General features: G+C 34.8%; 1 protein-coding gene and 1 long non-coding RNA gene across 2 annotated transcripts; both read right to left on the reverse strand.

Moving 5' to 3' along the window:
• Positions 1-14718: 14718 nt before the first annotated feature.
• LOC112941173 (uncharacterized) lies at positions 14719-16964 on the reverse strand. Its single transcript, XR_003246222.2, has 2 exons — positions 16838-16964; positions 14719-15010 (listed from the first exon to the last, which is right to left on the reverse strand). It is a non-coding gene; the product is annotated as an uncharacterized lncRNA (long non-coding RNA).
• Positions 16965-35990: 19026 nt separating this feature from the next.
• LOC138347549 (uncharacterized) lies at positions 35991-36365 on the reverse strand. The gene has a single exon (XM_069295845.1). It carries the CDS (start codon positions 36363-36365, stop codon positions 35991-35993), a length of 375 nt encoding a protein of 124 aa, XP_069151946.1.
• Positions 36366-72089: the final 35724 nt, after the last annotated feature.

Genomic DNA, 72089 nt, shown 5'->3' on the forward strand with positions numbered 1-72089 from the left:
GAACGTAATTGAAATTTGGATCATGGAATCAAAATTTTACTTCATGTTTCAGGATTATTTCTAGATGCTTGGAAGTCATTTAGAGTAGTTAGAATCAACTGTATATGTTAATACACTTTAGAATGAATTAAACACACTCAATGATGAAAACACTAATGTGTGTGTGTCTGGGGTGCACCGTTCTATGCCCTATCTTTAGAAGCCCCTTTTTGGTGCACTGCAAGTGTGCCGCCTCAGGACCTTTAGCACAAATGGGGCACGCTGGGGCTGACAGCCCTTCCCACCTGTATGCTTGACAAATGTTTCAATTTGTTTTCTAATCCTAAATCGTTCTAAATCAATATTTTCCTCAATACACTCTTAGATAATATACCCAAAGCATGTACACTAGAATCTTACCTGAAAAACTCCTAACATCGCTAAAATGCTTAAAAAGAACCATCAGTCATAGGTAAGTTCAAGAATGAAAAATAATGCCAAAGCACAACTCAAGAACATCAATGTCTAAGACTATTAGGATAAAAATCGATGTATTAAACATGATTGGTGCATGGATTAATGGACGAATTTGAACGAATATTAAATGTTCTTCTCCGTTCTCCTCTTCTTTTCTCTTCTCTCAAAACGCTTAACTCTATTGGTAAAAGTGTAAATTGATAATCAGCTTAGAACAATACTTAATTACCAAAAACAACTTAAAATAAAAGGGTAAGGAAAGTATAAAGTGACCCTTCTAAAATCCGGATTGCACATTTCTTTTGAACAACCCAACTTCATAAATGCATAACTCACTCATACGAACTATGAATTCTGAATACTCAGCGCCATTGGATAGATCATTCAAAGATATTTCCAACCATAACTGTAAATATATCTCACTCATCTATAGTGAGGAATTATGACTGCTTGAAGTTGACTAAAAACTCACTTTTCCTAACTTAAGCAAATTTCAAGATTTTTCATTATTTACAAATATGACTTTATTCAATTCTTAGCTTCTTCTTAGCTATTTCAAATTGCGAGATGTTACACTGCCGTCTACTCATTTTACGGAATCATAACTATAATTATGTCATGGATTTTACAACCCTAGTCTTGGTATTTATGAACTCATGTTTTCGTGTGAACAATCAGTAATAAGGTATGGAAATTTATTAAGAAACACTTACGAAAATAATCAGCAACTCAACAATCACTTTGATAATTTTATCATCTGAATCCAAACGTTAAACTGATCACAATTATCTAAATCCCAAAACAAAAATCTAAGAGTAATATTCTATTTCCAATCATCAAATGTAAGATAATGAATAATAATCCGAAAATGACCTAAAGAAATTCAAAAGAGAATGTTTAAAACGATTCTTAGTCTAATTAGGAATTAAATGTAAGGTGTCCCTATAACCACTTCTACATCTCCTAGAGGGCTTTACGAATTTTCCTTGCATCTTCTCAAAAGTTTTCTTCAAACTCGATCACTAGACTTGCAACACGGGCAAGATTACGAACCGTCAATAAGGATTACTGCACATTAAGTTGGACTTGGTTTTAACTTCTCCGTCCTTAATTTCAACTCTTTGAAGTCCATCAATAGGTTTATCATCACGACGGGTACCGGGGTCCGTAATGAACATTACGTCCTATAAAGGTGTCTTGATGTTAACTTGGCCCCATCATTTAAAAACTTATTTTAACCTCTTATCTATTAAATCATCATATCTTAACCACGGTCTGTAATGAGGACCATGGGCTGTGAAGTTAGTCATGATTTTCACTTGTTTAATTCTACTTGTGGATCCTCTCAAGCCTTACACTGGTTTAGTTTCTCGTGCTCAACCACAGACAAATTATGAAGGTCACAGTCCGTCAAGTTGGTCCTGATCTTCACTTGATCATCATCATTCTCTACTTTTTTGCACTTTTCTCGATATGCCAAATTTTTCCTACACCATTAACAAACATATAAGAGTATATAAAAGCACACTTATAATAGTACTATTTCCTATCTTTTAGCATCAAATGAACCACAATTTCGCGTAACAGCACCCCCCCCCCCAAAAAAAAAAACTCAGAACCATTACTTGTCCTAAAGTGATGATATCGAACACATTCAGTCCTCCAAATTTTCAAACACTTTTGAAACTATGCACCAGCCTTTTTAATCAATAATTTTATCCAAAGTCTTGAATTTAACATATAAGTATCAATACATGACATCTCATTACTCAAATACATTCATGGTTATGCTTGTGAATTATCAACTCACAAATTTTACTTCCAAATGCAACCACTATGTTTTCACATCAAAGAAGTCCCTCATTTATAATAATTTGGAAGGAGTACTATGTTCACGCTCTCATAGAACTTCTAACACTAGGGACCAACCACCATAGGCTTGCCCTTACTTTTTAAGCTCTATATTTCAAACACCCAGTAGAGGATCATAGTAGGATTTTTTCACTTGTAACTTAGGTTCATGGTAGGGAATAGATATTTGTTTTTCTTGGAAACTAGACCCTTGGTTTTCCAAAGTTTCATTCTCACAGAACTCTTTTTTAACCGATTTCCTCTTTTTCTTTATTTCATCACAATTTAGTAGCCATTATTCCCTTTTACTTTTTCTTTTTTCTTCACTGTATATTTATTTATTTATTTATTTATTAAGTGAATTTGGCTAAATGTCTGAACCTTTTTTTTTTCTATTTGGCTTGGAATCACCCTCAACTTAGGATTTTGTCCTGAGTTGTGATATCATACCTTCGGAAAACCAAGGATATGATAATTGTTTGGTAAGAACAAAAACTAATTTTAGGCTAAAATTGGGTTCACATGATAAGTTTTTCATTTGATTATTTTATTTTTGGCTTTTTTACTGGTTTGACAAAAATGTCCTACTAATCCTTTCCTAATTGATTTTTCTAGATTTAAGCAAGACCAATTGGGCAAGTTCTAGTTGTTCGTTTTAAATGTTAGACTTTACTAAAAAATTACGCACACAACACATGAATATTTTTTTTTCAGTTTCTCAAATTACTAGTTAATTAATAAGGCTAGCGATATTCAACAATGTAATATCTAATATGTCATCTGAATATCCAAACAGTCAAACTCATTTTAAGGTTTCTCATTTTTCACAAAGTTAGCTGTTGCACATCTCAACGTAACATACCCAAAAACAGTAAATACAGAGATGACCTCTATTTTTCTAACAGTTATGGAAGGTTTCTCACCACCTCCTACCTCAAATGAAAAGGACTTTTCCCACAGTCAAGATAGAAAGTAAAACATTAGCTTGGAAGAGGGGTCATGCCTATGACACTCTATGCGTTAATAGTCTTTTCTGTATTGACACCCTTTTCCTTTGGGTGCACTCTCATAACTCAACACAGAAGCAGGTTGGCATTACTCACCATGGCAGGTATTCCACTTCTAGAAGCTCTAGCTAATACAACATCACAATATTGTTGCTCCAGTGATATTTTTTTCTCTCTACCTTCTTTAATACCATGCAGACTTTATTTTCTTGCCCTTTTTCCACATTGGTCATTTCAATAGGTAACTCAACATCAGATTCGCCATCTGTTTTCTTTATCTGAATGTAATTTTTCTTAGGGAGTTCTCCCCAAAGAGCGTCAAATGACTGTGTGGAAGGCTGCTCATTAAAACAATTCATGAGTGATACTTGCATGACTGTTATTTGACATCTGGGCTGGTTATTAAGACAATTAAGCAAACTGAGTTCTATTCTCGACCAATTGTGATTTGAATTCTTTAGTATCGACTGTACCGACAGCCAATAACTACATTTTGATGCGGGCTTCCACCCATCCATTTAATCTTTCAAAACAGCTAGCTCCTTGTGAATTTCATTCTTCGGTTTTTATTGTGCATCTAATACCTTTGCCATTATTATTTGGGAATATTATTTACAATTTGATCGACCTAGGTCTTGATTTGACATTGATCTGTAACCTATTTCCAAAGAGCAACATTTTGAATAGTAATATAAGTACTTGAAGTCTAGGATCTTGAAACTGGATGTGAGGACTCGCCCTGCTCAGTTTGGCCAGCAAAAGATGGGATAACTTCTAATGGTGAGGTTCTACTATCAATGGTCCCACCACACCTGATTTTCTTTCTAAAGGGGATTGTTGATATTTGAATCTTGGAAGTTGCAATTATTGTGGTTGCCTTAGTTGGTCTATCCACCAACTTGTTTGGGAGAATGGCCCCCAATAAACAAAGTTTTCCTATCATATAAGGAAACAAGCAATATGTTCGCTCTTTCAATGCCTTATCATGCATCTTTGTGGTGATGATTCAGCCTGCATTCAGTAGGTAACCGACCATATGCAACAAACTAGTCATGCTAAAATTGTATATTCTTGTGGGTCGCAACTAAGCTTGAACTATAGAACACCATTTCGGTAGAAAATTTGGGTATGATTTGTAATGCTCAAATGTGGATAAAATACACACACTTATACCTATCTTTTCGTTGCTATGTAACCGCAATCCAACACATTATGCGCTCTCGAGATGTTGGGTCCTTAATCTCCTCTTCACGTTTGACCTCATGGTGTATTGCCTCAAATAAGCCAATAAAATTCGGTGTTGTATACATAGGTCCATGTAGAATCCTATTTATTGATACCTTAGATATACCACAACCTCTCTCCATACAATGATCCTTTCTAATGGGTCAAAGGTGGTTGTTAGTGCTTCCTATATTCTCTTCGATTATTCTGTTGCTGCAACCATTTTTATTAGGGTGACGGCTTTAATGGCATAGACTCTCTAGGTAGATGGTTGGTGTATTCCCTAGGAGTATTGTTCCTCCCCTCTAACTGGTGAATCTGAAACACTTTGTAGATCTCGAGAAAGGCTTGCATGTGTGCAATCATTACTATAGTCATAGGTATGAAAGTACCCCTTTTGAATCCCCATGACTTGCTCACACTACCCTTGTTGAAGAACTCTTTAGATTTTTCCACCTTTTTTATCACTCTGAAACAATCGATCAATTGTTTGTCTCGCTACTGGGTTTGGCTCCTGCATGTTTTCAAATTCACATTGTATCATTATCAGTTATCTCTGCATCCTCAGCTACAGGGACTACCTCTTCCCGTACTCCAGTTGAAGCTTCTGTATTTACCGCATGCAGAGAGGTGTATGTATTTTCCATAGGTTCACTTTCAGACTCTGCACTGCCCCCCCCCCCCGAGTTAGCAACATATTGGATACCATAATTAATATTAGATTCAGTTCCCAAGTCCTCCCCATTATCAAAACTATCGCATCCCTCTTCATACTGAAGAGGAGTGTCCTTGAGGATAGCTCTTTTGTTCTATGATCCATTAATCTGATGAGGGTGTTCTTTAGGTGTCACATTAGTGCACCTCAGAACCACTAGCTCTAGAGTTATCATGAAATTCTGATTAAAAGCATAGGGGGCAGTTTTAATTGGATTCTTTCGTTGAGGAGCCATCGTACTTGAGAAGTACAAAAATCACTAGTACCGAACATAGGAAAATGACACACTATTGGGTACTATGACTTCCCATATGTAATTTCATTTTAATCCCTTGCCTTAAGAATGGCTTCACCCAATCTATCATTAGTAATGGCCACGAAATTAACAAACTAACAAAAACTAAAGACAGAAAAATATAAAAATTGTTACACTAAGTATGCTCTATGGGAGATTGTACGGGTCGTGGCATTAACCACGGACATTGAAATTTAGAAAGAAACAGTTTCCAAAAGGGTCATAAACTTTTGACCAAGTGATGTTCCTAGATGGTTGCGCGGCCCATGGTGTGCACCACGGTCCGTTATACTACCTGTTAACTAAAGTGAGTGGTGGCTTGACTTCAAATGTGGTTCATGATTGGCTTTTCAGCCCCTGGTGGATTCCATGGTCCTTAAAACCTATCATGATCTTACACTTTGTCTAATGTTACAGTTGTCTTCTTCCCGCATTCACTGAAATTCAATGTTTTTAGCACCATCACCATTTTTACACAATTGACAACCAACAAATATGAACCCATTAACCCAATTCTTAATAACTCACTTCCTAAGCATAAAATCACACCTAACAAATGCACAACCAACTTTTTACCCCCTGTTATAAACCCACATACAAGAACAATTCAAAACCTCCCAATATACTAAACCCACTACAATGCTGTATCAATTGAGAACAAAAATTTGGTACTGTTTTTTATTAATGATAAGAAAAACGAATCTGCTTTATACAAGATCAAATTGCAATACATTATGAATTCACTTATTTGTAAATAATGAGAGTTTTCGTTCAAGTAGAGAAATATGAACTTTATTAGCAACAGCTGATCATTTTTTACGCTTGAGGTTATGATTCTTGGGTGGATTTAGGATAGATTATTGATGGGATGCATTTCTACTTTTGAATAACCGTTATAGGATTAGAAATGGAGAGAAAATCTTGAACTTTGGCACTTAGGCCCATATATATGTGTAATTTCAACATTGGTCAACACACGGGTTAGGTTGAGTTTTGGTAGGCTGGGTTGCAGATTGTGGCTCGTGAACTTGCCTGTGAGGGGCATCACAGTCCGTGAAAGAGTATCTAACTTTGACTTAGATGAATTACTTGAATGATGAAATCACGGACTGTGATGCTGTCCGTGAACCTGGTCATGAATGTGACTTAGAAACATGGCATTCATACCTGAGGTTCACGAGAATCTAGATGGTCCATACAAGATATAAAAGACTTGATCATTTTTCATACGATTTCCAGTTGCTTCTTTAGGTTGGTCCTCAAGTTGAGGAACCGTGAAGGCGCCCGTGAATTGCACCACGGTCTTTGAGAATAGGCGTCATGAAAGCTTTCTGATATGCCCATAGAGCATTATCTATCTTACTTGCCCAATCTGTCCTGTTGGCATTAACTGTCATTGCAAAGATTTCTTTAATCTCAATGTAGGAACCTTTACTTTTCCACTGGTCTTTGGGAGATAAGGTGTTGCAACCTTGTGTTGTTTTACCCAAAGTTCAGTGAACACCTTGCTGTAAAAGTGAGAACCACCATCACTGATAATGGCTCTGGGTGTTCCAAACCTTGTAAAGATGTTATTTTCATGAAACTTGCAACATTATTTCCATCGTTCTCAGATGAAGCAATGACCTTAACCAATTTGAACAATAGTCCATCACAACCAGTATAGCCTATATGAATTAACAAATAGGCCCATAAAATCAATGCCCCACAAATAAAACAGCTCCACCTAAAGAATAAGTGTCATGGGAAAATAATGGCACCGAAAGATAGATCCTTGCCGCTGGCAAACTTAACAACTCCTTACCACATTAATTGAATCCTAATGAATTGTTGTCCAACAGTACCTTCACGTAATCATATTATGGGCTGTTCGAGTACCACCATGATGACCACCAACTGAAAATGAGTAACGGGCCTCAAAAATGTACATCATCTCAGGTATCAAGAATGCACCGCCTGATGATGTTATCAGAGTAAATCCTATATAAATATTGTTCATCCGATAGATACTTACCTACATCATGCATGAACCTCTTTCTTTGCTGATTATTTAACCATTCAGGCATTACATTATTAACAAGAAAATTAGCATAATCAGCAAGCAAAGAAATAAGGTCAAGAGTTGCAGCTAATACCCGCTCATACAGTAATGTATCATCTATTTCAAGCTCTTTCTTCTTTGTAGCCTCCAACCTAGATAGGGGATCATCTATCTGGTATCTCAGCCTCTCATATCTTTCACTTCAAAGTCAAACTCTTGGAGAAGTAGCACCCATGAGGTCATCCTAGGCTTGGCATATTTTTTTCCTTAAGGTACCTAAGGGAAGCAAGGTCTATATGAATTATCACCTTAGTGCCAACAAGTAAGCTCAAAACTTTTCAAATGCATAAACCACTGTCAATAGTTCTTGCTCAGTGAATGTGTAGTTTTCTAGTGCCCCATTCAGCGACTTATTAGAACAGTAAATTGGATAAAACAACTTATTGTGATTTCCCCTAGACAACTCCTAGTACACTCCTACAAGCATCACACATTATCTCAAAAGGCTCTGCCCAATATGGGCCAATCATTCCTAGTTCTAAAATCAACTTTTCCTTTTTGGCACTCAAATTCTTTGACACATGCCTCAACAAAGAAAAATTTCACCTTCTTCTCTCAAATGTCCACATGGGGTAAATTTTGAAAAATCCTTCGTGAAACACCTGTAGAACTTGGCGTCGCCTAGAAATCTTCTAACACATTTTGCACAGATTGGCAGAGGTAACTTTTCAATCAACCTTATCTTGTCCTTATCGATCTTTATCCCCTTCTGTAATACTTTGTGTCCCAGGACAATGCCCTCATTACCATGAAATGGAACTTCTCCCCATTTAGCACTAGGTTGGCCAAATCACATATCTGTAAAGCCCTGCTAAGATTCAACAAACAATCATCAAAAGTATCACCTACTATGATGAATTCATCCATAAATACATCTACAGTGTCCTGAACCATATTAGAGAAAATGGACATCATACACCTTTGAAATGTTGCTGGTGAATTACATATTTCAAATGGAATGCGTTTGAACACAAAGAAGACATAAGGATATTAGAAGGTGGTCGTTTCCAAATCTTCAAGAGCAATGATATCATGTTGTATCAAGAGTATCCATTGAAGAAACAATCCCCCCCCCACCTTTAACTACCAACCTATCAAACATCTGTTCCATGAAGGAATGAAAAAATTATTCCTAAAAGGACACTTCGTGAGGTTCTTGTAGTCCAAACACACTCTCCATACAGTGATTGGTCTTTATAACACTAATTAATTCTTGGCATTTTCCACCACACTTATACCAGCCTTTTTGGGCAATAATTGCACTGCACTTACCTAGTGACTATCACAAATGGGATAGAACACCCAACATCTAACAACTTGATTATTTCTTTCTTAACTAACTCTTGAATGGGTGGGTTTAGCCTCCGTGGGTGAACAATTCTAGGGTTGCATTCATTCTCAAGATAAATCTCAGGGGTGCATATACCCGGAAGTATTAAAATTATATTAGCAATGGTCCACCTTATAGATATTTTGTACCTTCTCGATGCGTTGATCACCACCTTAACCTATGCTTCATTTAAATATGTAGCTAAGATCACAATTTCGTGCAGATGGCTAGTTGTATAAATTTTATGTTAACTCGTAGATCACACAAAGCTTTTCCAAACTTAATTGATCCAATGGTGCATGAGATAGTGAATGCATTTGAATCCTCCTTCTTTTGTACCAGATATGCGGTAGAACTGCGCTGCAATGATGAACATCGATAAAAATCAAGACTTAAAGTTTTTTCTTATTAATCAAGTCTTTTATGAACTTGGCATATCCTGGCATTTTCTCACAGCATTCTACCAATGGAATGTTTACTAAAAGATGTTTCAACATGGTGATAGATTTGCTAAACTTCCTATCTTCAACTTTTTTCTGAGTCATTGAGGATAAGAAGGAGGAGGTCTGAATATCTTGTAAAGGATTGTTTTGCTCAACCCCCTTCTATTTTTCTCTCAGATGTTGTGCTTTAGGATGAGGATGTTCAACCTATCTACGTGTTCAGCTATATCCTCCTCTCTACCAGCTTGCTTCAACACATGTTAATGTTTTGTACTTGAAAAAATAGGATAAGTAAGAAATTTACCGCCCCTGGTGGTGATAGCCATGAAATGCCCATCCTTTTGAGCATTTTGGATAGTGTGACTTTGTAGTGACCCATTCTTCCTTCGGTTCAGTGAGGTTAAGAGTTTCACCTACTGTTTTCCAATTTATTTAATGGAGGTGGTGTGAGAGTCCGCCAACTAACTCATGCTTGAGAAATAACCTCTTATTTCTTTCACCCCTTCATCATTTTATTCAACTTTCTAGAGTACCTTAGACATCATATCTTCAACCTTAGAACAATTAGAACTACCACTCTCCCGGTCTCTATTGCCTGGGGGCACATAACCACCACTGCGATAAATCTTATATCTATCTCTGTTCTATAGGTTTCCCTGATCTCAATTTGTTGGCCTATTATACTGACCATCCCTAGCATAGTTTTGACCTGCGTTGCAAGAATTATAACCCTGATTTCCAGAATAATAATTTTTGAAACCTCCATAGTTCCTCAAATAGTTAGCTTCTTAATCTAGGTCAATATCCTGATCTTCATAATTATTTTGTCATCCCACAACATTTATCTTTTCATACTTGGCCATAATCTACTTTGTGCGAAGATCTATTTTCATCCTCATGTGTGCCATGTCTAAATCTCTTTCTTCTTATCTCTTCTAGATACTCATGTGTGCCATGTCTTGGTCTATTTCTTCTTTTCTCTTTCTTTTTAAGCTTGAAGCTCAAATGTATAACCAAGATTTTTTACCTCTGCATCTCTAGTGTACAAAGCCATGTTAATCTTTGACACTACATCTAACAACTACATTCTCTCCGAGAATGGCTTTCTGATGACTGAACCTCCTTAAACTGCACCAACAAGAGGTTTAGTAAAATAGTTTAAAGATCTATAGAAATATTGTTTCAAATGCCTCTCGGTAAGATCATCGTAAGGACATTTTTTAGCTTTTGGCTGAATCTACACAAAGTCTCATGCATTACTTCTCCTAGTAGTTGTTTGTGTGTACTGATCTCGTCTTTCATCTACATGTCTTTTGATCCTTTGAAGAACCATTGCAGGAACGAATCTTTCAACTTAGTCCAAATTTTGATAGAGTCATATGGCATCTTTTGAAACCAGTTAGTTGCCTCTCCAATAAGAGACAGTGGAAACAACCTCAATCTCATAGTTGTTTGGCTCACTCTAGGAATCTCTTGTGACAAACAAATACCCACAAACTTCATCAGATGTTGTTTGCATCATCACCAGATGCACCCCTAACCATACCTTCTACACCCCTAACCATACCTTTTAGGTTCAACAATTGAATCATATTTTTGGTGATTGTGAACTTAACACCTAGTGGTAGCGCAGGCAACACTATAACTCCTATAGCTCCAGCTACATCCAAGTCAACATGATCTTCTTCATATATTATTTGAGTTTGATGTTGAGCTCTATCCCTTGGGGCTATTGGTTGGCGTAGGGGAGGGATTAATTCTTCCACCCATATGTTATTATCTACTACGTTAAGTTGATTAAGTCTAACATTTTTCTTGGCACTTTCCCTAGGTTGATTGATTTCAGCAGTTTGTTGAACATTCCATGTAGCATCAATTTCAGTTTATAAGCCTAGTATGTGGCTCTAATCCTCATGTTCTTGTGCACTAACAACTTTCTAATAGTTTTCTGAAATTTTGGGTCGTAACAAAGCAATAGGTTCCTTTACTTCTAGTGTTGGTCACACACAAGCGAAGAAAATCTTGTAAAACACTTCTGAATTGAAATTCCTCGATAGCGGTGCAAAAATTTTATACGTCCAAACTTACAATCCAAATAAAAATATTAAATGGTCAATGTCAATATTCATATTTCAACAACAGTTGAGGTTGATTCCACATAGAATTTCCTTACAGATAAGGTTTCACCATCACGTTTATTCGAATGTTGTTCTTATATCCTATCAAATAACAAAAGAAAGAAAATTGGATTTGGTTGAAATGTTTGAATTACCAAAATTTATATTCAAAATATATATCCACAACTGAAAACCTATTTTGTTGTAAGGTAGATTTAGTTAATTAAGATAAAGCAAGATTACGTTCACCATAACATTAGTTTTAGTATTTTTCGGTAATTTGTGCTTTAGGTAAATCAATGTTTACAGAATCATTTTGAGTTAAGCTTATCTAACACTTTTTAGCCTACTCAGGTAATAATCCCTCATGTTCTCTCGACCCTAGAGTGTTACTAACATTGACCCTCGCATATGGTGATAAAGATCTTTTGTCTCGAACTCAAGCTTGAACTCTAATTTATTAATGTATTTCAGCTTTATCCTATCTAATCTTTTTATCTTGAACAAATTACTAGGCACAAGCTCATCTAATGCATGCACTCATTAGATTATAATGACATGGAAAGCTAAAATTATAGGTAGTACATAGAGGCTGACTTTTACTCATTATACAGAATCATAACTAGAATACGTCATGGATCCCACAACCCTAGTCATGGTATTTATCAACTCATGTTTTCACGTGAACAATTAATAATTATGTATAATAAAATGTTAAGAAAGACTTATTAAAATAATTAGAAAAGCAACAATCACTTCGATAATCTTATAATCTGAATTTGAACTTTAAACTTATTAAATAATCAAAATCCCAAAATCAAAGCTAAGAGTAATACTCTATTTTCAGTCGTCAAACTTAAGATAATGAATAATAATATAAAAAGACCTAAAGTAATTCAATATAGAGTGTATAAAATGTTTCCTGATCAAACTAGGACTAAAATGTTGGGTGGCCCTACGGCCACTTCTAGAGCTTGTAAAGGGCGTCACGCACCGTGAAGCCCTCTGTGAATTTCCCTTGCATCTTCTCAAACGTTTTTCTTTAAACTCGATCAGTGGAACTTGCAAAATAGTAGACACCACAAATGTTAATAAGGATAACCACCCGTAAAGTTGGATGTGGTCGTTACTTGTTCGACACAAATTTGAACTCTTTGAAGTCCATCCACAAGTTCTTCATCTCGACGGGTACCATGGTCCTTAATGAGCTTCATGGCCCGTGAAAATGCCTGTGACTTTTACTTGGACCCATCACATAACAACTTCTAATAACCTCTTCTCTGGTCCAGCATCACAATCACAACTACGGTTCATAATGAGGACCACGGCTGGTAAAGTTATTCGTGATTTTCACTTGTTCAATTTTACTTGCAGCTCCTTTGAGGCCTTACACTTGTTCAGTTTCATGGGTTCAACCACAGACCGTTATGAAGGTCACAGTCCATGAAGTTGTCCGTGAAATGCACTTGATCATCATTAATAAACATATCACAGTATGCAAAAATAAATTTTATTCTAGTAATAGTTCCTCAATTCTAAGCATCAAATGTGCCAAGATTTCTTGGCACATCAGATGCCTTGTACACAATTAAAAAAAAGTTCAATATTCGTAAACAACCATGGTGTACTGGTCGGATAATGCATCTATGCCACTAAGTGTAACATAATCAAGTTTAACAACATTTTACACACATGCATAAACAATATCGTCACATTTATGAACATCGTATATTTTCACAATTCTCAAGGTAAAAAATTATGTCAAGTAGTTTGTCCTCTCATTGAACCCAAACCAAAACTATAAGCATACCGGAACATGGTACCTAATTCCATAGTTATGCCAGAACGTGGCAATTCGATTCCATTTCTATGTCGAAATGTGGCAAGCTATCTCAATTAGTTATGTCGGAACATGGCAATCCGATCTTTTAACACAAACACAAGTATACTCTTAAAGCATACAATTAAGAAGTAATTCATGACATATAGTTTTTCGTCTATCTAAATTATAACAAGTGTAATTGGTAAGGCAACACTCAAATACATACAAGTATCATAATGCAGAAAGAAAAAACATACATCAAACAATCATAGAATCACATCCATAACCTACCTTAAAACAAGCTTGAAACCCTAAGAAACTAGATCCTTCCCTTTCCAAATTCGTTCCACTTGTTATTGGTCTATCAACTATCAGTATAATATTAAAATCAATAAGCAATCCCTAATTATCCGGATTACTAACAATTCTAACAAACCCTACATCATACCCATGATCTCATGTATCCAAGCAGGGATTTTCCCACTATGGTTTCCAATTCAAAACCCTCTCCCATTGATAATAACCCAATAAAATATGTTCTACGGATCAAAAAATAGCTTTGGAGAGTGAAAACTTACCTTTATCCACAAGAATGGGGGAAAACTGTCAAGAGTTGCATGGGGTACGTTTTTTAGCTCTAAAAATTTAATTGTGCATAATAAGGTCATTTAAGGGTTTATTTAATACCTTAAGTCGCGTCTGGCCTACCACAACGAACCTCACCAATATACAACGGCCCCACCACAGAGACCAATTCCAATGACAGGGCAGCTTGAAAGAAACTGTGAGCTATTTAATTAATTCCAAGAGCTCCATTTCACAACACACCTTTAATAAACAACACTTGGAAAATACCTTTTATGCTAAGATCAATTATGGCAGTTCTACTTATCCGAATTCAGTTTCGTAAATTTGTACGTATGCCTTAATGAGCTATCTAACTACTCATGTAATCAAAATAATAATTAAACGACCTTATTATTACCATATTTAGCGACACCTTAATAGCTTTGATTTCATCTAAATCTAGACTAATTGGGAAATTCCAAATACTAAGAAAAAAATTTACGATCCAAAATTTTTTCCCTGTTGCTTTTCTATTACGAAGAAACTTGGTCATTACAATTACAATTCAAGAGATTTTTTCTGAATTGCATTGTAAATAATTGACTAATAAAGTTATAGTCATATTCGTAACTTTATCTTAATTTAACCTAGCTTTCATATAAAATTCACCTCATATATCTTTACCACGATGGAAGTGCAACAACCCGGGAGTACTCCCTAGACATCACATGATGTACTTGACCTCTCGGAGGTCTTTTACAAGACTCTTATCTTTCATTCATCGCATAGGTATGAAAAAATAGTGTTAAATTAAAACTTTTCAAAATAATGTCAATAAAAATATCTTTTGTAAAATGTAAAAAGAACTGAGTCTCATCATCGCGAGCCATCTTAGACATATATTATTATCATAGGGTTACAACCCTTAATAGAAAAGAAACTCATGGCTACTACAAAGTCTTTAATACAAAGGAAACTAGATATAACATCCTAGTCCTCGAACATATGAGAACCTACCAAGGGCCTTGAGAGAACAATTTTACTTCCAAAGTTTCAACTCTAAGATCCTCAGTTACTTCCACCTAAACTTGTAGTAATAAATAAGAATAAGGAGTTAGTAAAATTAGGCACATATACTTTTCATGCTATTTTGTTCAAGAACCAAGTGTTAAGATATCATACAAGTCAATCATTAATCATACAAGGTAATACTTCTATAAATCTAAACCTTTAACTTAATCATTAAGTAAACCATTATCCATTTAGACCTTCTATCCAAAGTTACCCAAAGACCCACTATGGTAAGACATCAAGAGACCTTCCATACAACCTCTTCAATACACACTAAGTTATCCATAAGAATAATAAAGATAAGGATACTTCCTTTTCGTTAAAACTCAATAACACAACATTTATTCTTATATACGAGAGGAACATTCATGGATTTACAAACTTCACACAAAGACCATCCCCAAGTATAACTACAAGTTACACTAGTGCAATGTGAAACTAGCATCACATTCTACTAATCCCACTTAGTGGTTTTTTGGAACCACACTAGTCTAGGCACCTCACATTCAACCATTCACATAAACTTCATTAACATTAGACATAAGACCTACATGTTATTAACATTATGAATAAAGACAACTTACTTCATCAACATCATATAGTAACCAATTAATTCATTAAAGTTACAAGGACACACCAAGTCTCCCTCTAAATGCCTACTTGTGCAATGCATAGATAGTGTCTCATTCAACCACCTACCCTAAGTAGTACACCCTTAGTAAAACCTTGTTCATTAAGTTCATTTTAGAGGTTTAGCTTTAATTGACATAAACCATGGGTTCTTAACATGGAATCTCGGTATTAACCCAATCAGATGATGGATACCCACTAGCCTAAGGTAGGGTCATTATTTTATCCTTTACGTTAAACACCGTTAGTTATTCCTATGTGGGCGTATAATTAAGGGATAAGGAGATTGCTTCAAAGTACTACATTTCAACTAACAAAGAGTAGCATCTCAAGAGGTTACTTTTGTATACTACATCTCTACTAAGGAAGAGTATCCACCCCTTTATCAAATACTCTCGGTGCTAAGCACTAATCCTTACTAAGTTTTAGACTTTCATTACATTCATTATCTATAGGATAAAGGATTGCTACAAAGTAATATATCTCAACTCATGAAGAGTACTCATCCCAACCTATAATTCATTTCATTGGAAAGCTCTTAGGAATATTGAGGTTGTTACTTGACACTATATTCTCTACTCAAAAAGAGTGGCCACCCCAATATCCCCCATTCATTGATTAGAGTTATCTTGAAAAAACCTTTTAATGGACTCTCATTCATTACATTTTCATTAGCTTTACTCATTCATTCATTCATTGTTTGAATATGTGAGAAAGCATTTCACATAACCACCATAATTCATGACATTGTCTTCTAAACATGATCATACTATATTCATCATAATCCATACAAAACCATACTTCACATTCACATTATACTCCAATAATAACAACATCCTCAAGAATCATATTCATATAATAACCCTCTCTCAACTTTCCAACAATCCATCATAATCAGGCATGAATAGCAATACATAATCATAATACAATATAGTATTAACACAATTCTAAAAATATCCAATTGCATTCATCAAACCCAATTCATAAAACAAGATTAGAGAATTATGATGATCATGGGTCCATGGAGTTCCTTATCATAAAACCATCAATATCATTGAAAAACATCAAAATTCATCGATTTAAACCTTTTGATCCAAGAACCCATGTTTAAAATTTGAAATAGGATTTTTAGGATTTTTGAGATCTTTTGAAAAGCCTTTGAATTGACTCCTTGAATGATAGAAGGATAAATGATGAAATCATCATACCTTAATGAAGTACTATCCACGAAATTTTGGTTGAAAAACTTGGAGAATTTGACCTTCTTTCCTTGGAGCTTCAAAGCCCATCAATGGAGGCTTTGGAGAAAGAGAACGGAGAGCTTTTGATTTTAAACTTGAGAGTTTTGTTTTGATTGGTGATTTAGGGTAAAAATAACTCAAAAAAACGTTTATAATAAAACCACAAAGTACCCAAAAAAAACCTACACAATTTGAAACTTTTAATTAAGTGTAATATTACTTTAAAACAACGCAACCAAATCTGGGACATGACTGCACATCACGGGAACACTATTGATTCTTTGTTCCAGAATTTAATTTGAGGCAAATTGTTTTTGACAATCCCGCATAGTAAGGAACCTTTTTGCCTTATAAGTGCTTGAGGTGCGACGCGCCATGTGCTTCAAAAATAGGTTGTCTGCACGCTTCCTTGGCATCCCCTTCTGTCAAAGCTTGTGTCCTCCTCAAGGACCGTTTTGTCGATCTTTGGGGAATTATACATGGACGTTTCGACCCTAAACTCAATCATTAAGACACTAGGGTCAGCTCCATTGATATTTGACTAAGCAACACATAAAAATAAATACAACATACAAGGACACACTAGTACACACAAGACTAGTTTCCAGACGTCTTGGTCGTCCTTTAACGTTTGACTTGGAAACTCTTTAAAACATACTTAAAAGGCTGATTCTGTAATTTTGACAAGTCATTACTCAATAAAATCATGTGAAGCTCTATATTATCCTAGTTCATTTTGAGGGTCGTTAGACGAAGAGATAAAGTAAAAAATATATCTAATTATATGATCAAACACTTATTAAGTATGGCCCCTCTGTTCTTTTATTTTGTGCTTTGGAGATAAAATTAAATTAATTTTTATTATTATTTTAAGGTGTATAATTTTATTGAAATTAATCTGATTTTGTGAATACAAAATATAAGAATCTAGCATAATAGGAGTAATTATTATGTTTAGGACAACCAATTCATTCCTATCTCTAAGATTAAATGCGTAATACTTTTTATTCGGAAAGTAATTGAGTTAATCCCTTTAATGGTTATTTCTGTTTATAATATTGTTGTTATTTTTTAATAGTTTTTTAGGATTATACAATCACTCAAATTTTATATTACTATTTTCAAAATATACTAAATAATAGAAAAGATTACTTCTCTCCTAGTTGACATTCAATGACACATAATTTTTTTTATTCAATTCAGGTTAGAAATTTTTAATTATCAGGAAAAAATTATTATCGTTCTAGAAGAATTTGTTTTTGGGTTTTTTATTGTTTGATAACACATACTTTGTAAACAATTTTTTTTTTTTAAAAAAAATCTTCTTTCACCTACATAAAGCCTGATAATACAATCATATAGAGAGCAATAATATTCATCTTGAAAATTAAAAAAAATAATGCCTTTGAACTTAATAGAATTATTTATTTTAGAACAAGTATAGGCTTTCTACATAAAATTAATGACATTAATTCTATCCTCTGTTCGAGCTCCATAAATTTCCAGATATCTCCAACTATTCTTTTCAACATCATAAAAGTTCAAAAAATAAAATACTATTTTTCATCGCAACTAAAAAATCTCCATCACAACAATCATAGAATCCTTGAGGTGGACAATATTTTGGTTTCTATATATCTTACACATCTTTCCATTGGCGAGGATTGTGAATGTCATGACTGTTCCATTCTTCTTTTTCAAAATTTTATAAAATCCACAAGTAATTTTGACTAGTGAAATATCCTCAACAAGTCTAGAAATGCTATTTTTCCCATCACTTTAATCAAATTATAATCAAACATATTGTCACATATATCATTATCCAATTCAGTAAATCTGAAATTTTCAGCTCTTATATCAAATGGTGCTATTGATTTCTTCGAGTAATTCATCGAATTGATAACTCTTTTAATTGAGTAACTTTTTTTTAAAACATGGGAGATAATTTAAAATACCTTCATTTTTTGTTCATGATTTGTCTATGTTTAAAGCAAAAATAAATTACAGTACATGCCACGTGAATTATTAGTTTGCATTACATCTTTGTACATATTTTTTAAGAGTTCACGACCTACTGAATAGTAATTTGAAGATTCAAATGAGTGAGATACTTTTCTCTGACAAGAAAGAAGTACCATTTTTCTTGTACTAGGTTTGGAAACAAGTTATTTTTCATACTTTCATATATTGTATGCATACTGTATATGAAATATTGACTGTGACAATTAAAATTCCATCTAGATGTTTTTCCTTCTTCTTTTAGATCTACATCGTATAGATATTCAAATTTCCCCATAAGGAATTTTGTTCCACCATGGCGAGTCATATAGCTAATGTCACGACCCTATCCACCCGATCGTGTGGGCACCTACCCTAAGACCTAAGTAGGAGAACCCTTGGTTCCCAAAGACATGAAACATCATGGAACATAAAGGAAAACTGATAATAAAGATATTAAAGGAATTCTTAATTAAAACCCTTGACAAAATTATTGAGTTAAGACTTGTAAAGTAATTAACACACCCAAAGTTCTAGTCTAAACAGGTAGAAGAGATTGCTAAAAGTACAAACTCGCCATAAATAATAAGAGACCCAGCTCCCACCATGTATAATAAAAACTAGAAGATGTTGGAGAATTTCGTCGTCTTCACCTAATGAAACATCACCAACCTACATACAGACTATGTTAAAACACATAGCAATAGTAGTATTAGTACAAACACACATACTCGTAGGCATCGTCTATAAACCTGACGCCCACCACATAATATACGGAACTAACTTTTAAGGTCATATAATAAAACCCCTCGCTTCTCCACCTTTACCCCCTCAAGTTACATACGGATCACACTAACACCCTAATTACTAACCCTTTGTCCAGTCAACCTCCATACTATGTTCTTGATCATAGCATTATCATTCTAACACATATATAATTCCTGAGTATAACTACAACATGTACACTAACCCCACTCTTTACCATTTTAACACATGACTCCATCACTTGGTCATTAGAAATTTTTGAGACACTCATTCCCCACATCCGTTTAACCTCTTTATTAATAAAAATACCAAGTCGACCCGATGTAGAATTACATTAAAGCATTAGACCTCATAGCCCTAACACGACTCTGAGAAATAACAAACCAATTATAACTACATGCCATGTTCAATTTCACCTTCTCCATGAACACAATTATGTCATAAAGTTGGTTGTCTCATGGAACGAAAAACTAAACTATAAGAATATTGAAAAGTTGTACCCAATCCCATAGTGATGTCGTAACGTGGCCACCGATCCTATCTATATGTTGAAAAGTGGAAATCCTAACCCTGTAAGTTATGCCAGAACATGGCAATCCAATCCTAGTTAGTTATGTCAGAATGTGGAAATCTGATCCATGTTAGTTATGACGGAATGTGGAAATCTAATCCTAGTTAATTATGACAAAACGTGGAAATATGATCCTAGTTAATTATTTCAGATTGTGGAAGTCCGATCCTTCAACACACCCAAATCACAATCACAACTATATCATCACAATCATACGACAAGAGGTGATTCATGGCATATAGTCATTCATTTATCTCCTTTACAACATGTGTGATAAAGAATGCAACATTCACCCACACGTGTATCATACTGAAGCCAACAAACGTACCTCACACAATCATAGAATGGCAACCATAACCTATAATGGAATATCTATCATGCAAATCATTTAAACCCTTATTCGACCACTCTCAACCCTAATTCATCTTCTAAGGCTTCTTTCTAGGGTTTGGATCCTAGATCATTTGGTGTAGGAAGTCCTACACATAAATCCTAAAATCAATTTACATATTATACGCAATGAGCACGAATTTAAACTATCCAATTAATAAAACCTAGCCTACCTGGGTGCCAAGCGGTTGCAAAAAAAATTTGACCTTGATTCCAGTTTTTTGGGCTTTGTGATGGTGAATTTGGCCAAGAATCTGCAAGATACAACAATTCTCCTGCTATAATTCTCCTTCTCATTCCTTTCCACGCTTTGAACAAATTTTTTGAGATTTAGAGGTTATTTTATGACTCATTTAGAAATTTTAGAACGATGAAGAAAAATTGAATTTCTCCTAATTTACGCTTTACATTGCCTATCTCGCCCTTGATCTAGATTACCCCATCCTAGCGCCGCCTCCTAGTAAAATCTGTCATGTTATGGAGTGACAAAGGCCCATAACGATACTTTTTGGTCGTTATAGTAGATAACAGTTTGCCCCTCGTTCATCCTCGAATGACCAGTGTACCGGATATAACCATACTTTTCAATTTATTGACTTAACATAAATACTTTTCCAGATGCCCAATTGAAAAATACAAAAATATACGAAGAATAAAATATTTTAAATTACACAGACTAGCCCACAAGAGCGAGAGCATTCCCGCTGAGGCGGAGCCACTGTGCGGGAGATCGTGAAACAATAAGGACGGGGAAAATAAATTTTCCCCCATTTCCTTGTATTCCCTTCAAACTCCCTCCCAAAGATCCTCTAAGCTGAAATCTTTACAACGTCAAATTATGATAAAATTCTCATCACTCACCCTCTTTAATTCCGTTACTGGGCTAAACAACAATTGCATGTTGTTCTCGGATTGCATAAAAATGGTTTTTCTAATCGATATATAGAAATATACCTAGATTTCTAGATTTATAGAAAAACGTAGCATAGGTACTTCGCTTACATCCCCAACGTATTTGTAATGTCTTGGGCATATGGATTCTGTTAATACAAGATTGATTTAGCATAAAATGGGTGGGGGAGTTGAAAGGTCTTCATGAATAAACTCAAAATTTGAACTATATTTAAGGGTTGTTTTGTTAAAATAATTACATAATTATGTTATAAAGTGGTTTATATAGTCTAATATACAAAACTTCTATCAATATGGAGGCTTTTTAGGATGAAGAGGCTCCATAATCGTGGTTGGTGTGCATCTGAAATGAAGGAAGCTCTAGCACCCTTAATCACACTTGGCGGCATGCATAATCATGCTAGAGCAGGATTGTGGCTTCTATGACAGGATACACCAGACCAACTGTCATGCACCCTTACTTAGAAATTTACTCTTCTCATTCTATATTTAAACTGACTATTGTCTGGTGTCCTAACCTATGTGAAACATATTTAAGGTTATATAAAGGCAGGTCACAATAAAGATAATGTACATTTCATCTAGATTCACGATGTCGCTAGTCAAGAGAGGTATCATACTACCGTAACACAATTTTTATTACGAGAGAGGTTTTATTCTAACATGCTAAAGGAGAAGGAGCATGTTATCTATGCTCGTGTGATAGAAGGAGCCTGTTATCTATGCTCGTGTGATAGACATTGGATGGGTTTCGCAGACCCAAATCCCCTCTACGACTTGAGTTGATCAGGGTGCAAGATTTCTATGCTATCTTTTCTACAATGCGCTTGAATGAATCTAGTCCACCGTCATCTACATTTAAGGGTTTAACATCTGTCAGAATGCCAAACCCCAAAATAAGGCACTAGAGTCTCGAAGGATCTCAAACGTAGAGCATGTGAACAAGCTGAGAGAGATGATCTGGAGTGGCTAAGGGACATTCTGGTGGAGCCTATGCATCACGACAAAGTCAAATGAGCTAATACTGAGGGCATTACTAGCATGGACTAGTCACCCGATGTGAAGAGGTGGCTACATTTGGTCACTAGAACGATCTACTCGTCGGACAACCGTACCAACATGACCTTTCGTCGGGCCTTGGTGATGTCATGTTCCATACAAGGTATAGATCTGAATGGTGGGTCATATTATCACCAAGTGGAAGATGTTATAGTGGGGTAACAAGAAGGCTTTCTTCCAGTTGGGACTCATTACTGCATTATGCAAGAAAGCGGGAGTGCCACCCTAGAGATTGATATGCTCGTGTGCGTGCTATGTTTGGAGAGAAGCAAGGGTCTGCGAGGGACCATTTTCTATCAAAATAAGGAAGTCAATAAAGATCATGCTCACTTGTATCACCCCCAACAAAATATTCCCATAGTTTTGAAAAGAGATTTCCAGTGTTACTCCTTCATGGGTGAGACTGGGACAGGGAAGTTCTCCTTAAGAAGTTATATTCTGATGATGACACTTCCCATTCCTAAGTATCAGAGTCGTAGTATTATTTTCTTAGCCCCTCTTAAGCTTGTATTTTTTGGATAACTTTGTTTCTATCTCTTTTACTCTCTATGTTTGTTGAGCATTGATGTAGTTTTTGTTGTCTTATGCAATCATATATTTAATCATAAGATTTTTTTTCTTATAATCTATTAACTTTGTTGATGAACAATATTAGACTAGCATGGGTGAATTCAGATACCATTCGGAGTCTTACATTGTGTTTAGGAAAACCACGGGAGATAGTTTGAGCATCTGCCTCACTTAATCCTACTCTACAGGGAGAAATCCTACTCTGAGAGGCTCGCCTTGGAAGAAATAATCCCACTCCAGCGGCCCAAATGGAGGCATGGTATCTACGAAGATTTTTTTGGGGTTTTCTATCTTTTCTAAATTCCAACAAGGTTCCTTACTGCGCATGGAAAGTTTTAGACTATTTATCATAACTAGGATTAACCCCGTGGATACTCAAAGTCCAACCCATTATGCACAAACCAATTCATTCCAATAAATTCGGCACTACAACCCTACACATCCACAAGATACACCCAGAAATTCACGCGGTTATTACTTAAGTACAAGACACGTTAAGATCTGCCTCACAATTTGTCTCGCATAATTAAAACTATTGAGACAACACACAACACATAGCAAATTTCAGATGCACATTTATAGTATACATAATCACATCCTCACATTTAACAAGATTTACTTTACATTAAGAGTTAATTTTAATAATACGAAACTCACATTCACAGACAAACCAATTCTTAATTAGTTACTTCACTCCATGGATTACTATTACTTATCATCCATGTGTTTATACTTACCCTGAGGATAGATACTAATTTGAACCTTCCAACTTCCAATGACCTTTCTTCTGGCCCCTATGTCGTGATCATGAAGTCCGATTTACCTAGTTTAGATACCAATTAGAATAGAGTGACACAAATTGTACTAAACTTATGCCATAAGAAACACTTTACACGTACTGAAAGAAAAAAGGTGAAACAAGTTACTGACATACTTCCTATCCTCTTGCAGATTAGATGTGGATGTCAACACACCATTCTCTAAAGTCTTGTCCAATTTTACTCTTGTACGGGAAGACCAGTAACCTATGCTTTGATTCCAACTTGTCCCGACCAAACGCACCGGGTTTTTAGGGCACCTACTCAAACACCCAAATAGGCGATCCCTAGATTCCCAACGACTTTTAACAATGAAGAAGATAATGGAAAACAAAGAATAAAATATATTAATGGAATTCTTTATTAAAAACCTTTAAAATCATTTTGAGTTAAGGCTTGTAAATTTATTAACAATTTCAAAGATCTAGTATAAAAAGGTAAAAGAGCTCGCAAAAAGTACAAATTAAAAATAAATAATAAGAGGTACAACTCTGACCATGCAAAAGGAAAAGTATAAGTTGTTAGAAAATTCTTCGTCTTTACCTAATGAAACATCACCAACATGCATCAAGACTATGTTTACCAACAAGGAATGGAGTTCTTATCCTTTCAAATTCAAGGTGAGGCAAATAAATGGTGGAGAGCTTACATGGAATGTAGATGCTCTACATTACCTCCACTTACATGGAGCCCATTCTATGTCTTCTTTCTAGAGAAGTATGTATCTAGGACCTTGGGACATCACAAGAAGGTTGAGTTTATGGAATTGGAGAAAGGTGGTATTTTTGTGACTACATATAAGGCCAACATTCACGATTTGTTCACATATTCTACACAGTTGGTTATCACTAAGGAGGAAAGGATTCGGTTAATTTATACTAGTTTGAATATTGAGTTCCAAGTTTTATCTGTCCACATGACTTCTTCATGGAAGATTTTCAATGAGTTCATAGGTTATATTAAGAAAGTGGAAGGGTGAGGCGAGATGGTTACAAGGCATCGGTTAAGAGGGCCAAGCAGTCTAGAAATTTTCACGGCTCCTATGCTAGCGGATTTGGTTGATTGACGCTCGCAGCCAACCCAATTCAGTATGCCATGCGCGCCTTTACATATAACTATTTGAGGACTTGATATAATAATTTTAAAGATAGGCAGAGTATGGTGCCTGCTCGGGGTAGCACACCATCTGATAATCCCAGTTGTTTTAATTGTGGTGTACTTGTACAAATGAGGAGAAATTGTTTACACTAGATCATTTCAAGTTTCTAATGGAAGACTTCTCGAGCAATGGTACTCCCAGTAAATGGTAATTATGGTAGAGGAGGTCCACAAGGTGGGAGAGGAGGTAACCAGCGATGTTGTGGAGTTAAAGGAATAGGTAACAGAGGTAGAGGTAATGTTCAACCAGGTATGGAGGTAGATAGTTATGATGATAAGGTTCAATGTTATGTTTTTCTAGGAAAGAATGAGGCAAAGGAGTCTAATGCAGTGATCACATGTACTATTCTTGTTTATGACTACATAGCTAATGTGTTATTCAATCAAGTTCTACTTATTCGTATTTGTGTGTGAGATTTGCCTCTGATTTTGATATGTTGTTTGATATCCTTGATGCCCCTATTCATATTTCTACCCCCCGTTGGAGATTCAGTCGTAGTCACCCACATCTATCATGCTTTCCTGTTTTGTTTAATGTATTTCAGACTTCAGTTAATTTGGTGATTTTGGATATGACTGATTTTTATATTATCTTAGGTATGAATTGGTTGTCTCACTATAATGTTGCGATTAATTATATTACTAAGTCTATAACTCTAGAAATTTCCGAGAAAGGAAAGATTAGAGTGGGAAGGGGTGTACATGCCTAAGAATGCTAAGATTATATCCTCAATCGGGCTAGTAAGCAGTAGAGAAAGGTTGTTTACCTTATTTGGATCATGTTAGGGTTTTTGAGATTGAGGCTCCATCCGTTGGCTCTATTCCTGTGGTGTCCGAGTTTGGTGAAGTATTTCCTAATAACTTTCCTAGCATACCTCCGGATAGAGACATAGATTTTTGTATTGACTTGGAGTCCCATTTCAATTCCTCCGTATCACATGGCTCTAGATGAGTTGAGAGAGCTTACGACTCAAATACAAGAGAATCTTGATAAGGAATTTATTTGTCCTAGTGCATCCCATGGGGTGCTCCAGTCTTATATTTCAAGAAGAAGAATGGTAGCATAAGGATGTGTATAGACTACCTTAGTTAAATAATATCACAATTTGTAATAGGTACCACTTGGCTCGAATTCATAATTTATTCAGTCAATTGCATGATGAAATAATCTTCTCTAAGATCGATTTAAGATATGTGTATCATCAATTAAACATTAGGCTAGAAGAATACCCCAAACAACGCTTAGGACTTGTTATATGTATTATGAATTTTTGGTGATGTTGTTTTTGTTGACTAATGCACCTACAACTTTCATGAGCTTGAGGAATGGGCTGTTAAATACATTTATTAATTCCTTTTTGATAGTATTTATTGATGTTGTTTTTGTGTATCAAGAAATGAAGAAGATCACTCTAACCATCTACGTACTGTTTAGGGTGTTTTTGGGAAGCAAAAGTTATATGCAAAATTTTTCATGTGAATTTTGGTTGAAATTGGTCGCATTGTTGGGGCATGTAGTGTCAAAAGAAGTACTAAGGGTAGACCCCCAAAAGATTGAACGGTTAAGAACTAGGTAAGACTAGGTTCGATTAGAAAAATTAGGAGTTTTGTAGGACTTGCTAGTTATTAACGCCATTTGTGAAGAATTTTGCAGCAATTGCTACTCACCTAACCAATTTGACCAAAAAAGAGGTACCATTTGAATGGACTGAGAAATGTGAGGAGAGCTTCAAAAATCTTAAGACTTTTTTCCAACCACGCCCATCCTAAAATTATTGGTTGAAGGTAACGACTTCATTGTTTATTGTGATTATTCACATTCTAGTTTCGTGCCATGCTAATGCTAGATGAGAATATAATAGATTAGTCCTCGCGGCAATTGAAGGTGCATGAGAGGAATTGCACCACTCAAGACTTGGAGTTCGCAACGCTAATAATTGCTTCTAAGATCTCGTGACATTACCTTTATGGTGTTAAGTGTGAGGTATTTACTGATCATCATAGTTTGAAACATATATTCGCTCAAAGAGATTTGAATTTGAGACAACGGAGGTTGATGGACATACTCAAGGATTATGTTGTGACCATCCAATCTTATCCGTGAAAGGATAACATAGTGGCTGATGCCTTGAGTAAAAAAGCCAGTAAATATGGTAGTTTAACTTACTTAAGTATAGCCAAGAGACCTTAACGCAAGGAAATTCAGTCCTTAGAATCTAGGTTTATGCAGTTGCTCATGTCCGAAAGAAGTGGGGTGTTAGCTAGTATTGAAGCTAAGTCCATGTTCATGGAGGATATCAATAACAAACAATTCAAAGATTGGAATCTAGAGGAACATAAGAAAAAAATTGCAACGGGTAAATCCCAAGAGACAGCTCTTGATGTGGATGGGGTACTCAATCATAAGGGTAGGATTTGTGTTCCTCGAGTAGATGACTTGATTTAAAAATTATTTGTGAAATCTCATGGTTTGTTGTATTCCATTCATCCGGGTGTGAGCAAAATGAATAGAGATCTGAAGAAAATTTATTGGTGGTCGAAATAAAAAAAGACATTGTGCAGTTCGTGGTGAAATGCCCGAATTGTCAACATGTATGAACATCAAAGGCATGTGGGCTTAATCAAAAGAATGCCAATTCCGGAATGGAAGTGTGTAAGCCATGGACTTTGTGGTTGGTCTCCCCAAGACCTTGGGGACATTTGATTCTATTTGGTTTGTGATTGACATATTGACTAAGTCAGTCCATTTTACTCCGGTAAGGGTAGATTACAATGGATAACAACTAGATAAAGTCTATGTGAAGGAGATAGTATGGTTGCATGGGGTGCCCCTTTCTATAATCTTATATCGTGGTACCCTTTTCACTTCTATGTTTTGGAGAAAGTTTCGTGATGAATTGGGTACACAACTCACTTTTAGTACAACCTTTCATCCTAAGAGGGATGGAGAATCGGAAAGGACTATTCATGTGTTGGAAGACATGTTGAGGGCTTGTGTGGTTGAATTTGGAGTGCATTGGGATAAGTTCTTACCACTATATGAGTTCTCCTACAATAATAGTTATTACTCAAACATTGATACGGCACCATTTGAGGCGTTATATGGGAGGGGATGTAGATCACTCATAGGTTTGTTTGAGGTCGGAGATGTGAAACCTTTAGGGGTCGACTTAGAAAAGGATGCTCAAGATAAGGTGAGGACAAAATTCTTCGCAAACTTTTATAAGTAGGCTCAATTTTCCTAACTAAATGTTTGACTTGAATTTATTATCTACTTATATCAAAACATTTGCACTGGATTAGATTTACATTAAGTTAATTTGATTCAAAAATATTTTTATATTCTTTTACTTTACTTAATACGAAATTCAATAAAGTTAATAAGATTTTTGAATTATGTATATATATGGTGATAAAATAAGGATATTTATCATTTGAGAAAATGCAATTTTACTTAATATACTATAATGAAAAAATCCAAATTAAATATTACTTGTTGAAAAAGAAAAAAGATTCTTCATGAAACATACTAAAAAGATTATAATATAAACTAATTAAATTTTAAAAATAGTTAAATTTATATATTCAAAAATATACAAATGAAATATTTATCTATAAGATCAAATAATATTTTTTTCTATTTGTGTAGACTCTCTTAAGTTGTGCTTCTCTAAAAAGATTAGCCAACTCAAATATATCAAACATTATATACAAGTAATATTCTGATTGAGTTAATACCTTAAATAGTTATTTATATTCCAAAAAGTTGTCTATTAATTAAAACTAAGATTGATTTTATAACTATGAAAATCATTTAATTATTTTTTTCAAAAATGCCAAACAAAAAAATTATTCTCTTTTAGTTTGCATGTCACGCCAGATTAAACACTTTATTAAATTCAAATTTAAAAATGGAATGAAAATAAAATATTACTTTTTAATAAGAATTCTTATATGAGCTTTTTTAAAAATATCATTTGAGAACATATACATTGACATGCATAAAGGCCAATATAAAAGAGAAAAATAATATTTGATTCATTTAAAGCAACTCGAAAAAAGAGAGACAAAAACAGTGTTATAAACTTTATAGAATTAAATACCATTTTAAAAAAAATTATTTTATTTTAATTTTGCAAAGGCCACAAGTGCAAACTTTAATTTGTGGCAAGTGATGAATTTTTTTTAGCATAAGTATACCTTTCGACATTAAAATTTAAGATTAAGTCAACATTTATTTTAAATATATCTTTCCACTACACAAATCAATTTGATAATATAAATATTCGTAACAATCTAACAATGCTGATTTGTTCCTCATTTCTATCAAACTGTATTAAAATATTTTGTCATCTATATCATTACTCAATCCAACAAATCTAATTTTCAGCTCTAAAATTTAAATGAAAATAATATTTTCTTCAAGTAATCCAACATGTATCTAAATAACTCCTTGTATTGAGAAACTCTTCCTACTAAAACATGTAAAAATAATCAACGATACTTTAAAAACTGATTTCATGATTCATTGTCTATGCTTAAAGTGTAAATTTAACTTTTTGTGGGCCCACTTGAAATCTTAACTATCATCAAAGTTTATACTTTTTTTTTCTAACGGTTCATAACCTAGTGCACAGTAATTTAGAGGATTCTACATAGTTATCTGAGTAAAGAATTAATTTCAGCAAGAATGTCATACATTTTCGTGTACTGAAGATGAAAATTTTAACCGACTTTAAGTTATTGTATAAATTTTTTTTTTTCATATGGAGACTCTCAAAGTCTTGGCTTTCATATTTCAAACATTACATTACAATCCAAGAGACCTTTTCTAAATCAAGTTGTAAACAATAGACTAATAGTTCTGTTTTTTTAATCTTAATTTCACCTCCCTTTTTCTAGAATTCATTTCATGATTCTTTGAAGTGATGGAAGAGATAACATAAAAAAATAGAATGTATACGATCAAATGGTTACTAAATATGGTCCCTCGGTTGTGTTCTCTTACGTTTTGAGAATTAAATTACATTAATGTTGTTTATATTTTAAGATATGTATCTTTATTTAAATTAAATTGTTTTTTTTAATAAAAAATATGAGAATATTTTTACTGGAATAGGAGTAATCATTATTTGCAATATAACCAATTAATTCTTTCTAAAAGTAAATGAGTAATATCTTTTCATTCAGAGAGTATTTGAAATTCCTTAAGTAGTTATTTATGTTTTATGAAATTATCAAATATTTTTTCATATATATTTTTTGAAATTGTAAAACTACTCAAACTATTATTTTTATTAGTATTATTTTCAAAATATATTGAATGTTATAAAAGAATTTTTCTCTCCTACAAGACATTTCATGTGACATTAATGATTTTATTCAATTCAAATTTGAAATTCTAAACTATCAGAAAAAAAAATATAAAATATTCGCATGCTAGAAGAATTTTTATCCTTCTTATTATTTGATACCACATGCTTTATAAATAATTTATTTAAAAAAACTATGTTTTGACATACAAAAAGCCTAATAATATTAATAAAATTATAGAGAGCAATAATATACTCAATAAGATCACAAATCCAAACTTAGTAATAAGTTAGAAATATTTTTATTTATTATTTTAGCTAAAGTAGAGGCCTTCTACATTAATATTAATGTCATTAATTTCATCCTTTTTTGGAGCTATGTGAGTTTCAATTTTCTCCAATATTTTTTTCAACATTATAAAGTAATAAAAAAATATTATTTTTCACCGCAATAAATGTAATTTTGCCAATATGAGAACCGCAAAATCCTTGAGTGTCTTGATCCAAATCGAGTCGTGAGTGGCACCCACACTTAACTACCTAGGTAAGCGAACCAACAAATTTAACCTTAAATTATATTATAAAAGAATAATGCGGAAGCTCAAAATCTAATTAAATATGGTTTCTCAAAACATGAAAGTCATCACAACAAGGACATCTAATGTTCAACTACTAAGTCTAAGAGTATCAAAGACACTAAATTAAATGAAATAAAGTAATTCGTGTCCGAGAACTAAGGACATCAGGTAATGACTGAGAGAATCCAACTCAAGCTCGAATGAATAGGTCACCCTTGAACCTGATATTAGGAAACTTGATAGAGTGGAGGGCGATACAAACTCGTTGATAGACTTGCTACACTCCATATAAGGGAAAACGAAGAAAAATACAAGTACGGATCAGTACGAGGCAAGATGTATTTAGTAAGTATCATCAACCTAAAATAGTAACTAATATACAAAGAATAATTTTATAAAATCAACAAAAGTACTTAGTAAGTGATAAGAAAAAAAAAACATGAACAAGTGACAACTAAAAGAAGAACGTAATCAATCACAATATCAAGCACACACGAGAACTCATGCCTCCGCACCACGTTCGTTGAAAAATAGTTTCTTTGAGATTGAGTACATTAAATGAATTCAATATGTTTTTCTATTAAAGTTACTATGTCAAAACGTGACACTCCTATCCAATTCTCCTTGTCGGAATGTGACACTTCAATCCAATTATACCTTGTCGGATCATGACACTCCAATCCAATCATATCGTGTCGGAACGTGACACTCCAATCCAATAATACAATATAAAAACGTGACACTAAGATCCAATAATATCATTAATTTATCATTTAATATCACCAATTTTCCATTCGTTAATAATATTTCAATCGATCCTTCTTTATTCAAGTCATCACTTCGAGGGTTCAAGATTATAAATTTCACGGTCTCAGAATTTTGGACCAATCACAAAACACACAACCAAGCCAAACAATCACACAATCAAGTACATAGAAAACTTCGCAATATTATTTCATGCATATCAATAACTATTAGGAGATTACTATCAAATAGCATAAACGATAACCTACCTCAACCGAACAATCGAAGTAAACTATAAACTTCTCCAATGCTTTTACTTTCCTCAATGCTTCCGAACCTTTCCAATCAATCAAATGCATATGAATAATTTGTAAGTTAACAATCTAATAAATACTCATGTTATTATATGTCTAGCCTAGACCCAAAAATCTCCTAATGCTATAATCAATTTTCTAAAGTTCAAACCTAAGGGTAAGTCTCCATTAGCATAACTTTCGTGTACTAGACCTTATAATATACAACACCTTATAATTAATTACTTATTTCAATATATCAAATTAAGTCTCCATTAGCATAACTTTCATGTACTAGACCTTATAATATACAACACCTTATAATTAATTATCTATTTCAATATATCAAATTTTTGTTTATAAGGTGATAATAGCCCAAAATATCCATTTAGAATAATATCGAAAGTATTTTATAAACTAAAATTTCTATTACTCGAAATGAACAAATGGTTCGTCACATTGAGGAGGTGCATAAGTTTGTTTTAGTATATCTTCCACATCTTTCTACTTCGAAGGAATGTGAATGACATGACTCTTCCATTCTTCTTTTTCAGAATTTTATATAATCCATAAATCATTTTCACTAGTGAAACTTCAATAATAGTCCAACAATGCTACTTTTTCCTTCACTTCTATCAAATCATAATTAAATATGTTGTCACATATATCATTATCCAATTTAATAAATCTGAAATTTTAGCTCTTAAATCAATGCATTTATTGAATTCTTCGAGTAATCCATCATATAGATAATTTCTTTAATAGGGCAACTTTTCATACTAAAACTTGGGGGGTGGGGGGAAATTAATGATATCATAAATTTTCTCCATGATTTGTTTGTTCTTAATGTTAAAATTAATTTTGTACATGCCCGCTTGAATTATGAACTTGCATCAAAACTTTGTACTTCTTTTCTAGGGTTGGTAACTTCGCGAATAGTAATATAAAAATTTGATTGAGTGGAAAAGAATTTCTCTGATAGGGAAGTACTAGAATTTTTCTTGCATTCACATTGAAAATTCGAATTGCCTCCTTATAGCATTAACACAGGGTTCATTGAATCATTAATCGTGACAATCGAAATTCCATCTATATGTATTTCCTTCTTTTATTAGATCTACAACTTACAGCTCTTTAGCTTTCCTTATAAGGAATTTTGTTCCACCATTCGAGTCATAAAGTGTACGTGACGGATATGAGTAAAATCTTAATCCAACACAACGGCATCAATAATTTTTTAAACATACCTAAAGGGCATCAATGACATAATACGAAGCCGTAGGAATAAACTATTAGTCTTGAGGAAGAGTAGAAATTCTTCTCATAAGTATGATATTTGTATCTTAAGTGAAGGCTAAAGACTGAGTGAGTCAAAGTAATACTTTGTAAAAAGAAGGCTAAATTTTCCTCATGAAATGTTTTTTTTGACTTTATTATCTACTTGTATGAAAACATTTGCATTGGATTAAATTTATATTATGTTGATCTGATGGAAAATAACTTTATATTCTTTTTTCTTCACTTAATAGAAAATTCTATAAAGTTAATAAGACTTTTGAGTTGTGTGTGTATATACATACATATATATATATATATATATATATATGTTTGTCACGATCCAAAAATGGTTGTGATGACACTCTTTTTATCCCATCATGACAAGAAAGCCTAACCCAATAATTTTGATGAAATGCGGATACGAAAATAATCCAACTTAATTTAATTTCTAAAACCTGGTCGTCACATGCACAAACCTATAATATAAATACTAGAATTGAAATAAAGATATGAGTCTAAAATAAAGTTGTCTTTCAAGTAAAAACAAAGTCATAAACAGAAGTAGGAAAGTTCGTTGAGATGACAAACAACTACCTCACCATCCTCAACAAGATGCCTCGGAAACGAAGAGAATGGAAGGTATCACGAAGATCAGGGCTCGTAAACCTATAAAAATTTGTAGAAACAAGGGGTGAGTATCAACTCACGCAGTACACAACAAGTAAACCTCTGAACACGAGTTAAGTGAAAAAAATTCGGGTATTTCTTACACTCGATCTGAACCTCCACATTACAACCTAACAGTTCACGGTTTACCAAACACACAACTCAAAATCCACATTCTATCAATTTACATATTCTCTAAAACTCAATGTTTAACAGTCACAAGTTTCACATAGAAACACTAACAACATCAGCAAAACACGTGTTCAATTTCAGCAATAATAAAAATGTGTAATTCCATGAGATGCAATGTCAAGTATAGTGACTCATGTCTTCCCTAACGATACACAATCGTTGTCTCTCAGTCTTGGACACATGGGGGACATATCTGTCCATGCATCTGTCACGGCGTACGACACAACCTTGATAATAGTAACCATCCCGATGTGCGATATGTCCCTGGAAATATATTATCCATTGTGGCGCATGATACGATCCACGAAATGATACATCATTTTATCACATAACTAGATCTTATCACAACCATGTCTCAGATGCAATGCAAATGACATGCTCAAATAAAAATGAGGATATAATCATTTTCATAACAAAACACAATTTACAACAAGGAATACAACACAAACAAATAGGCAACAAGTCTCCAAATTATTCTCAACACCACACTAGGAAATACAGGAATTTCATTCACTTAACAAGGGTTTAGAAATCCACTCGCCTTAGCCAATAGAATAATCACTCTTGGATTTGAGTCTTCCCTTTCCGTTGAGCTTCCGAATCAATGAAACCTACTGAACTATATCTCTATATATATTCACTCTAAGGTTTCGGTGCTATTAACACCCATATTATTATGTGTTTAACTTTGACCTTAAAAATTCACTCAAATTTATAAGCAAGTTCGTAATTATTGATGCCAACTAACATTTCAACTCTAGGATTGCATCCAAATTTTCCAATATAATAATTCAAAATGGTACTCAAAAAATACCATTCCTCTTTTATATATATATATATATATATATATATATATACACACACACATATATACATACATATATATATATATACATACATATATATATACCAAAACATGAACCATAATATAATAACTAAGACTCTAAAAATTACATTGGAATGAATTTACATTAACGTTGTGTTCTGTTTTCTTCCTTTTCCAACCCAATGATTAGCTTATGATGGCCAATCATTAGCCATCATTACTTACTAAAAAAAAATTCAATGTTGCCTTGATTTCCAGAATAGCCAGGGTACTTTAACCAACATATTAACTTAATTCTCATTCCAATAGCGCCTAATTAATTTTATTATTTATATATATATATATATATATATATATATATATATATATATATATATATATATATATCATTGCTTCCAATGCAAACTAACAATTTTCTTCACCTCACATCAATTTACCCCAACTATAAATACTCACATTGCATCCGACGGAACCTATTTGCACGTTCAAACCCATTTAAATTCATAATATAATACATTTAACCCATAATCAATTAACCCAAAACCAATTACAACGAAGTAAGAGTGATTTATACCTGCAGATCGCTACCTCTTATCCTCTCGTGTGCATCGGCTCAGGTAAGGTTTATCCCTTACCTTCTTTTTAAATTAATTGTTTATTAAACTCATCAAAATCACAAACCTATTTTTTTTTCTTATACATGACCCTAATAGTATAGGGTCTTAAATAAATGATCACTTTAGCCCACTAATTATCTATTAATTCCATTATCTATGATTATGCAAAAATAAATTCACTCAAGTTATACGAATAATTTGAATTTTTCAAATATAATTTCCCGGGTCATTACATTATCCACCACTAAAAATCATATTCTTCCTCAAACATAAAGTAAAAATAGGTACCTTAAGCTTCAAAAAGCTGAAGATATTTGACATGCATGTCAGACTCTGTCTCCTAAGTTGCCTCTCTCACTGATCGGTGCTTTCACTACACCTTCACTGAAGCAATATTCTTGGTCCTATATTTCCGAACCTGCCTATCCAATATAGCTATAGGCTCCTCCTCAAATGTATAGTCTGGACCCAGCTCCACAGAATCAAGTGAAATTACATGAGATTCATCCGGAATATACTTCCGAAGCTTAGAGACATGGAAAATAAGATGAACTGCCGAAAAATAAGGTGGGAAGTCCAACTTATAGGCCACCTCTCCCACTCGTCTCAAAATGTCAAAAGGTCCAATGAACTTAGGGCTAATCTTGCCTTTCTTTCCGAACCTCATTACATCCTTCATCGGAGATACTCGGAGCCAAACATGATCACCCTCCAAAAATACTAAAGACTCTAACTTTCCAGTCTTCATCACCCTTCTGTCGACTATGGGCCGCCAGTGGTCTATAGTGAATCATATGGACTTGCTCCATAGCATCTCTAAGCAAGTCTGTATCCAAAGAGTGCATCTCCGCCGAATCAAACCAAACAATTTGAGATCTACACCTTCTACCATACAACGCCTCAAATGTGTCCATATGGATACTAGAGTGATAAATGTTATTGTTGGCAAACTCTACTAAGGGAAAATGTTGATCTCATATAGCACCGAAATGGATCACACACGCTGGGAGCATGTCCTCCAACACTTGAATCGTCCTCTCGGACATACGAGTTGTCTGAGGGTGAAAAGTTGTACTCATATCTAACTGATTACTCAGACCATGTTGTAATTCCTTCCAGAAGTGAAAAGTAAATAGTTAACTTCGATCTGATATAATAGAGATAGGAACCCCATATAGTCGCAGAATCTGACTAATATATAGCTCGACTAGCTTTACTGCCATATACTTTACCCGAATTGAAATGAAGTGGGAAGACTTGGTCAGCCTATCAACAACAACCCAAATAGAGTCATAACAACCTACTGTGGTAATCAAACCCACAACAAAATCCATAGTAATCCGCTCCCAGTTCAAAGTAGGAATAGACATCCTCTGAGATACACCCCCGAGCCGCTGCTGCTCACACTTGACCTCGCTTGCAAGTCAAACACCTCGAAACAAAGTATGAGATATCCCTTTTTATACCACACTACCAGTAATGCTGACTCAGATCATGATAAATCTTCGCCGCCCCCAAATGGATGGAGTTTCAAGAAAAATGGGCCTCTTCAAGAATCAATCTAATCAAATCGCCCGTCTAAGGCACACAAATCCTGCCTCCAATCCTTAAGACACCACCAGAATCAAGGACAACCATCTTGGCTTCCCCTATCAATACTTTGTATTGAATGAGGCATAATTTCTCATCATCAAACTGGTGTGCATGGATCTGCTCGACTAAAGAAGAACGAGCCTCAATAAAAGCAATCATCCCATACACAAGACTATTAGCTAGTATTTGCACATCTCTAGCAAATGGTCTCTCCTCAATACATAGCACTGCAAGACTCCCCATGCTAGGTTTCTTCCTACTTATATCATCGGCCACAACATTGTCCTTCCCTGGATGATACAGAATGGTCACATCATAGTCCATCAGCAACTAAAGCCATCTTCGTTCCCTCAAGTTCAAATCTCTCCGACTTAAGATATACTGAAGACTCCAGTAATCAGGGAAGATCTCACAATGCACCCTATACAAATAATGACGCCACAACTTAAGTACAAATACCACAGCTGCCAACTCCAAATCATGAGTAGGGTAGTTCTTCTCATGGGACTTCAACTGCCTAGAAGTATAAGCAATCACTCTCCTTCTGCATTAACAGACCACCCAACCCAACTCCTGAAAAATCACAATACACAGTAATGTCTACACCCTCCTCAGGTAGAGTCAATACAAGAGCCGAAGTCAACAAAGTCTTGAGCTTTTGAAAGCTCTCCTCACACTCACTAGACCACTGAAAACCTACATCATGTCGAGTCAATCTAGTCAATGGAGTTGCAATAGTAGAGAAACTCTAAACAAATCATCAATAATAGCTTGCCAATCCCACAAAACTCCTAATCTGAGCAGGTGAAGTAGTCGCGTCAAGCCTCTAACTGCGTCAATCTTGGTCGGATGTACTCTTATACCCTCATTGGACAACACCTATCCCAAGAATGATGTAGAAGAAATCCCGAACTCAAACTTTGAGAACTTGGCATAAAACTTCTCTTCCCTCAACCTCTAATGTACAATCCTAAAGTTTCGGACATGGTCCTCTTCAGTCTTGGAGTAAACCAAGATTTCATCGATTAAAACAATCAGAAAAGAATCAAGGTAGGGTCAAAATACCCCATTGATCAACTCCATAAATGTTCCAGGGCAATTAGTCAATCCAAAGGACATCACTAGGAACTCATAATGCTCATACCGGGTCCAGAAAACTGTCTTAGGGATATCTGATGCTCTAATCTTCAACAGATGATACCCAGACCTCAAATCAATCTTAGAGAACAATGACGATCCCTGTAGCTTATCAAATAAGTCATCAATACGCGGAAGAGGATATTTAGTCTTTACTGTTACCTTGTTCAATTGTCTTTTATCAAACACATCCTCATATACCATATGAAAATGTCCAAATTGAAGATCACTTATCAAAAGAGAAAGAAACATTCTTTATGAAATAAACTAAAAATATTCTAAGATAAACAAATTATATTTTTAAAAAAGTATTAAATTTATACATTTAAAACTATACAAATTAATTATTTATCAGTAAAAGTGAATGAATAATTTTTTTCTATTTGTATATGTCACGACCCAAAAATGAACGTGATCACACTCGTCTTATCCCACCAAGACAAGTCAGCCTAAACTCAACTATTATAATAAAATGCAAAAATTGTATAATACACTCAAACATAACCCAAAATTTTGGTTGTCACGTGTACAAGTCTTTACAATTCAATTAAAAGAAAAATTAAGACTCATATGACATTGTTTCTAGAGTAGAACAAAAATCATAAAAACAAGAAAGAAGGTCTTCTAAGATGAAAAACAACTACCTCACAAATATATAAGAAGCGTCAGAAAAGAAGAGAATATATCACAAAGGTCTAGGCAAGTAACCTACAAAAAATTGTAGAAGCAAGAGATGAGTACCAAACAACACGGTACACAACATATAAACATCTAAACAAAATCGAAGGGGATGAAATACGGGTACTCCTACCCCCTCAACCGAAACTCTACAACTACAACCTGCATAAAAATGAGCCCAACCTAACAGCTCACGGTTTACATATCACATAGCTCAACAACAACACTTAGACAAATTACATATCCTCAACATCACTTTGACAAATTACATATGTTCATAAATAACAATTCAAAAAAATACATATCTCACCAACAAGCTGAGTATTCATCAATCACAAGTTCTACAGAAAGGCATTCACACGATTAGCGAAACACAATATAAAGTTCATTAATGATAAATATGTGCAATGCAATAGAATGCATTATCAAGTATAATAATGCATGACTGTCCTAGTGACATAAACTTGTTTTCTCTTAGTCTGAGACCCATGGGGAACAGATTTGTACGTGCATCCATCACAAATAATGATACGACCCTCGATAATAGTAACCATTGCGGCATGGGATATGACCTTCAAAAAAATAGTATCCATGGCGCGCTATACGTTCCTCAAAATCGTACATCCTCTTTAATTTCTTATTCTTTCTCAATTCACATCACACTTGTCATAACCATGTCTTAAAATAATGCAAATGACATGTTCACATAGATAAAGAGAAGATGACCATTTTCGCAACATTACACAATTCACAACAACACATTAATGATACATCATCAACAATAATCCAACAAACCTTTCAAACCATTATACATTCTCAACACATCATGCACAAACAATTTATCACATTGTATTTTATTACCCCTTTTTCATCATTAAAATTAATCAATGTGGACTTGTCAACCCATTACAAATTCTCATTACTCCCAAACACATATTACAAGGAAATACATGAGTTTCATACACTAAGAAAGGGTTTAGAAATCCACTTGCCTCAAATGAAATTGCTCTAACACTTGAGTATTCCCTTTCATTGAACTTCCAACTCAAAGCAATCTATTCAATGAACTGACTACAATAAGATTTCAAAGTTAACAACACACATATTATTATAAGTTTATCCTACACCCAAAAACTCAACCAAATATATACTCAAGTTCTTAAGTTTCAATCCCTAAGGTTAAATCTCAATTTTTTTCAATATCATAAATCTAATGGCATTGACCTATAACAGCGAACCAACACTAGGAAATATTCAAAGCATTAACTAATACATGAAAAAAAGCATTTCCAATGATTCTGTAAGACCCCTAAAATGAGTTAATGTGTCTAGAGACTCACATGTGCCATAATCTTGTTAATATGTTAATTATGTGTTTTAAATCATTTTATGATGATTTGTAGTCATTTTGAAGTCAAACATCCAACAACGTCCATTAAGTTTGAAAGTTAGCCCTTGCGACGTGCATGTGCGTCTTGGTGTGTCTTGACATATTTTATGTGTTCGTTTTAGTTGAAACAAATATGGAAGGTATTTAACATGTTAACTAGTATATTTACATTGGAAAAGTCTGGGTATGACTCCCCAAGGAGGACCCAAACACTGCCTAGGCACTGGCTTGGCTGTTTCAAAAGACGACCATGAATGATGCTCGTAAATGCACCTATGCCCCCCTAAATGGGGAGGTGTAATTAAAGACTTATCATGGTGAAGGCTCAAGATAGTTTACAAGCCTCAGACCCAAATAACGCCCAACAGTATGGTCTGTCATTTGACCTAGTGGTCTTCGATATTGGGCGTCGATGCAGCCTATGTCAACTGTCAGGCACACTATTTCACTAAAGGGAGAATGGGAAATTCACCCCATACACTAACCTGACCCTAGATGGTTTATTTTAGATATTTTTCAGTATATTGAGTTGGTTATTAAGATCAAATACCCATTCCCATATTCATTCTTCAAATTAGACTTTTCCCTCTAAAAAAGAAACCTCTCTAGGAACCTCCATTAGAAATGAAGCCTAAAAACAAGTTGGAACTTGGATTCGCAAGGATTATTAATCAAGTTTAATGGTTTTACTCTAAAATGAGTTATGGTGATCCTTCGTCTCAAGATAACCTTTCATCTAGAGAATTCCTTTCAAAGTTTTCAAAGAGAATTCATGATCATTCTTTCTATCTTCCAATCTAGCCATGGGTTCTTTCTCAAAACTTTTCAAAAGCTTTATCATGATAAATTGATGATAATGTGATTACTATAAATTTAATTTCTATCCAATTACATGTTTAACCCATGTTTCCTCTAAAATCTCGATTTAGCCTATTTGTGGGCATTGTGATCTTGATTCTATGTTATGTGAATTATAATTCTAGCATGTTGAATCATATGTTGCTATTGTTTTGTATTCAAATTTATAGTGAATTATTGATGAGTGATCAATTATGATCAAGGGTTGGAAGTTTGGTAAGGTTGACCTATACTCCTATATCTTCTATAGTTTGGTGAAGTAGTGTACATGATATGGCCTTAATTCTATGGTGGCTGAATCATGATATCGTATAGGATTAGTGTGCTTTAGATACTGCCTACAATGTAATTTAATTGTAATTTATGTTAAATTTATCCATGTAGATCAAGGTTTGAATGTTTGAAGGTTTGAATGAGATAAGCCTATGATTCTTCTATCTTCTATAGATTGCTAAAGTAGTGTATTCATTGTGATCTCGATTATATGTCAATTGAAGTAGGAATTTATTTAGCTTATTATATCTTTAGCTAATGCCCTAGATTGTTATTATTGATGAATTATGATTATTGATCAATGATGATCAATGCAAGGGAGAGTTGCTAAGATTGCTTTTCCTTTACTTTTCTATAGTATTGTTGATAGAATTGGCCTTGTATGACATTGTGTGGTATGGTTCACTTATGGTGGAAGTGTTAACTTATTTTCAATCTATATATATTTTGATTATGCCCTTGAAAGCAACTTGATATTATATGAGTGTGTTGTTATGATGATCATACCATGTGAAGCTTATGCGTAGTTTCCTATTCTAGTCTATAATCTAGGTTGTGTTGCTAAGGTTACAAGCATGTGAATGACTAAGTTAAGGTTTGTTTAGGTGCTTCCATTGATGATTCAAAATGTTTAATGACCCTTACCTATGTTCCCCCATATGAATGTGCGATTAGCTATGGTTAGAAGTCTTGGATGCAAGTGTTGTAGTTATCTTGTCTCCTATGCTATTATAAGTTGTGTGGTCTATCCTTGAATGTGTATTGTTTTCCTAAGAGGGTGTCTGACTTAATGAGTTTTTTTATATCTATTAGGTGATCATGTTGACCCATATACACACACACTCACACTTAATGCATGTGTTTGAGTAGTATGGTTCATGGTGTCTAATGAAAGGTTATTCTCATATGCACTAATGTATACTACTATGCATGTATAATATATGTCCATGAAATATGTTATGTGTACTTAAAATAGTAAGACTTGATACATGTACTAGTATGGACAAGGGTATCGGACCTTGTCCATACGTTGCACATGTGTGCCTTGATAGGATAGTTCCTAGTTCATTGTCTATGTTTATGTATATAAATGTATGGTTAAGTGATGAACATGTCTTATATGCATGAATAAAGTAAAGTATGAACATGTGTGGTCTACAGGTGTTATGTGAAAGGTTTTCTCACATGTATGTACACACACACATGTATGATGATCTAGTCAATAGAGGGGCCTTGAAAGGTGTTCCCAAGTATACCGTAAACTAGATGGTGCTTGAATATGCTATGTCAATGTGAAAGGTTTTCTCATATGATTTAGGATGATTAACTCTCATCTATGACCTATGAGCTAAGCATATGAGGGGTTAAGTCTCCTAAGCCTACATTTTATAAAAGTAAAGGTAATAATGGTTTTTCAATAAAAGGAACTTAGCTTAACACTGAATGAACTTAGATGATGGGTACCCTTTCCCAATGTGGGAAGGCTTGTTCACTATAGTCCTCACGAAGTTGATAACTACAATGCCTCAATAGGCATAAATATGGTTTCCGTAAGTCGATAACTACAATGACTCAATAGTCATAAAGAGGGTTTCCATATATACATCCGAGTTCAATAAACTATGCTTGCCCCATAGGATCTAGCAAGTGATATCTCACCTAATATGCTAGCACGTGTTATTATTCTACTTTGGCTAAGTAGAGCACCTTCCCTTGGTGTAAGGCTCTACAACACCAAATTTCATGTTAGACCCCACCGTCTTAGTGTAGGTTAAGTCTATAGTTTCCATAAAATTAAAATGGACAATGAAAGTAAAGTTGGACCCTTACTAGGTTAACCTAAGTGAAGTTAATTAGTGTAGGTGAGGGTATGAGACTTTACCTATGCATTGCACAAGTACCTCTTGAAGGGAGTTCTAGGGAGGTTTTCAAATGTATGTGATTATGTTTAGGTCCTTAGGCATGACATTGTAGTGTTTCCTACTTGTTATGATGAAATTCATGGAATGAGTCTATCATGAGGTTTCTTCTTATGTACATAATGTTAGTCTTGGTGACTATATGATTAATGTATTACTTGGTGTGAATGAAGTGTTGATACTTTCCATGTTGATGTATGAAGTGAATTGTTATGGCTTGTGGCCTCATGATAGGTTTACTAAGTATGTGTGAGGTTATGAGACTTCACATGTACATTGCAATAGTAGACTTAGATTGGGATAGGGAGTTAGATCTTATAATGTTGTATGTGAGATGAAGTTAGTATATGTTCAAATTGACTAGGGCTTATTGTAATGTCATTAGGGCCTTGACTTAAATGTGTCTATGATGACTTATACTTCTATGATGGTATGTGTTGGCTTATGTGGATTGTATATATGATTTTTTTGTGGCCATAAGGTGATGCATTGCACCAAGTATCACAAGAGATTTACTTGGAAGGTTAATAAATTAAGTAGAAAATGAGTTCACTGTAAAGGAAGGGTTAGTTTACTGTAAAGTGGATGTGCTTATTGTAAAGTGGTGGTTATTATGCCTTAAATGTTATGTGTGGTTTTGTTTGATGTTTGACCTTCAAATATGCCTATATTAAGTATATGAATTGTATAATTATTATTTTATCAATGTTTTATGAATTTCACACAAAAAGGCATAATGCATGGTTACAAGTAAAATATCCCTTTTAAATGCGTGTTTTGCATGGTTGTCATACTTAGTGCATTCTTTCACTAACACCATTCTCTTCTACCTTTTTACACAAAGTGTATGTTATGGATGCTTAAAGGAGGTCTCTAAGATGAAGGTCTTGATATGTGATTCCCAAGCTCAAGGAAAGGAATCATTAAGTCTAAGGATTTTCTATGTCATCTCTTATGTAAAGTGTTGTAATAGTTTAGTTAATCTTTTATGTTTAAAGGGTCGTGTTGTTATTATTCTCTAATGATGTTGAGTCTAGGATGGAAAAAAAAGACTAGAATCTTTAACTATGTATAATCATATTTTTTATATAAATAAAGTGATGTTGTAGCATAAGATGTTCTATCAAAAGTTTTAAATTTTCCACTAAATTTATCAATGAAAATGCGATGAATGATAACAATAGGCTTGTATAAGACCTCCAATAGGTCAAGTGTGCCATTTTATTTCTAGGGGGTGCTCCCCGGTTGTGACAGATTCCCTCATTATGTCCATCCATTCATATTCAATTGTTGTCATAATTACGTAATCTTTGAATAAATATTTATTTGTCAACTGATTTTGGACTAAAGATTTTCACAATAACATTAATCCAATGGAGTTTCTTTTCCTAAGAAATTATTATATAATTTTAGGAAAGTGGATGCAATAAAATTTTCTATACATATTGAAAGAGTATGGGTGATGGTATGATTTTACGTAAAAAAAGATGTCGCCTTTCTGTGCTACAATGTATTCCTTTATGAGCATAACTTATTCAATGTTAACTCATATTTAGTTGATTTCAATACCTAAAATTCGATTATGGATTTTCCCACTAACTATTATTATAACTACTAAAAATAATATTTGTTAATTAAATAACTGTAGTTATACCGATAGTTCAAGATTTTCATACCAACTTTATTGATTAATAATATTAAAAAAAATCAAAACAACTATTTCTATGGGTAAAACGATAATTTTATAAAAAAATTGAAAAATAACTTTTAATCATTACATTATCCACCACTAAAAAACAATGTTAGTCCTCGAACACAAGGAAGAAGAAGGAAGAAAAACTGACATATACAAAACGGCTAAGTTATGACATACTAGTTGGTGTTCATCTCTCAAAGTGAATTACTTTTGAAGACCATTCCATCAACATCAATTACTAATAACTAAACTTTCGAAGCAAACTTTGGCAGACCCACAAATCAAGAATTCGTACCAAACCACAAACTGACATATAAATCCAATATGAGCCAAAACCCTCTAAACCATATCACATCCGTCGTGGTGAATCATTCCTCGCATAACTAAGATAAACATATGAATCAATATTGAATACAACCACTGACCTTTAAGCCATCAGAGCACTCATAACGCACAAATCATCATTAATTTTATCAAGGTTTTCTTTTCACAACACAATCTTTTTACAAGGTTAAGTTATAACCATTTAATCTTCGGACATCGGACACTCATCAAGGGCGAATCAAACTTATCAAACCAAATAAGGAAATGATTAAGTAAACACCCAACAAGTGATACACTTTAAAATATAGAGCATCTAACTACACTCTTAGATAATTGTAACTCTTCATATTATTTCTTATATAAGTTCTCATCAAGGTTGTGTCTGTAGACATATTGGAATACTTTAAGTACCCCAAACAACACCAAATCTTTTATAACTGAATTAACCAATGTTGCCCAAGGAATCTATCCTACCAAAAGGACAACTTCAAGATTGGTACACGCGATCCACCACTAGAAATTCAACTGTATCTATGTAAACACGAGTAGCATAAGCAGTGAATAATTCTCCAAATAATATTCAGTACGACAAAAGTGGTCACATAAGAATGTATAGAACCAAAATCACATAACATAATATACTTCCACCATAGCGTCCATATCAAACATTTCCTGTCAGATGACTATATCTCTTTATGTTTTAGTTAATAACAACTAACTAGTCTGATCCCCAATTTAATTGCTCACATGTTTGTTTATCGAACCCCTTCATACTCTTCACAGTACTCCACTAAAGTCAACACTCTTAATACAAACAAATTTTATAACAACACCAATCATTTAACTTACTCTCAAATTGTCATTAATATCAACGTCTTCTTAACAAACATATTGTCGCCTCCAAAATTTTCATCGAACTACAAACCAAGGGTTTATACGAGAGGTCTTATTCCATCACTTTTCTTAATTCTTCTTATTATGTAAAAATCTGAATATTTTGAACTTTTCAATACACCAGTCTCTTGTTCCTTCTTTGACTCCCTTGGCAACCTAAATCTTTGGTGAACATCCCATAACATGTTACCTTAGACTCTACCTTTAACAATCAAAAACAACAAACTCTAAGATTCAAACCCTGCACATGTTCTTTTTAAATTCTCAATATCCAATAAGATTGATCAATTCTTACTTACTTATTCATGCCTCGACAAAACACACTGCCACAAACCTAAACGCACCAAAAAAATCTTGAATTATGAATCCAAATGTGTAACCCAGTCCCATTATCTATCTACATTAGCTCATACCTTGAGTTTTTTTTATGAATTCACATATCCTAGCTTATCATTGATCATCTCTCCAGAGATCTTATCATATTTTTTCTAAAAATTCAACCGTGCTCATTCAAACTAAAAATCACAAAGAAAAATTTGCATCACACTCAAGTTGAATGTGTGAAAACTCATTTCTCAAATTTTATCTAATAGTTTTTAACCAATATGATGAACCTATGGCATTGTAATCATAAGTAGAGAAAAATAGATGAAATCACACGTATATGGACTCAATATTCTACTATCTGAAGGTATGTCTTTTGTTTTTGCGCTCAAAGTAAATATCTATGTTCTTGATCTCCTCTTTTCAAATACTAAGCTACATCACACTAATTCTTTTCTTTTATGATTCTAACTCCTTTTAAGATTATTCAAGCGTTGTCTTAGCACCTCTAATAACTTTCCATGCAATCAAGAAACTAACCAAATAGTATCAAACTGCAACTTTAAATGCCTGCAAGTCATCATTACAATATGAAATTCGCTTAACTAACAATCTTTATTATATAATTGCATCCAAATAACATTCCATTATGAACTTTTATTGCCATCATTCTTAGTTAGATCTTGTCATCACCACAAAGTCGACCATTTAATTAATATGACACCTTGAATCAAGTTATACGAACCAAAATAAAATGACTGATTCAATTTTATATGCACTTTTTACTAAAATTTTCAATTGCCCTCACACAAGTATAATATTTAAGACTTTACCCATAAGCTTGTTATTCTAGTATCTATCCATTCCCTTGGACTTAAAGATGAAATCGCTGGTCCTCATTTAGAATCATAGGGATACACTTCTCAACTGAACATATTAACAACATATCAACAATCCACAACTAAAATCTGCCTTATGCACTCTGTTTATCCCAAACATCTGTAATAACAACCTAATTAATTTTTCAAATGTAAATAGAACACCGAATCTCATTATACGAGAATATGATACAATTGACAACTCTTTAAGTAGTTAGTATTCACACATGACAATCGACCTATTCGTTTCCATGTATCACTAGTACCACATCGTGAAAGTCCAGTAGATCGGCAACTAGTACACGTCATACCTATTGACAATATTGTGCCCAAGTAGCCCACACATTTCTATCCATTGAATAATTACAATATAGTACAAAATTTGTACAGTCTCTCATCAAAATCGATATCTATTTCTTCATATATCAGGTCAATAATAAGAGTACACATTCTCTAACTCTAAACAAGAATGAATCATTATCATTATAGTAGTTGTATTATGACTTATTTTGATATACAGAAAAGTTTGTTACCTCGTTTAGCGCAACATCATTCGCTCAGAAACCCATATATGTTACGATAACTATAAAATTGTATTTCCAAGGTTACACTATTCCTTATCTAGTCATCCTTTTATTCATTCCACTTCGAATTGTCAAATCACTCCTGATATTGCCTATACCACACACGTACTAATACTACTACTAGATGACTAGAAAAAAATACGACTCTCAGTAAGTCCCTTAAACCACTGTTAAACTTAATATTTTATTTAAAAGTGAATCCTCAAACTAAAACCTTTGAATAATTGAACATTCAAAATGTGACCACAAATCATCTCCACAAGTATATCACTTCAACCTTAGTACTATATCAACCATCCAAACCATACACGACACCAATTTCCGGCTTGAGTAACTACACACGAGTCATCACATTAAGGAGAGAGAATGGAATAACGTGATAAAATTTTTGAACAAACATGGATGCACAATAGAGATTCAACAAGAAAGATTTTTCCTAAAAGTTATTATAGCCTCTTGAAGATAAGTACATACTTCTCCCTATCGATCCTCGAGACTCCACTTTAACTCGACTTGTATACATGTGAGACCTATTAATTTTGGGCTTGATAAAAATTTGTCACAACCTTAAAAGGGACATGATAGCACACTTATTATCCCACCAAGACAAGTCAGCCTAAAACTTAACTATTATATTAAAGTATGGAAATTCTATGATAAACGCAAAAATTCCCCCAAATCTGGTTGTTGACGTGTATAAGCCTCTAAAGTATTACAATTGAATCAAAAGAAAATCGAAGTCTCATATGAAATTGTTTCTAGAGTAGAAAAAAATCATGAACATGAGTTAGAAGGTCTGCCGAGATGACAATCATCTGCCTCATAAATTTCCAAGAAGCCTCAGAAAATAAGAGAATATATAATAAAGTTTCGGGATAATAACCTACAAATAATTGTAGAATCAAGGGGTGAGTATCAAGCCACACAGTACTAAGCACAAGCTAAGAGAATGAAATATGGGTACACCTACCACCCCAACAAAACCTTTACGACTACAACCTGAATAAAATTAGCTCGATCTAAAAGCTCACAGATTACATATCACACGGCTCAAAAACAACACTTAGACAAATTAGATATCCTCAATAACAACATCTTTAAAAATTACATATATTCAACAACAACAGTTTAACATATTATATATTGTCAGCAACAAGCTCAATATTCATCAATCACGAGTTCCACATAAAGCCATTCACAAGATTAGCAAAACACAATATTAAGTTCACTAATGATAAGTATGTGTAATGCAATGCAACCAATATCAAGCATAATGATGCATGTCTGACCTAGTGATATACACCCTTGTCTCTCCGTTCGGGACCCATGGAAGACATATCTATCCATGTATCCATCGCGGCGTGTGATACGATCATCAATAATAGTATTCATTGCGGCACGCAATAAGTCCCTCCAAAAAAAATAGTATTCATTGCGGCGTGAAATGTCCCTCAAAATGGTACATCCTATTTAATTTCTTAATCTTTCTCAATTCGGAGCACACTTGTTACAACCATGTCTTAGAACAATTCAATTAACATGTTCACACAAATATGAGGAGATCACATTTTCATAACATTTCACATTTCACAATAAAACAATCATGATATACAAAATCAATTGTAGTTCAACAAACCTTTCAAATTATTCTCCATTCTCAACACATAATACACAAACAACTTGTCACATTGCCTTTTATTACCTTTTTTTTCATCATTAGAATTAGTCAATGTGGACAAGTCAATTCATCACCAATTTCCATCACTCCCAAATACATATTACAAGGAAATACACGAATTTCATACACTTAGCAAGGGTTGAGAAATCCAGTTTCCTTAAATAGTCAAGCAATCACTCTGGGACTATAATGATCCTATTTCATTGAACTTCCAACTAAAAGTAATCTATTCAAATAATCACAATAAGATTTCAAAATTAACAACACCCATATTACTATAGGTTTAACCTAGACCCAAAAACTCACCAAAATATATACTCAACTTCAAAAGTTTCAAGCCTAGGTTTAAGTCTCAATTTTTTTCAATATCACAAATCTAATGACATTCACATAGTACCCTACACCTAATATTCAATAACGTATATCAATATATCAATATATCAAAACTTGAATAATAATGCCATCACCACAAAATAATTCTTAAACTGATATTTAAAACATAATACTGAGTTACCTCTAACAGCGAACCAACACTAGGAAATATTCAAAACATCAGCAAATACATGTAAACATAATTTCCAATGATTCGCTTCATTGATTATAAATTTATTTTCCAACTTATTTTGGCCTAAACGTTTTCACAATAACATTAACCAAATGGAGTTTATTTTTCTAAGCAAATATTATATTAATATAGGATCCCCTTATTCAGAAGGGGAAGTTGGAGAGGACGAACACAACATGATTACTTTGTACCAAAAGCAAGTTAAATGGTAGTACCTTTTCTTTAGTTAATTTGTATTACATTTTATTTTCATAAAACACATGGATTGTAATATTTTAAACCACGCGTACCTCTTTCTCTGCATGATAATATAGGTTTACTATATTTTTCCATCTAAACCCTATTTCTGAAGTAGAACCAAACGTCTCTACTCTCTCTCAAAGCCGGTAAATAGGATTAGAAATTTCTCCCTCTTTACATTCAAAGTTTTTATTTCCTTTCGATTTTAGTTTATTCTTCTCTACTGATGCTTATTGGCTGAATTAGTGAAGGTACTTATTTATTATGGGGGAAAGCTTACTTGGGTGTGTTAATTGACGAATAGGTGACAAAAAATGTTGAAAATTAGAATTGGTGACAAAAAAATTTACCAAGTCAAACTTTTATAACTGACAAAGATAAGTGGCATCTAAAATGTAATATTTAAAACTTCTAATCTATTAAAAATATTCAAAATAGACCTAATTGTTATGAAACTATAAATAAGAAGAAGAAGAAGAAGAAGAAGAAGAAGAAGAAGAAGAAAATGAGAGAATAGAAGACTTATTATTTCTCTGAAGGAGTGATTTACCATGAATAGGAGCTCTCTATTAATAGGGGAAATATAAATTGGTCCTAAAGTAGGAATCTTAACCATATTGTAAAAGGACTCCACATGATAGACATTCACTACAATACAAATACTTTATAACACTCCCCCTAAATGTCTAATTCGTAGATGATGTACCTCGTCAAAAACCTTACTAAAATTTTTTAAGAAAAGATAAACTCTAGAAAAGGAAAAGAGTACACATGTGTATTACTACGCATCAAAGTTTCCTCATTAAAAACTTTACAAGGTAAACCCAGTGGGTCAAAACCTCATAAGGAAAAAGAGTACAACGTGTATTAACTCCCCTTAATGAGAATATAAATCCACAGACTTGAATCCTCGCATTCCAAGATTGTGCACCATCTTCTTGAAACTTGCAGTTGATAGAGACTAGGTGAATAGATTAGTCACATTGTCACTTGAACGAATCTGTTGCACATTTATATCACCATTTTTTTAAGTTCATGTGTATAGAAAAGCTTTGGTAAAATATGTTTTGTTCTATCTCCTTTTATGAATTCTCCCTTAACTTGTGGTATGCATGGTGCATTATTTTCTTATAAAGTGGTGGGTACTTTATCACACTCCTAACCACATTTCTTTCGAATAAGAGAAGTATCATAGACCTTAACCACACACATTCTCTACCTGCTTCATGAATAACTATTATTTCAGCATGATTAGGTAAAGTGGCTACGATTGACTGCTTTATAGATCTGTAAGATATGGTAGTCCCTCACATAGAAACACATAGCCTATTCCATAGCGAGCTTTGTATGAATCAGATAAATATCGTGCATCTGCATAACCAACAAGATTGGGGCTAAAATTATTAGAATAAAATAAGCCCATATCAGTTGTCCCTTTAAGATATCGCAAAATGTGTTTGATCCCATTCCAATGTCTCCTAGTAGGAGCAGAACAATACCTTGCTAACAAATTAACAACAAAAACTATATCAGGCCTTGTGGTATTAGCAAGATACATTAGTGCACCAATTGCACTAAGATATGATACTTCAAACAAAGAATTTCCTCATCTTTTTCTTAAGGTCGGAATAGATATTTATTCACAGCAAGTGAACGAACAACCATCGGAGTATTTAATGAATGCGCTTTATCTATACAAAATTGTTTCAACACTTTTTTCCGTGTAGGCAGATTAATGAACAAAAATACCATTTGTCAAATGCTCAATTTGCAAACCAAGACATAATGATGTCCTTCCCAGATCTTTCATCTCAAATCCATTCTTTAAATAATCAATTGTCTTTTGAAGCTCTATTGGAGTTCTAATAAGATTTATGTCATTAACATAAAAATCAAGTACAACAAATTCCGATATCATTTTCTTTACAAAGTCACATGGACAAATTGCATCAAACCATATAATGATCTTTGCAATTTAATTGAATACATTTCTTGAGATTTTGTATTACATGATTTAGACATCACAATCCTTTAGGAACTTTCATGTATATCTCATTATTAAGTGATCCATAAAGGTAGGTTACAACCACATCCATCAAATGCATTTCAAGTTGCTCATGCATTGTGAAACTAGTGAGATAAACCAATGTTATTTCATCCATAACGGGTGAGTATGTCTCTTCATAGTCGACGCCAGGCCTTTGAGAAAATTCTTGTGCCACAGGGCGTTCTTTATACCTTTGTATTTTATTTTTCTTATTTCTTTGTTCGCATGAAATATATTTTGCAACCAACAGATTCAAAACCATTAGGTGTTTTAACTATAGGTCAAAAAACTTCACGCTTGACAAGTGAATTCGACACAAATTGAATTGCTTCTTTCGATTTTAGCCAATCATTTCTTTATCAACATTCTATAACATATTGAGGTTCATGATCCTCATTATCTTGCATTATATTTGTTGCAACATTATATGCAAATACATAATCAACCACAATTTCTGATTGATTCAGATAAGTTTCAACATCCTTAAATTTATAAATAGTTCATTATTTCCTTGAGTTTCAAGTTGATTTATTCTTTCATGAATATAAGAATGATTAAAAGTTTGAACTTCCATATGATATTCTTTCATATTGTCATCTTGACATTTAGTATTTTTATACTAGGATTTTCATCCTTAGAACCCAATGGTCTACCAACTCTTTAGGTATTCTTTTTACTCATTAGCTATGAGACTCGTGGATAGTCCTATAGGCATATCTATTCGAATTGGAACATTCTCTGCATGAATATGTGATTTAGTAATCCTTTTGAAATCTGTAAATGTGTGTGACATTTGATTTGCTATTTTCTGCAGATGAATAATCCTTTGTACTTCTTGCTCACAAGTAGAAGAATATGGATCAAGATGAGACAATGATAAATTTTCCCACAAAATTTCTCACTTTGTTTCACTATTCTCTCCCCCTAATTTTTGGAAAACTGTCTCATCAACCAACAATCTTCAAATCGAGCAGTAAACATGTCTCCAGTAAATGGTTCAAGATAGAGAATAATGGATGGTGACTAAAACCAAACATATATCCTAACCTTCTTTGAGGGACCATCTTTGTGCGATTTGGTGGTTCCACAGGCACATGTACATCACATCAAAAAATTCTTAAATGGGATATTAGGCTCTTAACCCATAACCAATTGCAATGGAGAACTTTATGATAATTTGTCGTTCTGAGATGAATAAGTATTGCAACATGTAAAATTACATTTCCCCATACAGAAGTGGGAAACCTGGTTTTCATAAGCAATGGTCTGTCTATTAATTGCAGACGTTTAATTAATGACTCAGCTAGACCATTCTGAGTATGAAAATGAGCAACACAATGTTCAAATATTATCCCAATTGCTAGACAATAATCATTAAATGATTGAGACAAAAACTCTGTAGCATTATCAAAACGAATGGACTTAATCTGATTGTCAGGAACAACACCCGTAACCTTATTATTTGTGCGAATAATTTTTCAAATGTCAAGTTACGAGATGACAATTGGCACATATAAGACTATCTAGAAGAAACATCTTTTAGAACCATAAAGTATCTAAATGACCCACTAAGTGGGTGAATAGGTCCACAAATATCCCCATGTATACGTTCCAAGAATGCAGAGGACTCAATGTCAACTTTTTTTGGTGATCGTCTCACAATTAACTTGCCTTGATTAAAAGTAGTACATGAGAAATTCACCATTTAAAAGAACTTATCGATCCTTTGATGGATGTCCACTCAAATTTTCTATAATTTTGTCTCATCATTTTAGACCAGGGATGTCCCAGACGATCATATCAAAATACAAATATAGTGGAATCAGTAAACCTTCTTCCTTGCTGTAAAATATGTCTCAATTACAGTAATTTTTGTCCTATACAAGCTAGAAGATAAAGCAGAGAACTTTTCCATAACAAATGTCTTCCCAAAGACATTATTGGTGATACCAAGATAATAAAGATTTATTAATTCCATGGATTGAATATGATAACCATTTTCAGAGATATCTTTAAAACTGAACAAGTTTCTCTAGATTTTGGAGAAAAGATAGCCTTATTAAAGATGAGTTTAGTTTACTTGGACAAAATTACAATGTTTCTTCCAAAACCCTCAATAATATTAATACTACAAAAAATTGTAGTAACATTTACTTTTCCCATACTTAAATGAGAAAAATATTTCTTATTTTTAATATTGTATGTGATGTATAAGAATCAATCAAGCAAATGTCTTCATATTTCGATAATATCTTTCTTAGAATTATCCATATCTTTTCATGAAATGACATACACAATAAATATATATTAAATCTTAGTATTTTGATAAGGGTACAATATAGTCAATGTAATAAAATTATAATTAAATATTAGAAGTTGAGCCTTAATTCATTGCTTCCTCTAAGTCAATAGCGAGTTATTATGAAAAAATAAAATAAAAATCATTATTTAATCCTAGTTAGTATCAGACTTCATATTTTTAACATTAGATCAAGTTAAAGACCTAATATAATACAAACACATGATAAAGTATAGTATTTGAATAACACTATTATATTAGAATCATATAACTAAATCGATGAATAATTTAATCAAGATGAAAAAACTAATGAACTACAAGAATATGACTAAACTAACTTAAAATACTAATACTCATGTAAACTACTATAATTTCATGAATTTTATTAATAAATTCTGCCAATAAATAAATAAGAATAAAAAAATCCCTCTTCCATGTTCACAGAATCTTCACCAATTAAGTGATTAAGCTTTCCTCAAGGATGTCCAAAGAAATATGCTACATCCAAGTTATGATGTCAACTTTATTTTCAGAGATAAAATTTGTCTCAGGATTTTTCTTTTTGTTCTTTAGCGATTCTTGATAAATCTCAACCATGTATTGGGAGTACGACAATCACATGCATAATGACCTCTTCCACCACATCGAAAACAACCTTCCCAAGTTGCTTCACATTTCTCATCCTTTCTTTTTTCCTTTTGATTGTAATTTTTATTTGATGAATGATTAACACAAGGAAAAGAATTATGTTCTTGACCATAATCACGGCCACGACCACGTCAACGTCCATGACCACGATTTATGTCGCGACCTTTTCCACACCTACATGTTGGGCGTACGTCTCATTCACATCAGGAAGTGGTTCAGACCTAGTAGGCAGATTGTCATGATATTTAAATAATAAATCATACTTTTGGTCTGCATCAAGAAGATGAGAAATTAGTTCAGAATACCTTTTGAAACCATTCTCTCGATACTATTGTTGCAAGAGCACATTCGGGGCATGGAAAGTGGAGAACGTCTTTTCCATCATATTAATCTCACTAACCGTTTCTCCACATAATTTCAACTGAGAAGTGATTCTAAACATGGTTGAATTATATACATGTATAGACTTAAATTCTTGTAGCCTTAGATGCATCCAATCATATTGTGCCTTTTTGGATGTATGACCATCTTCAAGTGGACAAATATTTCTTTTTGTTTTTTCCACAAAACAAGTGGATCCTTAACTGTCAGATATTCGATTTTCAGAATCTCGTTAAAATGATGACACAAGAATATTATTGCCCGTGCACAGTTTTGATTTGATGTCTTATTTGATTCTTTTATGGTGTCTCCAAGACCCATTACATCAAGGTGGACTTCAACATCCAACACCCAGCAGAGGTAATTCCTACCCGAACTTTTGAAAGGCAGTGTTCTAGTTTTGTAAGATTGACCATTAAAATTAAAAATGAAAGATAAATAATATCTTTATTAATTCTTCAAATCTAACCTTTACTTTTGAGAAAGTAGAGTCTCGTGCTGATAACGTGTTATGAAACTATTGAATAACAAGAAGAAGAAAATAGAGAGAGTAGAAGAGTTATAATTTCTCTTGAGGGATGATTTACTATGAAGAAGAACTCTCTATTTATAGGGGAAATATAACTTGGTCCCCAAGAAGAACTCTTAACCATATACTAAAAGAACTCCATATGATACACATTCACTATAATAAAAATAATTTATAATACCAATTTCTAATTTCAAAACATATGAAAAGTTACCTTATCTTCTTAAATTTCAAAATTTAAAATCTCTTTATCCCTTTTATTCCTTCTTTCATTCTCTTTCAAGATTTCTTCTTCTTCTTCTTCTTCTTCTTCTTCTTCTTCTTCTTCTTCTTCTTAATATCTTTTTCTCTTCTTCCATTTACTTGTTCTTTTTTGTTGTTTCTACCATTATCATTGTTGTTTATTATGTTTTATCACATTTTATATTTTTCTCTTGTTGGTCTTATTTCACAAATGAATAGGCTGTAATTTTAATGTTTTTGAAGTTAAAGTCATTGTTTCCTTTTAGAAAAATGAAGCGATATATGAAGTTTTCACAATTATTTCTGAAGTTATTGTAGTAACTGTTGATGTTTTTTCAGTAATTGCAAAGTTTGGTCAGTAACAATTGATTTTATTATAGCAACTGTTGAAGTTTTTTCAACAACTTCTCATGTTTGTTGAACAACTTCTGAACTTGCTTAAACCTGGTAGTTTATACCAAATCATGGATGTACCTAATTAGAAGTGTGAACTAATTAATATGGACTTTGTTGTTGGGTTTCCTCATACCCGGAGACAAAATGATTAAATATGGGTTATGGTTGACCAAATCTGTCCACATTATTCCCGTTAAGTGTACTTACACTGTCGAAGATTATGAAATAATACATTAATGAGATTGTGAGTCTTCATGGGATTTCTTTGTCCACCATTTTCAATATGGGTTCACAATTTGCTTTTGGTTTTTGGAAGGCTTTTCAAAAGGGTTTAGGTAGTAAAGTGAAACTTAACACCATTTTTCATCCTCAAACGGATGGGCAAGCGGAACGTACCATTCAAACCCTTGAAGACATGGTTAGATCCTGTATTTATTAATTTCAAGGGAAGTTGAGATGACCAACTACCTTTGATTCAGTTCTCTGAAAATCATAGTTACCATTCGAGCATCTTCATGGGACCTTTTGAATCTCTTTATGGTAAAAGATGCAGGTCTCCAGTTGGATGTTTTGAGATTGTTGAGTCCTCACTCCTTGGTTCGACATTATCTATGAGGATATAGAGAAAGTTTGAATTATAAGAGATAGATTGAAGACATCATAAAGTCGGCAAAATTCTTATGCCGGCAAAATACATCAAAGAGTTATCATGCTATAATTATAATAGGTGTTCACATATATTTGAAGATTTAACCTATGAAAAGGTTAATGAGGTTTGGTAAGAAGGGGAAGTTAAGTCCCCAATGTGTTGGTCCCTATGAGGTTCTACAACGGATTGAAAAAGTTGCCTATGGCTGAAAATACCTAGTGAACTAGCTTTGGTTCATCTGATATTTCATGTTTCTATGCTCAAGAAATGCAAAAGCGACCCAGTGTCTATTCTTCCTATTGAAGGTCTAGGGGTGGATGAGAACCTCTATTGTGAAGAGGTTCTAGTTGAGATCCTAGATCGCCAGGTAAAGAAGTTGAGGAACAAAGAGGTGGCCTCCGTAAAAGTCCTATATAGGAACCATCTTGTTGAGGGTGCAACATGGGAGGCCGAAACCGACATGAAGTCTCGCAAACCTCATATTTTTACTCGTTGAGGTTAGGCATTCCACTTAATAAAGAAAATAATTAAAAATATTGAATTGACTTGCTTGATAAATAAGTGCATGTTTTTGTGAAAGTTGTACCAATTGAGTTTTATGAAAATGCCTTCATTCTCTATTCTTGAACTTATATGGAATGTGTATACATGTGTCTTCTTGATATTTTACTATTTTGTTGTTGTTTTGAGAAGTATTATAGCATGATAACTCTTTGATGTATTTTAATTGATGTTGAGAAGTATATTCCTCATTATGTGTTATGAAATGTTGGACTCTTATATGTTGTGCATCATGAATTGAGTTGCTATATGTAATTATATAATTACATGTTGTTGTCAGTTCGGCTGCTAGTATTGAGTCTATCCTTTCCCTTCAAAAGATTTTAGTGTCATTCGGGAATGAATGTTCCTACGGGGGATAATGTAATACTCCGAATGTCCATGACCTAAGATAGAGCCTCACATGATTAACTAAACATTAAAACACTGTTTCTAAGCCTAAAATAATGTTTATAAACTATTTAGGAAGTTTTAGAGCAAAGACGTCAAGAAATACCCATGATGTCCGAAAAGTAGCTATTTTGAACTAGTTGACGTCCCTATGTTTGATAAAGGATTGGGATGGTAATATGAGGTCTAAAACTAGTAAAAAGAGTTTATATAGGTAAAACTAAGTATAGAGAGTCTAAACGTCCGATAACGATGCACCAAGGATCGGCCGAAGGATCCTTGAGAAGTACCCAACATGGGTAGGTAGGCTACCAAAGCAGCCTGCGTTAATCAAGAATCAAGGGGTTGCTGCGCGACATGCATCCCTTACAAGCTCCACTGCCTCAGTTCACTTTTCAAAAATAAAATTGGAAATTAGCCTCGAGCCACTTCCCAGATCCGTTAAAGTCGTATTTAAGCAATTTAACTTCACAGAAAGACACATTTAAGTGAGGAGTCTTTTGGGTATTTTAGGGTAAGAGTATATAACGATATTAAGTCAGTTTTAGACCATTTTTACGGACTTCAAATCAGATTATAATAATTCCTCCCATCTCTCTCTAGAACTCTCTCTTTTCAAACTCCGTATAAGAACAAGAAAAGCTTGAGGATGAAGACGAAGACTTCATAATATTCATTCAAAATTCGTGAAATATTTGTCAAAAAGGTATATATTCTTCACTGTTGTTATTCCTTTCTCCAAGAGGTCCTTTAAAAAATGATTTTCAATATTTCAACTACTAAGGTTTTTACTCTACAAAACGGGTTTTCTTCCTAACTCTAGCTTTATGACTAACGAAGAAAGATAATGATTTTCAATGATTAATTAATTATGTATTGTTCGGTAATCGGTTTACAAGGTTTGATTTTCGTGTGAAGCATGTTCCTTCTCTAAATAATGGTTTTGATGGGGTTATGCCTATCACTTGATAACATGTAAATGTTGGTATTGAAACTATAGAGGGAAGACAAGCTAACTTAGGTTTGTACCCCCTTCTCACTCTATCCTTTCCCTACCCAGGATCTCTAGATTACCTACTAAGCATTACCATTAAGCACAATATAATAGGGGGATGACCTGTTCATGCCTAATATTATATCAGGTTAGTTATATCCAACATAACCAAATCACCCCGAATCTGAAAATCTATAAACAAAAATGGACAACACGATATACATGGGTGACTATGATGGACTTTTCAACTTGGGTAGAAACATGGATGAGGGCATCATTAATATGACAAATCATATCAAATTTTGAGGAAAATCACATGGACACACAAGTAAGTAGATCTCGAACCAAACAACACATTAGTCATTCTGTCAAAAATAATAATAGTATTTGTGATCACTGGATCTTAAGCCTCAACCTTAGTCTTGCCCAGAAAGGCATAAAATTGAATCATGTCATCTTGATGAGAAACCTCCTTCCCTTGATGTACTACTCCTCTAACCGCATTACAATTTCACCGCCTCCAAGACCTCGTTGATTTCCTCCTCCTATACAAAAGTTCTCCACAATTGTAAGACACTTAATAACTTAACCAAATAAATGCCTTTGTTATTGGAGTAGTCGTATCCTAACCTTTATTTAAATACAATCAGTCTATGAGCTTGTAGTATAAATTATAACCTTAATTTGCTTAACAATGATTGAATTACAATGGTTACTTCAGATTCAATTCGATAACTATAAGGAGACCTGGGAAAAATAGAGAACATAAGGCTGAGGTTCTGTCTCGCCGTGTCCCTCTCTAGAGGCCTTGCTCAGGCGGAAAATTCCACCTCAGTAGGTAGACGGAAACAATATCTAGACAACATATTTCTCTGAGGTTTTTCTCTTTTATAAATCTCCCAACGGTTTTAAAGTTTACTAAGCAATTTAGGATAATCCTCTGAACTAGGATATTAACGGTCTACCCTGAGTCAATCCAATTATACACACCCAAACTCATTCTCATTAATTAAACACCATAGCCATACATCTCCAATATACACCCAGGCACTGACACGGTTATTACTCAAGCACAAGACCCATAAAGATCTTTCTTATGAATCACCTCGTCCATTATCTAGACCCTAGGGGGTAACTTAGTCATGACCTTCTTTTCACAACTAGTTTCACAATACCCAATAGTTACAACTTGCATAGTTTTAATCAATTTAGTCAATATATTGGAGATACCAAAAATTAGACCCCACTTATTGTGCACATGATCATATCATCACATCCAAGAAAACACACTTTCCACATTAACCGTTAATTAAGGAAACAAGGAACACAAATTCACAATTTACAAGTTACAACTTACAAAAATGCCCGATTTCTTAGTTAGTTTATTCCATAGATGACCATTATCGGCTCCCAATACAAGAGGAAAATGTAAATTGATGTGTTAGTTAGTCAAAAGATCATTAATCTGAAGAAGTAAGTACTTATTCCGAATAGTGATCCTATTTAATTGTCGGTAGTATGTACACAGCTTCTATTGCTAGTAGTGGTGTTACCACTTTTGTTGCTCTATTTCGGACCATAAAGTTAATGAGGAAGATACAAATTAGAACGACCCATATACTAATTGGATTCAAGTCATAGTACGAATAAGTAGAAAGAAATGTGATTTCTTTTCCTAAAGTTATATAGCCTCTCGAAGAAAAGTAAGGACGCTTTCATACTGTTCCATAAGACTCTACTAGACTCATTTTTTTTACAATGATATCAACAAACGTAGGGCTCTAATATAAACTTAGTCATGACCAAGAATGTCGTGATTGACACCCACAGTATCCCTTTGATGCGAGAACCATTACTACAACCCAAATAAAAACTTAACTAAAACAAAGGCATTTAAAGATACAGAAGCAGTTTTAGAGGACAATAAAAATAGAGTCCTCATAAACTCAAAAGGTTTGACCAATTAACTAACCAATCTAATGTATAAATTCAACCCCTAGAACATGAAAGTAATTGTACCAAAACTAACGAACGACAAGTCAAAGAACAAGGGGTGCAACCTTGAAACTAAAAAAATAGCTTTAACAAATAGTCTTAGTATGAAAAGAGTGGACTTAAACAAAAAATATTCATTGCAGACTAAGCGAACTAGCTTACCCTTAAATCCGGTCACACTCTACAGTCACCTAGCGAGGTCTATCAATCGCCACCTGAAGATGTCATATACTAAAAAAAGAATAAACAAGTGTAATATCAGTACACAACCACAGTATATTGGTTGGATCACATGTCTATCCCAATAATTGAAACGCATGCAAGTAACCACAAGATTTTTAAAAAGCATCTACAATACACATTCATTATCATTTTGCAACAACAAACAATATTTCAACCTCAATCGCTATTAGGTATGGACATAATCATCACAAGTAGATACACAACACAACTCAATGGTCCTATCACAGACTCAATTCAATGGTTCTCTCATTGAATCAAAACCCAAACTGTTAATATACCAATTTGTGTTACCTGATCCAATGTTTATGCTAGAATGTGGCACCAAATATCCCATATTTATGCCAAAATGTGGCAACCAATAACATATTAATGTCAGAACATGGCAACCGATCCATGTAAGTGTCTTGAAACGTAACACCTGATCCAATTAGCAAACCACAATAACAATGTATATTCCCACAATAATTCAACAAAACGTGATTCGTGTCATATAATTATTCAAGCATCCTCATTTACAGTTAGGGTGATAAATAATGCAACATTTACATACATACATGCTTTATAATGAGCAATTAGAAATATATATCATACCAACATGAAATCACAACCATCACCTACCTCAAATCCAAGCTTTAATCCTCTTAAGTCACCTAAGCCTTCCCTTGTTGGATTCTTCCTGCTTGTTCGTAGTCTAAAAATAATTAATATAACACGGGAATTAATGATAAATGTCTAATAACATGGATTACAATCAACCCTATCAACCTTAAATCAAAACTATGATCCTAATATCCAAATTAGGGCTTTTTCCACCATCTAGAATGTGCCAAACCCTTCCCCAACAATAATCACCCAAAAAACCAAACTCTAGGAATCAAAAAATGGATTCGGAGAGTGAAAACCTTTTCTTTAGACAAAAAGATGGTGGAAAACTATCAAGGAAACCCCTAGGGTAGTTCCTTAGCTCTCAAGTAGAAAATTGTCGAATAAAACTTTTTTGATGTTTCTTTCTGACATAAGTCGTGTACGTCTCTCTACAATGGTCCTCAACCCGTTATAGAGGCTAAGACATGGTGGCAATAATCCCACTCTGGCGTCATGCACGGAAACAATGAGAAATTATACGAATTACAAGCCTTAATATCATGACACACCTTCATCTCATGACACACAAAAAAATATATGTTTGACCCTAAGTGGCGTTTCTGGAGTTCTACTCACCTGAATTATATTTTGTAAAGTCATACGAGTTCTTTAACTTCATAGATATATGGATATGTGATCAAAACCAGAATAAGATATCCTAATTGTTACAAGATTTCCCTAGACCTCACTGACTCCAATTTCCTCCCAATCTACACTAAATTTGGAAATTAAAAATTACTACCAAAAATATTTTTGGCACTAATTTTTATTTGTTTGATTTTCTATAATGAAGTGAACAGGTCATTACATGTTTTAACATACACAAATCCCAATAATATTATAATATAGAGAGCAATCATATTAATTTGAGAAACAAAAAAACTATTGTATTTGAACTTGATAGAATTAAATAACAAGCCAATCAATGGAAAAAATAAGATCACAAGTCAGTAATAAGTATTGAAACATTTTTGCTTATTGTAACCTATGTGTAAACTATATACATTAAAATTAATGACATTAAGTCCATCCTCTATTGGAGTTCCACGAATTTCCAAATAGGTATGGAATGCATAAAGCTCCATGAATTTCCAAATAAAGTATAAAGTTTTAGGCCCACTATTGATTCCATCCTCATTTGATAACATTCTAGAGTTTGGAAAAAGTATAAAGTTTTGGGGTCACATGAACTCTTAAGTATCATCAAAACATTATACTTTTTTTCTAACAGTTCATAACCTAGTCAATAATAATTTAGATGGTTGTGCGGAGTTTTCTAAGTAAAGAATTTGTGTCAGCAAGAACGTCATATTCTTTTGTGTATTGAAGTTGAAAATATTAACATACTTTACCTATGTAATTTTATTTTATTTTTCCATTTTGGACACTCTCAAGTTGTGGCTTTCATATTTGAAGCATTACATTACAATCAGACAAAAATTTCTAAATTGAATTGTAAATAATAGACTAATAAATTTATCGTTATATTTATATTTTTATCGTAATTTCACCTTGTTTTTATTTAGAATTCACTTCGTAATTCTTTGCACTAACAGAAGAGATAATTGCAAAAATAATAATGTATTCAATCAAATGCTTACTAGTATGTTTTCTCCGTTCTTTTCTTTTTGTGTGTAATTTTGAGAATTAAATTATATTAATTTTAATTAAAATTTTAAGATATATATATGTGTGTGTGTGTGTGTGTGTGTGTGTGTGTTTGTGTGTGTGTGTGTATGTGTGTGTGTGTGTGCGTATGTATATATATGTGTGTGTGTGTGTGTGTGTGTGTGTATATATATGTATATTGTTATGCCTCGTATTTTTTTTTATACGTAGTGCGCATCGTGATCTAGAAGACGTAAAGAAATATTAGGCAAGGATGTTATTTTTAAATGTGATATTAAGTATGAGTTGGTTAATGTAAGTGCCATTAACTTTAAGTGAGGGATTAATTAGTGGCTAATTTGGATTGATTTAATCCAATGGGCCCCACCATTCAAGGCAAAAATTAAAAAGGGATCAGATTGTGGGCTGGCCTTAGTGGACAGGTGTAGAGGGGGGCTGCCTCCACTTCATACTATTAAATGAGGTGGAGAAATCCACTCCATGCTATATAAAGTGGTGAAATGCATTGCTGCATATCATCTTCTTCTTCGCCACTTGTCTTAGGCAGCCATGGAAATGGAGAAACCAACCCTGCAACTCTTGGCCAGCAGCTGCAAATAATTTGGTTAGTAATCTCCTTGTTTGGTGTGTTAATTCTTTAGAATACCCTTGTTAATTATCCATTAATTTTAAGAAGGGGGCGTGACCAGTAGCTTAGGAAGTTTGTTTTAGTTATTGAATGTGCTAAGTATGAATGGAAACCATAATCGGATTATTAGTGGTGTCATGTTGGTGCTTGGGCTGTTTATATGATTCTTTGGGTTATATGTGTTATTGGTATTGCTGTGGATAATTTGGATTGTTGTCGGATTGGGACGAAGTAAGGAAAATAGGGGAGGTGCTGCCGAATTTTCGTTAGATTATTAGCTAGCTTACTAGAAAGTAAAGCACGATGTTTATCTAATTGCGGCACGATTGTTGCTTGTTATAGATTAATAGCTTGAGTAGTAAATATTGGACGTGCGGCTCAATTATACGGTATGTAACGCTGTCCCTTCTTTCTTTGCTTGGCATGACTTTTAAAAATAAGCGAATAACGGACAGATTTGATACTTACCTCTAAAGCGTCTAGGTGATGTATATTCTTGCTTCCACAATTATTCCTCTATATATCGGTTATGTCTAAGGCTATGATGATCTCTAATATCTATGGTAATGCTTCTTAGAGTCATTGAAATTTTACATTTTCATATCGTATTAAAGGTTCATAATCTTGATAAAACATTAATCTTTGGTAATACTCCTTGCTGGTTCACGTTGATTGTTCTATTGAGTCATAAGAAATGATTTTAATTGCATATGGTTGCTCATAATATTCTGCTCGTGCATAGAGTCATTTATCATTTCACCGAGTCCCGGGCCGGGTAATGTTCGTGCGGAGTTTCTTGCATATGTCACCGAGTTCCTCACTAGAGGGCCGGGTATGTATATTATATATATGATTGGTGACGAGGATGGTTATGATGATGATGATGACGTGATGATTATTTTGCCGAGCCCCTTACTAGGGAAGCTGGGCACCTTAAATGTTAAATATATGCATGATTTTCACTTAAAAAGTATATGTGTAGCGATATTTTGTTTCGACTTGCCACATTGGTATCCTGTAATCTTTACCTTATGCTTTACATACTCAGTACATTGTCCGTACTGACCCCCCTTTCCTCGGGGGGCTGCGTTTCATGCTCGCAGGTGTAGACGCGCAGTTCGGTGATCCTCCCGCCTAGGATATCTACTCTGCTGATTGGGAGAGCTCCACTATTCCGGAGCCCAGTCGTTTTGGTACATAACTTTTGTGTAGTCTTTTGCTCGTCTATGGGTATGGCGGGGCCCTGTCCCGTCAAGTTTCACTAATGTACTCTTAGAGGTCTGTGGACATTATGTGGGTTGTATATATATGTTTTGGATAATGGTCTGGACATGGTTTGTTTGGGATGTCCGCTTGTACAGGGGCAGCCTTGTCGGCTGCGTACATCATTATGCTTTGAATAGTGGCGGCCTTGTCGGCTCGCGTATGCTGTTATGGTAGAATGGTTATGACTCCTTATGAGACAGGTCCTCTTATATATATATGACGTTGGGGTTGACTTGATTTGATTAAATTCCATATTGTCTTAGTTTCAGTTGGTCATACTTAGCAGGTTTGTATGTGGGTGTCCAAAACGAGCACTAATCACGGCCTATCGGGTTGGGTCGTGACAAAGAGTGGTATCAGAGCGGTTCTTCCTCGGAAGTGTCTACAGACCGTGTCTAGTAGAGTCTTGTTTATCGGTGTGTTGTGCACCACATCTATAAACAGGAAGCTACAGGACATTTAGGATGTCATTCTTTCTTCTTATTCTAGATCGTGCGATAGAGCTATATTAACAGGATAATCCCTCTCTAACGAATCCATGTGTTTTCAGCTATGCCTCCAAAGAAAGCGACAGCCGCCCAGAAGGGAAAATTGGTAGCAGAAGGTACTAGTCAGACCCGAAGAGTTACTAGGGCCCGTGCCCAGTCTATGCCTGGTATTATGCTCCAGTCGGAGAGCTCTGCTACACCCCCACCGCCAGAAGAGCTTAGAGCAGCAGCAGCTCCAGTTCGGGGGACACCACCAGCCCCCGAGGCCCCAACATCTGAACCTCCAGCTCCTCAGTCAGGGGCGGAGGATAGGGCCATGAGAGATGCGGTTCAATTGCTGACTAGATTAGTGGCAGATAAGGCTCGCAGGCATGGACTAGGAGTTGATCATGCGGACAGATCTGATAGCTTAAGGGCTCGTGACTTCTTAAGTTGTAATCCTCCAGAGTTCTTTGGGTCAATGCCATAGGATGATCCGCAAGAGTTTATTCGTCAGATGCAGCGTACATTGAGGATAATCAAGGCTTCGGAGACCGAGTCTGTTGAGTTGGCTACGTATCGTTTGCGGGATGTAGCTATTAATTGGTATGAGTCTTGGGAGTTATCTAGGGGTGAGGGTGCCCCTCCAGCGGTATGGGATGAATTTGTGGAGGCTTTCCAGGGCCACTTCCTGCCTCCAGAGATGAAGCGAGCTAGAGTCGATAAATTCTTGCGTTTGAAGCAAAATGGCAGGAGCGTTCGAGAGTATAGCATCAAGTTTGATTCATTGGCTAGGCATGCGCCTACTATTGTGGCTGATATGGCAGACAGGGTACATCGTTATGTGATGGGATTGGATCGTTATCTGATTGACGGTTGTATGGCAGTGACTCTTCAGCCAGGTATGGACATTGCTCGGGTGCAGGCATATGCACAGGGGGTAGAGGATCGGCACCGGGGACGTCAGCCAGATAGAGATTATAATAGAGGCCAGCATAAGAGGGCTAGATCAGCAGGTTATCCTGACGAGTTTCAAAGCGTGCAGTCTCAGCAGCATGTTAGATTTTCTTCCTAGCCAGCACAGAGTGCACCCCCACGTTTCATGGGTAGGGGGTTCGATCGTATGGGATATTCGGAACCTGGTCAGAGCTCTAGGGCGTCAGGGTCACAGATGGGCAGGGGTTTGAGCCAGTCGAGGCCACCTTTGCCTCGGTGTTCTCGTTGTGGTAAGTCCCATCCTGGGGAATGTCGTTGGGCTACAGGTGCATGTTTTTCTTGCGGTCGTCAGGGCCATACTATGAGGGAGTGTCACCTTAGAGGTAGTGCAGGTTGTATGGCACAGCCTACAGGGTCCGTTGCTGGTTCATCTTCTTCTGTGGCTATGCGCCCTACGGGGCAGGGTATTCAGGCACCAGCAGGCCGTGGTAGAGGACGTGGTGTAGCTTCTAGTTCTAGCGGTCCCTCAAACCGTATATATGCTTTGACTAATAGGCAAGATCAAGAGGCGTCACCTAATGTGATCACAGGTATATTATCACTATTCTCCCGAAGTGTGTATGCATTGATAGACCCAGGTTCCACCTTATCATATATATCTCCCTTTGTTGCTAGTAGGATCAGAATAGAGTCTGAGTTGATAGAACCATTTGAGGTAGCTACACCTGTAGGAGATTTTTTCATAGCTACGCGAGTATATAGGAATTGTTCAGTAGCTATATATAGTCGTCATACCGTAGCAGATCTAATAGAGTTAAATATGATTGAGTTTGATATTATCATGGGCATGGATTGGTTGGCTGCTTGTTATGCTAATGTTGATTACAGAGAAAAGATAGTTCGATTTCAATTTCCAGGGGAACCGATTATAGAGTGGAAGGGAAGTACAGTATCGCCAAAAGGTAAGTTCATTTCATACCTCAAGGCCGGGAAGATGGTTAGAAAAGGCTATATTTACCATCTGATTCGGGTGTATGACATAAAGGCAGAGGCACCGACTCTTCAATCAGTCCCGGTAGTTAATGAATTTCCTGATGTATTCCCCGAGGAACTTCCAGGCCTTCCTCCAGAACGGGAGATAGAGTTTACTATAGATGTACTGCCAGATACCCAACCTATATCTATACCTCCTTATAGAATGGCACCTGCTGAGTTGAAAGAATTGAAAGAGCAATTGAGGGATTTGCTAGAAAAGGGCTTCATCAGGCCTAGTACGTCACCTTGGGGAGCACCAGTACTGTTTGTGAGGAAGAAGGATGGGTCGCTGCGGATGTGTATTGATTATAGGCAGTTGAACAAAGTAACAATAAAGAACAGGTATCCCCTCCCAATGATTGACGATCTATTTGACCAATTGTAGGGTGCAAAGTGTTTTTCAAAGATAGACTTGCGGTCAGGTTATCATCAGGTGCGGGTAAGGGAGGCAGATATTCCAAAGACAGCATTCCGGACCCGATATGGGCATTATGAGTTTAGAGTGCTGTCTTTTGGGCTGACTAATGCTCCAGCGGTATTCATGGATTTAATGAATCGAGTATTTAAACCATTCCTTGATAATTTTGTTATTGTATTTATAGACGATATTCTGGTCTATTCACGTTCAGAAGAGGAGCATGCAGATCATTTAAGGACGGTACTTAGGGTGCTTCAGCACCAGAAGTTGTATGCTAAATTTTCTAAGTGCGAGTTCTGGTTGACTTCAGTGGCATTCTTGGGGCATATTATTGGAGCTGATGGTATTCGGGTAGATACGCAGAAGATTGAGGCAGTAAAGACTTGGCCCAGACCTACGACACCTACTGAGGTACGCAGCTTTTTGGGGTTAGCAGGATATTACAGGAGATTCGTAGAAAAGTTTGCCTCAATTTCAGTGCCTTTGACAAGGCTAACTCAAAAGGCAGCCAAGTTCCAGTGGACAGATGCTTGTGAGCGAAGCTTCCAGCTATTGAAAGACAAATTGACTATAGCTCCAGTCCTAACTCTTCCAGAGGGACCAGACGGCTATGTTATTTATTGTGATGCTTCGGGTGTTGGGCTAGGATGTGTATTGATGCAGCATGGCAAAGTTATAGCCTATGCCTCCCGACAACTTAGGAAGCATGAAAAGAACTATCCTACTCACGATCTGGAGTTAGCGGTCGTGGTTCATGCCTTGAAGATATGGAGACATTATTTATATGGTTTCCATGTGGACATCTATACAGATCATAAGAGTCTCCAATATATCTTTAAACAGAAGGAGCTGAACTTACGACAGAGGCGGTGGTTAGAGTTGCTAAAGGATTATGATGTTGATATTTTATATCATCCAGGGAAAGCGAATGTTGTAGCAGATGCTCTTAGCCGTAAGTCCATGGGTAGGTTGACAGATGTACAACCAGAAAGGAGGGATATGGTTCGGGAGATTCAGCGGCTATCCAGCCTTGGAGTCCGTCTAGCTAATTCGGAAGATAGTGGAGTTTCTATTCGAGAGGTTGCTGAGTCCTCAATCATAGATGAGGTAAAGAGACACCAATACAAGGACCCTATTCTGGCACAGTATAGAGATGCAGCTCTTCAAAAGGAAAAGACCCCATTTAAGGTTACACCTGATGGAGTGTTACGATATGAAGGCAGATTGTGTGTACCCGATACTGCGGGGCTACGATGGCAAGTTATGGGAGAGGCACACTATGCCCGTTATTCTATTCACCCAGGGTCAACAAAAATGTATCATGACCTCAGATGCTTATATTGGTGGGATGGCATGAAAAAGGACATAGCAGAGTTTGTTGCTCAGTGCCCAAATTGTCAACAAGTCAAGATCGAACATCAAAAGCCTGGTGGATTATTACAGGAGATAGAGATCCCGACTTGGAAATGGGAGATGATTAATATGGACTTCATTACAGGCTTACCTCGTACTCAACGGAAGTATGACTCTATATGGGTTATTGTAGATAGGCTGACGAAATCGGCCCATTTTCTTCCAGTCAGGACTACTTATTCGGCTGAAGATTATGCAAGGTTATATGTCAGGGAGATAGTGAGACTTCATGGGGTTCCCACGTCCATTATATCAGACAGAGGAGCTCAATTTACAGCCAACTTTTGGAGATCGTTTCAGAAGGGATTGGGGACACAGGTGAACCTTAGCACAGCATTTCACCCTCAGACTGATGGGCAGGCTGAGCATACTATTCAGACACTAGAAGATATGTTGCGGGCCTGTATTATTGATTTCAAAGGCAGCTGGGATGACCACTTGCCGCTCATTGAGTTTGCCTATAATAATAGCTACCATTCTAGTATCCAGATGGCACCGTACGAGGCCTTATATGGGAGGAAGTGCAGATCACCTATTGGTTGGTTTGATGTTGGCGAGACTAAGTTAATAGGCCCGGATATGATTCAGCAAGCTGTTGACAAGGTGAAGCTTATTCAAGAAAGATTATTAGCAGCCCAGAGTCGACAGAAGTCATATGCAGATAATCGGCGTCGAGATTTGGAGTTTCAGATTGGTGACTGGGTATTCCTGAAGGTATCACCCATGAGGGGTGTGATGAGATTCGGCAGGAAGGGGAAGCTCAGTCCGAGATACATTGGGCCTTATCAGATTGTTCGTAGGATAGGCAAGGTTTCCTATGAGTTGGATCTACCATCTGATTTGGAGGCGGTACATCCAGTCTTCCATGTATCGATGCTACGTAAATGTATTGGTGATCCTTCTAGAGTATTCCCTGTAGATGATATTCAGGTAACAGAGGAGTTGTCATATGAGGAGAAACCCGTGGCTATACTTGATCGTCAGGTTAGAAGGTTATGTACTAAGGATGTGGCTTCCGTCAAAGTGTTGTGGCAAAATAACAATAGGGAGGAGATGACTTGGGAAGCGGAAGACGAAATGAAAAATAAGTATCCTTACTTGTTTCCCGTACCTGCAGGTAATTCAATTCCTAGCTTGACCATATTGATAGATAATGAGATTATGTAGCTGTGAGGCATCTGTAAGTTACGGAATGCAGGTTGATAGGTATAACTTTTAGAGAGACCTCGCTGGAATTTGTTTTTGCAAGACGCTAACTTAACATTCGAGGACGAATGTTCCTAAGGGGGGAAGGATGTTATGCCTCGTATTTTTTTTTATACGTAGTGCGCATCGTGATCTAGAAGACGTAAAGAAATATTAGGCAAGGATGTTATTTCTAAATGTGATATTAAGTATGAGTTGGTTAATGTAAGTGCCATTAACTTTAAGTGAGGGATTAATTAGTGGCTAATTTGGATTGATTTAATCCAATGGGCCCCACCACTCAAGGCAAAAATTAAAAAGGGATCAGATTGTGGGCTGGCCTTAGTGGACAGGTGTAGAGGGGGGCTGCCTCCACTTCATACTATTAAATGAGGTGGGGAAATCCACTCCATGCTATATAAAGTGGTGAAATGCATTGCTGCA

Source organism: Solanum lycopersicum, chromosome 3 (genome assembly GCF_036512215.1).
Source record: "Solanum lycopersicum chromosome 3, SLM_r2.1".
Lineage (NCBI taxonomy): Eukaryota > Viridiplantae > Streptophyta > Magnoliopsida > Solanales > Solanaceae > Solanum > Solanum lycopersicum.

Bases quoted from the DNA above. Each gene is read 5' to 3' on its own strand.
- LOC138347549 (XM_069295845.1), bottom strand. From the start codon at position 36,365: ATGAAGACTGGAAAGTTAGAGTCTTTAGTATTTTTGGAGGGTGATCAT.